Source organism: Carassius auratus, chromosome 50 (genome assembly GCF_003368295.1).
Source record: "Carassius auratus strain Wakin chromosome 50, ASM336829v1, whole genome shotgun sequence".
NCBI classification, from domain to species: Eukaryota; Metazoa; Chordata; class Actinopteri; order Cypriniformes; family Cyprinidae; genus Carassius; species Carassius auratus.
The window spans coordinates 12,689,867-12,750,509 of NC_039292.1; the positions used below are offsets into that span (position 1 = coordinate 12,689,867).

Below are 60,643 nucleotides of genomic sequence, written 5' to 3' on the forward strand. Positions count from 1 at the left end.
CAGCTGCATGGTATGATATCACCCTACAGCTGCTTTGACCGCTGCCTGCACTGCCTTATCGAAGTGCTGTTGTTGCTCTATCGAGGCCTGTTTAACAGCTCTAAGAATGGCGTTGTCGAGTACCTCGGTTGATAGGCCTAGGATTTCTTTCAGTCTCTTCTTAATCGGGGATTTTGTACATTCCCTTTTTGTTGCAGATTTGATAGACGACATTAGTAACCAGATGAGTAGAGTACAGTAAGATTATATATATATGTACAAATTACAGTAAGTTGTAAGCTTCTCTATAGCTAAGCTAGAATTTTCCTGTGTATGTTTCCTTTGCCTTAAATGGCCTGTAAATGTAATAAGTACTGTCTTATTTAGGAAATGTATCTTAATGTATTTTATGTAAGACAAAGTGAAGTGGGTGTTGAAGATCTCGATGAAGATGTTTATTGCAGCATTAAAAAAGTACATGTAGTACCTTTCAACGGAATCAGAATGAACCCAGAACATCCTAAATTCAAACCCTTTATACATTTTCAGTTTACTACCCTTCATGTAAATGAAGCTCCTGTAACAACTGTAGTCTCTATGTTAATTGAGTTCTGACACCCCTTTGTCTGATGTGGTTCTCAGTGTCCCACACCAATCCCATTCTACAATTGGTCACCATTTGCTCAGGATGTGATCATCCCAAATGGTCTACAAACAACATAACTGTTGACTTTCTTCTTCTCTATAATAATTAAGCCATTTTAGGAAATGAGCATGATCAAATATTGTGGAGTGGAGCTGGGTCGAGGCAGTGTTTTATCATCACTCCCATTATTTCCTCCTGACGAATGTGTTTGATACTCCTTTATATTTTATGAACTATATGTGATACGTGTAAGAATTAAACTGTACAATTTTTTTAGGTTTTCAGGTTTTACCTCAAAAATTATTTCTTTTTAATTATTATTATTATTATTATTATTATTATTATTATTATTATTATTATTATTTTTAGATATATGCTTCAGTACCGTGGAGAGCGGCCTCCCGGTCTCTCCCGGTGAGGTTAGTGAGAGTGAAGGCATGAAGTATCGCGAGTCTAGCGGCCTCACGATCTGATGATGTATGCAGCATCACACACACTCACAACAATACTCACACTCATCTCTCGCGGCACGGATGCTCGTCGCCGCGCGTGCGTGTATAGGAGTGCCGTGACGTGACTGTTTTCACTCCCATCTTCCCAATATCGTCTCATACGGATTTGGGAAACATCATAACGGATTTTGGAAAACGTTACCATCGCAAGTGCATCGATCACTGAATTGAAAGTGGTTTATTACTTGCGACCGGGCACGTGCATCGGTAACATTCTCTTGGGTGAACGCGCGAGAACAAGGTAAGGGACGGTTTTCACCCATGCTTTTCACTCTCTCACCAGTGTTTTTCACATGTATGCAGTCAGAACAGATGTAGTGTGTCTTACATGCAGAGAGCATCAGAAATCCGTGCGATCTTAGCTTGCACTGTTGAATTAAACGCCTCCCCGTTCAGCACCATCTTCTCTCCTGAAGGGCGCTCGACCTCGATCCGCTCTGAAGTGAGTCAAAAGGTTTTGCTAAATATTATATCGCTATTGTTTTCTCATTATAGTCTTGCGTTTTATAACGATACCTCCCATTTGGATGAATGGGATATAACGTTATGGCAACTAGATTATTATTTCACATATACCACTCTGGCGACATGCCCTTCACGTTGCAACCGGGTTTGGCTAGATCCGAGCGAGAAAAACCGGATCAACCGAGCAATCGGTTGATAATAATCACGACAAATAAATGTTTGATAATAATCGCTACGAATTAATGATCGTTATTAATCGCTGCAAATAAACGCTACCTTATAAATAGGCCTAATTGGTTAAAAGTGTAGTTGCTACGAATAAATATTTGTGAATATTCGCTACATACGGTTTATAATAACCGCTACCAAACGACTCGTTAAATGTTCGAGTTGTTCGAAACGTTCTTCATTCTGTTAACTCTAATCGTGTCTTCCTGACAGATGTATCTGGTCAAATGATGGATGATTCAGTTACCAGGCCTCATAAACCTGTATTCCTTATTAATTTAGAGGAGCAAATGAGAGGTTATGATAATAACAATCCACAGTTACAGTGTGAAAATCACGATTTCTCATGTTTGAAAATATTTCAATATTACTCAAAATTGAGCAATATTGAATTTTTTGTGCATAAATCTGATTGTCGTAAAACGGTGTTTTATAAACATTTTACTAACCAGAACTTGTAATATTAATCTGGAATGAATGGAATGTTCACAGTGATTTAATGTATTATGTGAATGTAAAAAATGTTCATGCCAGCTTGGGGATTTCCTGTGTTTTTTTTATAAATAGTTTTAGTTGCTAGCTTTGGATTTATAAATTCATTTTACCCTTTTTTCTAAGAACACAAATTAATACTTGAAAAAGATTTCTCAAGCCAAATAATAAAAATAATTGTATTTTCAGAATATTAATCATTTGCATTAATCAAGTGTTGCAGGCTGTTTAAGGTGTATAAGTTTCAAGTTTGTAATACTGAATAAGAATTAATTTCCTTTATTCCGGATGCTGGATCTAGCTTGTGTGCTAAATTGTGTTTACTCAAGTTATTTCATTATTACCAAGCTGTTTTACTAACCAAAGACAAGTTTCACTTTCACATTGGAATATATTATGAGCACTCCTTACAGTGTTTCATTGAAGTGTGTGAATTTGTTGTGTTTTTACAGGTTTTAAAATATTAAAGTTTGACGTTGGCGATCTGAAAAAGAATCTCCATGGCAGGTGAGAGCGTATAACTTTCTTAAACCAAGCTGAATTGTTAACATATTCGACTAGCATGGTATTACTGTACGGTATTTCAAAGAATTGCATGGTCCTATCACGGTACATGGCCAAAGTACACTATATGGTATGTTTTATGAGTGAACCAGGACTTTGTGTTTTTTCCCCCACAGAAAACAATTTCCCTCCTCTTCCACGGTTCATTCCACTGAAACCATGCTTTTACCAAGACTTCAACGAGATCCCAGACCACCATCGTACAATGTGCAAACGACTGTATTACCTGTGGATATGTACGTTGATACAAATATTTCAGCATTTTATATATATATATATATATATATATATATATATATATATATATATATATATATGTGTGTGTGTGTGTGTGTGTGTGTGTGTATGTATGTATGTATGTATGTGATATTCTCATTGCCATTTTATGTTCATTTTGGTGTCTGCACTGAGTAGATTACAATCTGGTGGGTTTATTTGCCATCACAGTGTCTCCTATGTTTTCAGTGTAAACATTGAGAGACACAGACGCACAAAAACTTGTTGATGTCAGTCCATATGTAAATACGTGGGGGTGTCATATTACTCTTGTGTTACTGTCCAGCTTACTATGCTTTAATGAGAAGAGCAGTGTAGTATATTCACAAAATTCCTTCCATTTATTGGCACACTAATGGGAACTATTTTGAAACGGGAGTTGAGAAAGTAAGTGTTTGTTGAGATGAATTAATATTTGTGTTAGTATCTAAACTGAATTCTAGATTTGAGTTAGATTACTACTTAGCAGTTCATTTTAAGTCTTTGTATGTCATACATTTGTGCTCATTTATTTGGTATCTGCCCTGTTCCAGTAGATGTAATAATTTCAGTTTTCCTTGTAATGTATCCACCTACAACACCAAATTATGAAACAAATAGAATATTGACATATATATGGTATTTAGACATTCATTATGACAAAATTAAATTATGTTTTTTAATGAAATTCTTTCTACCCCCCCCCCCCCCCTCACAGTGAATAGTGCCACCCTAGCAGCGAACCTGATTGGCTGTCTAGCATGGATGTGTGGAGGGGGCGGGGCAACCAATTTTGGGATGTCCATTCTATGGCTAATACTGTTCACCCCATGCTCATACGTGTGCTGGTTTAGGCCCATCTACAAGGCCTTCAAGTGAGTTCAATTAATGTGGAGCTGTTGCTTAAGAGATATTTTAAAATAGTCTTTGTTGTTATCATTGTGCACAGCCCTAATGCAGTTCACCTTTTCTTTCACAGGACGGACAGTTCTTTCAACTTCATGGCGTTCTTTTTTGTCTTCATGGCGCAAGTGGTGATCAGTATCATCCAGACTGTTGGAATCCCAGGATGGGGAGTGTGGTAAGAACTGCTCATAGATAGATAGATAGATAGATAGATAGATAGATAGATAGATAGATAGATAGATAGATAGATATGCTAGGTCAAAATAACCCACGGTTGGGTGTGTCCATATTTAACCCAGCATGAGTTTGCAAAACAACCCAAACTGGGTTATTTCCAAACCAGCAGTAGTGTAGATAGATACAGCAAATCTGGGTCAGTTCTAGTTGAGTAACCCTATAGAAACTCAAATGAGTCATGTACTCACTTGCGTCACATAGTATTTTTAGCACACATATATTATAGTCTGTTTAGATTATATTAGGAGGTTATGTCATATTCTGAATTTATGCAGTCTTCTCTGGTAGTTTAGTTTCTAACTACCATGTTAATGAGGAGAATGTGTCTTCTTTATGTGCTTGTATTGCAGTGGCTGGCTGGCCACCATCACTTTTTTCAGCACTAACATTGGCTCTGCTGTTGTTATGCTGATTCCAACCATAATGTTCACCGCCGTGGCTGTTCTCTCGTTCACTGCGCTCACCAAGGTACCTGTTCCTGTTCCGCCATCATTATTGTTTTGAATATACACAGGTCTCATGATGTTTCCTGAAAGTCAAGAAATTACTAATGTATGGTTATGCCTTAATATCAACAATATTGTTTTTCCAGCAGAGTTTCTGAAGAGGGTCTTGTGCTCAGATTAAAAAAAAAAAAAAAAAAAAAGTTCTGCAATTTATTCATTATTGGTTGTATAAAAATAATGACTGGCATATCGGCTACATTATGTAATTATACACAATTTAGTAACGTAATCATGAACAATTATTAAAATTATTATACATTTTTATACTGTACATTATAATGTTGTCATAAGTAATAATGCTTTACAACATTTAACTTTGTTTTTTGTTATTTTATACAAAATATTATAAAGTCATGTTGTTTTATTATTTTTTGTATTATTATTTATTTAATATTCTCCATTTATCGGTTATTGGTTCTATGAAAAAAAATATTGACACATTTTAGCCACTATTTTTAATGTTTAAAAACACTAATAATCTAATAACATTAATTAATACAAGTATTGGAAATTAATAACCATTTTTATACTATACATTATAATGTTGTGATGCCCAAATTCACTTTAAAACATTTGATTTTAGTAAGTGTTTTTATTATTATTTTAGACTAAATATTATAGAATAATATCTGCCTTTTATTGGCTTACATACTGTATCAGATACTTTTTTTTAATCTTTGAAAACACTAGTAAAACAGTAGTCTTTAATAAGTGTCTATAGATTATTATTGACAATTGTTGTTGCTGTTATTATTATTATTATTAAATATTTGCAATTATTTTTTTGGGGTTATTGGCTCTATGAAAATTACTTACATTTTAAATATCTATTTTAATAGCTCTATACTCTTAATGCTGACAATTATCTAATTTTTGGGCTATTTTTCTTAGGGTTCCTGAGCAAAATAGATATTTTGTACAGACTTTTTCAATGGTGAAAGTCTGTATATTAAACATCAAATACATTCTGGATATAACTGTATAAATTGCTTGTCGCCTGGTTAGAACAAGTGATCTGCTGAGCAATAAAACTGTCTTCTGTCTCAGGTTCACAACATGTACCGCGGCAGCGGGGGCAGCATGAGCAAGGCTCAGGAAGAGTGGACCAGCGGCGCTTGGAAGAACCCTCACGTCCAGCAGGCAGCACAGCAGGCAGCTATGGGGGCTGCGCAGGGGGCCGTGCAGGGTCAACAGTACTCAGCTGCCCCAACCTACAACTATGATGAGCCAATGTAGATCCTATTCATCCACAATGGGGGGAGGGGACAGAAACAGGGTATTTGGAGGGGGGTTCCAGAGGGATAAAGTCAGTGGTTGAAACGGGGGAAGGGAGAAAGTAAAGATTAGACAATTCAAATAAGTTTCCACCAGTACAACAATAGATAAGCTTTTGCTTAAACTGTTTTACAAGTGTGTGATAGTTTGGGTATGTCGGCAGGTTTTATGAACAGTTACTTCAAACAGTATTTCAAACATGGCTGAACTGGAGCACCAGTAAGGAAACATTCCAAAGCTCACTATGTTTCCAGAGTTACTAGATTCTCAGATTCTTCTCTGTGGTAGTTGCAAACCACTTCTATATTTTTGTTTAGGTGTTAGTATTCAAGAACACATTTCGACTATTTAGCAAACACATCTTTACTCTCACGTCTTACAAATAAGTGTATGTTTTATGCACAAAGGGAAGAAATTATCAGCTTTTGGAAGTAAATTGACTGGCTGTTACTTGATTTTGCAGTTGAAAAAGTATGAACCCAGTTAACGGAACGTTCTGAGAACTCTGGCAATGTTCTCTCAAAGTTCTGAACAAACGTTCTTCTAGTAATGTTCAATGTCCGTTCAAAGTTATCTGGTCTTTAACAATGTTCTCAAATGTTAGCACAATGTTATTCATACACCATTCATGGAACGTTTTTCTTATAAAACGTTTCAGTTGGACATTCGTTTAATGTTTTTTTTTTTTTTTTAGTACTTTTCAGGGAACACATTCCCATAATGTAAGCAAAATGTTCAGTTTTGTATCACTAAGAAATATTTTCAAAACATAAAAAAACCCACAATTTTGAACATTTAGAGAACATTCAGAAATAACGTTTTCACAACTTAACGGGAATGTTAGCAAAACGTTCTTAGAAATTGTTTTAACCTGGGAAGTTTATAAACATTACTTTGTTTCTTTTGAGCACTTAACATCGAGTGCAAGTACAAAGAAAGTTAGTTTTCATTTTCTGTGAAGGTGCGAGGAAAGCCATATTCTTACGTTGTTTTTGTTGTTACGTATTTTCGTTTGTGTTAAAGGTTGTTGATGTCTTAGTGAATGTAGTTGTTTTTATTAACATTGTTTTCTTTACCTCAGGATTTAATCGTCTCATTTTACTGCTGATGTACTGTCGCTGAGGTTCGGCTAACGAAATTGATTGGACGAAATATTGTACATGTACATGTTGTACGTTTGTACATTAGTTGACTTAAATGCTCTCGAATAGACTTAGTATTTAACCTGCTCTTAGCTACAGACTTGTTATATATATCACAGTCCATTATTATCTGAATCTGCGATGGAGGCAGAAATCGTATCTGTTGGTTTGCGTATAATCTCAGATTGAATTTCAGTAATTTCTGTAAAATATGACTTCTGGGTGGTTTATTCCCCACTTGTTTAAACTTTACAAGTAAAGCGTATTATGAAGTAATATTGTCTAAAGTACTAAATATGGTATCATATTAGTTATTAATTACTATCATAGTGATGTACCGTAGTCCTTCACATCTCCCCAAACAAAGTTATGTCCACGTCTAACAAAATTTTCTTGACATTTTCTGAAAAATATTTTCTCAATTATGCATCGACAAGCAATTTCTGTGTGAAATTCCTGAATTACAGATATCTATTGAAAATTGTGGATTTGTAATATACAGTAGAGAATTTATTTAGATTTGTTGAATTGACAGTCTGAGGAGTTGGTAAGTGATGAATAGATGCTTGACTGTGAAAGTGGGTCATAGTTATATGAAAATAAAGTATGAAATAGTTTAAAATAATAGTGTACAGTATATGTAATATGTCATCTCAATGTCTCTATCAAGGCTTGTAAAATACTTTCAGGAACTGTGAAGCATCAATACGCCCATGTGTGATACCATTAATGATGTTTGGGGAGTTTTTCCTATGTGCTTTTTTGTTTCTGTAAAGGTCTTTTTGTTGAAATTTCGATAATGTGTGTATTTGGATGTTTTGAACGTATCTTGTTCCACAATGTGATGTTTAGTGCACTATTGTGAGGCTGGTAAGACAGGACTTCCTGTGCAAAGCTTTGGCTGAGGTTTCATTCCTAACTGATACCCATAGTGTCCTCTAGTGGACTGGATGTATAAAATGTTTGTTTTCTGGCTGTAGCCTAATAAGAAAACATTGACAGAAGCAATATCGGTATCTGTCATGCATGATTTGATCACATCAACATGTGTGAATGTTATATTTCAGCCGCACCAGCAAAAGCTAAGGTCACTGTCCTTTCCAAGATCCAACATGTTTTCCTGTGCCCTGATCTCCCAGAAGTAGATGAAACCTTGTTCATACTGTAAACTTAAATGAGTGGAACGATGCCAGTAGAGTAAAAGATAGTTGTCTTTGTATAGTGAGTTGTGTGTGGTGCTTGGTAAATTTGTGAATTGAACCAAACCTTGTGCCATGTGTACAAAGGCACTCTGTATGTGTGTAGATGTTCATTATTTTGTCAAGTTTAAAGTGGAATGTATTGTTTACTTGAAGACAAGAACTACTGTCCAGTACAATTTACAGGTTTCCATTTTTATTTACTTCTCTTTTTATTCTTTGATCTTTTTCTTGACTTACGAGCATCAAACATTTTAATTACTTTGCACTAATGTCAATTTAGCCACATTTTTCCCATAGCTACTATATGTAGGGTACTTAATTTGTATTTAATGCAATGTTAAACCAAACATGTTTCTTGAGAAAAGCTATTCTTCAGAATCAATCAATGATGCAAACATGAAGCCCAATAGTTATGATTTCTAAAAGTGGTTGGTTTTGAAGTTTGAGATTAATTATTTTTTGGTTCATTTTGTATAACTTTTATATTATTTTGTCTCTCCCCGAGACCTGGTTTGAATTCTGTGTCCAAATCCATTCAGGGTCATGAAACTTTAATAGTCTGCTAAAACTAAAATCAAAATCATATAATGTACCTAAATTTTTTGGAGGACGAGCCTTTTGGGAAGACTTAAAGCGACAATAATCGCAAAATCAAAGATTTGGATTGACTATCTATCTATCTATCTATCTATCTATCTATCTATCTATCTATCTATCTATCTATCTATCTATCTATCTATCTATCTATCTATCTATCTATCAGTTAGCTGAAATAATACATAGGTAAAAAACAAACATATTTTATTTTAGCTACTTGCCAATTCAATTTCTCATTTTCATTTAGTTTAACTTTATGTACAAAAATAAATAAAACGAAACTTATTTTTTTATACATATTTAGAAAAATCTAATAAAAATTAGCTTAATTAGCATTAAAATGAAAACAAAATATTAAAATGGGCTAATATTAAATTAAAACTAATTTAAAATATTCATAAAAAACATGGTATCTTAATGCTTCTAAAATAACACTGCACCTTGTTATGAATATTTCTGTTTTATATTGCACATACACCAGTAGATGGCACTAAAAGCCAGGGTGGATTGCATCTGCTCTCTACTTAATGAGGAAAGTATACTACCATACTACAACACTGGCCTATTTACAGTTAATAGTATGAATACTCAGCATTACTTATTGTGTATGTATACTGCACGACTTACTAAATTTACAAAAAGGTTGAAGTAATTCAGATACATATGAAGGAAAAAGTTTATGAAGGGCTTTGGATGTGATGGTTAGTATCTCAAAGACTGTAATGTCACCTGTCATTTTTAACAACTGCATCTTGACTCATTGACTAAACTGATAGAATGTATACCAATGTATACAAACTTTAATAAAAATGCAAAATCAAACCATATTTAAATATGAGATGCTACAGTGCTACTCATTGAATGAAAAATAAATACGACATATTATCATTTGTAAACGATTTTACTGAAGCAGCGTATCTTACTGAATGAAAGGCCTTGTTATAGCAATTCACTGAAAACACTGAAGGTGCATTCAGTGAAAAATCGGGAACTATTTTTGTATCAGTCTTTTCAGAAAGAAGTACATTTAACTAAGAGACAAAATATTACAAAAATCTTCTGAGCTGGTATTCTTTTTTTCAGTAGTGAATGGAAACAAAACCATTTACAGCACCATTTTGGGGTATTGAAATACGTTTCCTCCAACAGCTAGTTCTTAGCCCTAAATGCGTACATAAATTGGCACACAAGCAATTAGGATTACATTAGCTTTCAGCAAATCTCAAAAGCTCAGCATTTAGCCCTCAGTTCCAACTTTTATTAAAATGTAGCACTTTAATAATTTTTTATGCCTGTGAACATCCTGTGATTCAAAGTGTCAAGCATTTAAACAGCAACTGCAAAACAACTAAGAACATTTTCTAAAGCAAATGTGAGTAGTGCATGAACATGAAAATTCTGTGCACTGCAATGCTAGGGTAGTTGCAAAGGTGTGGCTATTTTTTATTCATTTATTTTGCAGGTTTTGATCGTTTGATTGCATTGCTTTGCAATTGCTATTGCGTTGCTTTGTGGTTGCTCAGGGGTTCTAAACATTTAATTGTGTTGCTTCGTGGTTGTTTAGGAGTTCTGAAAGTTTCAATGCATTGCTTTGTGAGTGCTAGTGTTCTGAACGTTCCATTCCATTGCTTCATGATTGCTGGGGTGTTCTGAGCATGTCATTGCATTGCTTTGTGGTTGCTCTGGTGTTCTAAAAGTTTTATTGCGTTACCTAGCATTTGCTGGGGTCTTCTGAAGATTTCATTTAATTGCTTTGTGGTTGCTAGGGTGTTCTGAATGTTTAATCTCGTTGCTTTGCAATTGCTAGAGTATTCTGAACATTTTGTTCCATTGCTTTGCGATTACTAGGATGTTCTGAGCATTTCATTGCGTTGCTTTGTGATTGCTAGTGTGTTCTGAATGTTTTATTTCATTTCTTTGTGATTGCTAGGGTGTTCTGAATGTTTCATTGCATTGTTTTGTGATTGCTATGTTATTCAGAATGTTTCATTACGTTACTTTTTGCGATTGCTAGGGTGTCTTGAGCATTTCTTTGTTCTATATGTTTAATTGTGTTACTTACCGATTGCTAGGGTGTTCTGAGCGTTTCATTGAGTTGTCTCTGTGGTTGCTAGAGTGTTTCGAGCATTTCATGCTTGGCAAGGGTGTTTAGGTGGGTGCTCATTAGCCTAAAAATTAGGGGTGTAACGGTTCACAAAATTCACGGTTCGGTTCGATACGATACACTGATGTCACGGTTCAGTTCGGTACGGTTCGGTACATTTCAGATACAGCAAAAATTAAAAATATCTCAACTTTTCAAGGTGATGTCGGCGTAAATGAGTTGACATGTTTCAAGTATTCCCGCTGGTGTTTTTATTTTTTTTTTGTATTCCCACTGGTGTACCCTATTGTCATGTTGCAGATGCGACATACCGTTGTTTTTTTTGTCCACCACTCTCTTGCCATCACCATTATAGCTTACTGGGAATCCAAAGTGCACCCAAACACCAGACCTGTTGGTTATTGGAGGATCTTCTTTATTTGGTCTGTTAAACGCATTGGCCATTTTGCAACGAGCCTTCAGCGCGTACTGAGTGAGCGAGCGCCTGACTGAGTAGCCTAACATAAACATATAAGTTGGTGTTTTTTTCTTCTTTGGGGTGTCAGGGGCGTTGCCTGTTACGTCGTTTGGGTTATTGGACTACCTTGTTGAACGCATATCATTATATTTCACTTTTTTTGTTTTTTTTTTCAAATATAATTAATTAGTCCAACGGTTCAATACGAATTCTAAGTATGGGTCACCATTCTTGGCTGTATGTCACGTCACTTTTTTTTCTTATAATCTTTTTGTCTCTAGAAATGACTCTTTTCCTTGGCTGTCTTACCATCTGCAAGGCTAAAATTGCCCAAACACTCCAAAAAGTAATAGCACACCTCTCCCCACCAAGTCTCACTATCTGAGGTATGATTAATGTTCACAGCACAAAAGGTTGCGTTACTTTTCGTCCCTACCGTCATCTCAAATTTTATCTGATATTCTAGATGACCATTTGGCACCGTATGCCTGAATACACTTTTCAACACAACTGCTTGTTTTGTGTTAAACCCTTCAGTTTTTCCCCCAATATTTCTCATTATTATACAGTAGTTCTTGTTCTTGAGTTCCTACCTACAAAATAATGAGAGCCTTTGTTTGGGACAAGCCTCGCAGGATGTTTTGAAGAATCATTATAGAAAGGTAAATTAGAATTTCAAACTTGCTGACACAGCCCCCTGGTCGATTCGTGATTTGAGGAGACTAAAATGAAACTGAATACAGGAGACTGAAGCATCTCTTGCACATAATTATGGTTAGGGTGAGCGGTTTCCTTATGTACTTGCATCTGTTTTTGATTCATTACCGATCTAAATGGGATAATCTGGTCTGCTTCTATTGCTGCAGAGCCGGCACATTCAGGATTCACGAGCCTGCACTGCAACACTGAATTGAATTAATTTGCTTCCCCAACTGAGGTTGCAAGTGACTGAAAAGATTTGAGCAGAGAGCAAGCTTGAAAGTGTACATGAATTGATGTGTCTTTCGGAAGTAGGACAAGTGACAGGACAAGGGTGAGTGGGACTAAAGAGTAGTGTGTGTACGGTAGCAAGAATGAAAAAGGTGGGAAGAGTTATGGAAGGGAGATCATAGAGAATGAATGTGAGTGTTTTAGGGAGAGTGAATGAGGGAGAGAGAGAGAGAAGGGGGAGGTTTCCTAAGTGCTTGTGCATCAGTGACTGATAGAGGACAACATTGCAAGAGAGGTGTTAAGCATGCATCCGTCTCTAGTGTTATCTGAGCGTGCTCAGATGGGGTAGGAGATACGCTGCACGGTACGAGGGCACAGTGGGAAAAGCCTGGCAACTCTGTGGAAGCTTTTTATAGACATATGGAGCAGCAATAAATCCCAACGACATACATTCTGGACAAAGCCTCAAAAGCCAAGAGAAGACAAGATACTGAAATTTTGGTGTGGGTTAGCTGAACTGGATATTCAGTACTCTCTTTGTCTCAGGGAGATGGTTCTTCATAGCAGTATCTGTCAGGATTGCCTCTGAGAGAAACAATCTTTGGCTCGTCCTCCCAGGTGCCATTCAAATCGGATGTGATCTTTTTCTGCCAGCTCGATTGGCAATGTGACTTGTTCTTACCATTCTTAGTGCACTTTTTGGATACACATATTGTTTACATCAAATACTGATGGCTCCTGCACTGAAGGCTTTGTCGTCAACAGAAAACACACTTTATGGTATACGTTTTTGAGAAAGTGGAGTTGCAGCAGAGGATGCATATGTGGATGTGGAGAATCGGTAAAACGATTGACAGACGTCCCACATAAGGAAGCAGACTGACTTTCGGGATGTCACAAACCTCTCAAAATAGAAGCTCAAAAGGGTGTTTTATTTATTTATTTATTTGCTAGCTGTCTTAAGAACAAAGCTTCTTTCATGCCAAAAATGATACCATTTGATTTCATTTCAACATCATACGGAAAAGATCAAAGCTTTGCCGAGAACTATTTGTTTCAGTGCTGAAACTATTCCAATTTTCTTGGTGCTCTTTCTTTTTGAAAGTTTTCCTTTTGAATTTACTGAGAAATACTAGATATTCCTTGACTGATTTTAAAGTTTCTTAACATCAGCAAAAATAGAAATAAAAAACTATGCTAAGATGTTTGGAGCAGAGAATGGGCCTTTCATTCAGATAGGGTCAAACAACACTGTGGTGGGCTTCAGACATGAAGACCAGTGTCCAGTCCCCTCCTGGCTGCCGCTGCTGCTGCTGTCGTCCCTATGTGAAGGATGTTTCACGGCACTGTGCTAGGACCACTTGAACCGAGCCAGAGCCCTGACCGGAGAGCAGAGATCCGAAGGCACATTAAGATGGTCATGGAACAGCTGGAGGAAGTTCTTGCTGAGCTCAAGAACGTGGCAAAAGAGCTCCGGGAGGTAAGGCACACATTACAAGTCCACTTTGAAGGTTAAATTAGTGATTTGTTAAAAGGCACGGACTGACAGGGAGATTTAGTTTATGAAAGATTGTAGGCTATAACCCAAGGATGTCCAATCCTGCTCCTGGAGGGCCGATGTCTTGCAGAGTTTGGCTCCAACCTACCCCAAACACACTTGCCTGGAAGTTTCTTGTAATTCTTTAGACCTTGATTTGCTGGTTCTGGTGTTGTATTACGATTGGTTATCGCTGCAGGTTAGTGGTCCTCTAGGAGATGGATTATCTTTTTGCCTTTATTTAGAAAGGAAAGTATTCACTGAAAGTATTCACGGAAGGCAAACTGGGAGAGAGCTGGGGACGGGATCCAAAAAGTAAATAAATTAAAAAAAATCCATAGGTTGGACTTGAACTTGGGTCACTCAAAGTGTAACTGCATAACATGTCTGAGCAATCCCCAGAAGGTTTTCGGCTCTGAAAGGACAAACTCTTTTTTTTTTTTACCCCACAAAGCCCCTTTCACACTGCACGTCTGACCCGGCATATTGCCGGAACATTGCCGGGTCGCCTTCTGTGTGAAAGCAACCATGTCCGGGATTGATTCCAGCATTGAACCTGGGTCGGGCACATAGTACCATTGCGCGACTCTTTTATTGGCTGTTTTGAAGGAAGATCTGAAAAAATATGTGCAAACTGTAATAAAGCAGATCAGTTAGTACCTCACGTTCCGCGCTGACGCAGATCGTTCGCTTGCTTCAGTGAAAGTATAACGTGCCTAGCGTTTTCGACTCATACATTACACGTCACGCCCTGATGTCACGTGTCGTTACGGGATCTTCACGGGTTGTGTGTGAAAGCACGCACATATACCGGGTCATCACTGGCAGTGTGAAAGTGCAAAATCTAGCGACCCGGGAACACTTTACCCTGTGTATTTGCCGGAATGGCAGTGTGAAAGGGGCTCAAGGGGCACTATAAAAGAAAGCTACCACCATTGTGCACCTAAACAAGGCACTGATCCCTACATTCTGCCGGGTAAGACCTGAAATATATCCAAGTATGGATATGTTTCTAGCTATAATTTCATACAGCACGTTGCATTATGAAATTTGTTAAAAAAAAGCAATTCATAGCACAACGCAAGTCTCCATTATCATTCTTAAAGTTGCTGTACCATTGTAAAAATGACACCCGAAGTTACCTAAACACCCTGTTGTTAACTCTATCACTGCCTTGTGTACTGGAATTTGTTACCATATCAGTAACCCAGCAATGATGGGACTGTGATATTGCAATGTACTGGCAAGCATTCACGTTAATGTTTAGGCCACACAATAATGCATACTGTACTTTCATAGAGTTTGTTTTCTGGCTATTTCCTGACTGTACAAAAACCAATAGACACAACGACAGTGGGCATGTTTCACACATTCATGCCCCTGTGATACGTCCACCTAGGGGCTGTTGACTGGACAGATTATCAACCAAACAGCAACCAACAGATAGATTAACAAGGAGAAAGACTTGCAGGACGACACCCCCATACAAGCAAGACGTCATCTGTGATGCCTAATTATCACCAGACGAATCAGACAATAGGGAGGTATGCACGGGAGCGCATCTGATTTTCTCATCTTCTCACCTGTCAGCGTCTCATCTCTTTCGCAGTTATCTCCCTCTGTGCTGGGGGACTGCTTTCAGCATTATGTGAGAGGACATCTCCTTAATTAATCTCTTTCCTCGGGTGGATAGCTATCTGCCTCATTACTGTCTATGAGTCTATAAGTGTCCAAGACTGGAATCTGTCTCGTCATCTCAGTCACAGCTCCACTGGATTTGTCTCATTCGTCTCCTTGGCCAAGTTCAGGCGTCACCGGTAGCTCTGCCGCTCTTGCCTGAGCTAACACCTCCATCTGTCACTCACACCTTGCAGCAGAGCCTTCTTGTTACTACTGACATCTTGTTATGGTTATTAGTTTTGCCACACGCTCATCTGTCTTTCAGCTGTCTCTTATTCCACGGATAACAGCCAAACATTTGTCAAGATTCTGAATTCTTTACTGTCAAGTGTAACCAGTACACTGCTCCCTTACAGAAACTTGCTTAATCAACACACAGAGTTATGATGTCATATGTTTTTTTATTTGCATTTGTGTAATTCAATAATTTGATCATGCTTTCAGCTAGCAATAAAAATGTGTAGTACTTTCAGCTCCGTTTCACACATTTAATCATGTTTTAACCAATTCTGTAGAATTCTACATAATTCTTGACAAAAACAGCACATTCTCAGATCCGATATGGGCCTTCTTTATATTCTATTGTATACATGGAATATATCAACAATTCAAAAGTTTCTAGAAAGTTGCCAAGCTACACTTTTTAAAAAAAGTTTTTTTTAGTAAGTTTTGTAGTGTTGCTTTTTCAAAAGTGCTTGAGTTCTAAGGTAGCTCACACACTACTTTAAAATCCATTTAAACAACTTAAGAGGTTGCTTTATTTTAAATGTCATGACAAGACAATCAGTAATCAACTCAAAAAAATAATCAAAATGAGTAATTAGCATTTAAAAAAACACTTACGTCACTTTATCTTTATGAGTCAAGAATATAGTGAGTAGAACTAAGTTAAAATGACTTTATTTAATCAGAATGCATGGCTACTATTAAATGTAGAAAGACATTTCTACAAGAGCTCTTTTGGTAAACAGCTTTTCTGTAGCTCAAACTGTAGAACTTGCTGCTAACAAAACTAAGGCAACATTAGCTTATAAAACATATACTGTACCTTGAATGCTATGGAAATGGATTTGGATTAAAAAGGTTGTCAAATGCATATATATACACGATAAGAAAATAGATATGATAGTGTATATGGAGATTACTTTCAGAGCAAAAATATAGGGAAGGCAGTGATGCATGATGAAAAATGTATGAGTTTAGAAACTAATGGTTTCTGTTAGATGTTTTGGAGTTTCCAGCCAGACTCCAGGTAAAAATCAATTGCACAAGAAGCCCAGTGGTGGTGATGGGTTTGTTTCCTACTGCTTTCAAATCAGGCTTTCTCTCAAAATTAGTCAATCACTTTGTTCTGACTCACACTCATCTTTTGGCAATGATCTGACTTTAAGACCAGGGGTTCTGCAGGAAGATTAATGTGAGACAAATCAGATAAAAAACGGTATGGGCTCTAACTTTTAGGATGCGGCGATGTGGATTGATGTAATTGGCAGATGTGGTCCACTGCAAATTCAAAAAAGCATTACAATAGCATTGCCTTACTAAATGGCCTTTAAATTGCAGGAGGCATCGTGCACATCAAAACATCAAATTAATATTATTCAAGATATCCTATTTTTTTGTACACAGATAACAGTTATATTTATTGTAATTAAAATTACTTAATGCCATTACATGTAACTGGTTACTCCCCAACACTGGTGTTGCATACGCAGTTACCGAGCTACTGGAATGTGTGTCATTTGCATGTGTACAAGTGCAAAGCATACAGCAAGAGCACTAGCCACTTGTTATAAGCAGTGCCTTCTACAACATTCACACCACATGAGGATTTCTATAGGTCACCATTTCTGCTTTGCAAGGTGTGCAAGGCTCCATAAGTCAAACCACCCTTCAAGGAAGCAACTGTTTCAGCTGGTCCCAATCGAGCAGCACTCTGATCTCCAATCAGTTCGTGTGCAGTTGGCAGGAATGCATTAAACATGAACTGTCTGACAGTAGCGCACAGGGCACAACTCCACTTTCAGTGAAGTCCCCAAAATGTGTTTATCTGATAATGGCTTATTGTACTTGGCAGAGTTCGATACAGTACATATTTGCAAATACCAATACATAATGTTCGTATAGCCCTTGCTTGTATGTATTGCAAAAAGTCATGGCATTGTTTGCATAGTGCTTGCACTTCGAGAAGCAGGTGTGGTGTGAATAGATATTCGAGCTGTTGAATGGTTGTCATTTGGGCTCTTCCTGTTTATGTTTGACTGCTCATTAATGAATCCCAACAGGCAAAAGCCCGCGGCTTGCTGCTGAATAGCCGGTCTGCTATATCATGAACTCCACATCCTGTGAATGAATGTCATGAAAAAGTTTGGCAACAGCAAAGCACTGAGCTCATTGAACTCAGAAGCAGCGAATTACAGAACAAGCTGTCATTACCACCTCTGATATTTCAATTCAAGCAGTGCTCTATCATCACAATCCTGAGAAATCAAACATAACTGTGTCATAAATCATGTACTAAGCTGCTTAACATTGACAAGAGTCAACATAATGTCTTTTCAGTCATATGATTTTATTTAAAAAAATATCCTGTAATATATAACCATTTATGCATGTTATAATCTTGATTAAAATCTTTATGCCTTTACACCTGTGCATTGTTTTGTTTTGAATTGTGAGCACTAGCCTTGAGACCCTGCTCGGAAAAGAGTTGGGCAAAGCAAGCAAAGGAATATTGATAAGCGTATGGTTGAGGTCTTATGTAAGATGCAGCTACTAGCACAGCAGGACAAATTCCCTTCAGCACAAACAGATACTAAATATTCCAATGCCACTGGGTGAAATGGGGTGAGATGGAAAACATAACGATAGAAAGGATATATGTACAAAGAGTGTAGTGTTCTGGCTTTCTGCTGGTGGTTTACTGGCAATTGTTAAAAGAGTGCACCCCAAAATCTCTATAATGTTATGGTCAATAGATACGGCATACTGTACGTTCCTACTTAAAAAATACAGGATTTCTACAGCACATGGCAATTCTATTATATTAAATATATATATTTCTATAATATTTTGGTAAACTAGTGGCTAATTTGAATGAAACCAAATGGGTTTATTCCTACGTTTTTGTAAAGTCAGTAAATGATGATAGAATTTTCATTTGTGGCTGAACTAAGATTCCGATTTTTCCAGACATGTACTAAATGTTCTCTTTTTCTTCTATTCAGGTTGTTGCACAGATTGACAAGTTAACATCAGATATTGACCTCGACTCAGACGATGACCTGACACTAGTGTGTTGCAACGAGGACCGTGGTGACCTCTTGCACAATGAGACATTATCCGACAACCACTTACTACACATCCCTCTGCTAGACACGGTGTGTAACCCAACCACAGCCAAGAAACAAGAGCTCTACCGCAGGAGCTGTGGAGACTTGCCTGCCCTCAATGGACCATTAAAGGCCACAAATAGCCCTAAAGCCTCCTGGCTCTTTGGATCTGGAGGACGGCTCCATTACTATGACAAGACGCTATATCACGCGTTGTGCTGTGACGATGATGATTGCAACGAAGATCGAGGGGGAATGAGATCATCAAGGCTGTCGTCCACCGATTCTGTGTTTTCATCTTCACCTCCGAGGTTTCTGACGCCCAGATGTAATCGTAAAACTTACTCCAGCCCGGACTCGAAGAAAATAGCTCTCCGTAGCTGCAGTACGCAAACTGTTTCCGATAAAAGCACACAAACACACCTCCCATACATTCCAGCCAAACAAAGAGCTTCAAGTGACTACAAGAACTGAAACGTTCTGCAAGCGCCCCTAACTGAAACATCTGTCATTAATTTCTCACCCTCATGCTTCTCTGAAACCATATGACTTTCCTTTTTTCGGCGGAAGGCAAGTGAAGCTGAAATATGACAAAAACAACAACAACATAAAAATAGTCCATGTGACTCAATTACTACATTTGAAATCTTCTGAGGTTCACAAAACCAGTCTGAATGATTCGTTCATAAATCAGAGCTACTGCACTTTTATGATATTTCAACAATATTTTCATGTTGCTTTTGTCTTTTTAAGGCTTAAATCATGAAAAAGTGTGATTGAAATCTCTCTTTGTGTTCCACTGAATGATAAAAATGTCAGCAAAAAGACATGAGTGTGAATAAATGAACATAATTTTCATTTTGTGGTGAACTAATTATTTAAATAAGTTTGAAATGTTTGTGAAGTGTGTCATCTGTATTTATGAAATGTTTAGGTCGATGCTTAATGATAATGAATTACTGCCATGGAAAAACCTCTGTTCTCATGGAGTTTGCAAAGAACAATTTAAACATCATTTGGATTCATTATGAGGGATTATGCCAATATCGAAACAATCATGCATCTCGGCAGAACATTAACCCCAGTCCAAAGCCCCCTAAAGAGTGAGAATTGGTTTCAGTCACACCCACACTGCGCAGAAAATAGACAGAGTTAAATTAAGCGAGTGGTACACTTCCCCAAAGAATGTGCTTTATATTAAGCTGTTATTTCTGAATAAAATGATGAATGCAAGTTTCTGGCAGACACTTCATTCTGAACCATCTTTCTCTCACCAGGTCATTAATTAAACTGTTTTTCCAATGATGTAGTATGCAAAGATTTACCATAGAAACTATACGTATGATAATACTGCAGCATAGCCATTGTCACTAAAATAGAAGTTAACACAATGACAGAAAAGCTTCACAAAGTGTTTAAAGAAGACCCATTTATAAGTGGTGATTTTTAAAGCTCATATTTGCATATAAGGCTCATATAGGATCATTACTGCCGTAATTAGGGTTAATGATTTGAAGAATCCTCTAACTGTGTTAGATTTTGCTGTGCAGCTCATACTGCAAGGTCTGTACTACAATCATCATGCCTCTAGTAGTGTGTTATTACTCTTCTAAGTGATCAGACTTATGATTCTTGCATTGTGAATGGTATAACTAGCAAAACATCTGTTTACTTCTTTTATAAAAAAAAATAAAATTCTTGGAGGTCCAGCCAGAACTGCATAGGAACATGCTGAAGCCCTCTCAGAACATTGAACGACCAAATAACAACATCTAGGCAACCACCACTCACATTTTCTTCACAAAATTTATAAATTTTATTATTTTTTATCAGCTACAAATAACCCCTCATGTGTTCTTCTGAAGAAAGAAATAACATTTTGATAAGAGACAGCTAAATAAATGACGACAGAATTTTCATTTTTGGGCGTACCGTCCCTTTAAGACATATTTTATAAGGATAAAATGCTCAGCGATGACTGTAATCATTGTGTCGAGTCAGTACAGCGGATCAGACAGAGGAAATTAATTAAGAGGCAAGATTCACTATCCATAATGTCAAACACATTAGCCGTGCCGTATCTGAACTTTGACATTGCGGGCTCATTGCTTCAAAAGACCTCACAAGGCCGTGATCTGAGTTCATCCGTCAGTGTGAGTGAGGCAGTTTAATTGGAGTCTAAATCATAAAGCTTTACCTCAGGCCCATTTCAACTGGAGATGGCAGTTATGCAATCATCTATAATAAAAAGCCAATCATTGAAACTGCCTTCAAGGGACACTGTGCAGATCTTTTTATGGAATACCTTTTAATCCTCTATACAAGAGGAGACCAATTATCTTCAACACAAGGTTAAAGATAAGAGTCTTACAGGACAATTGTCATTTACCAATGTCATTAAAAAAAAAAAATGTATTCATGTGGTAACAATGAACTGGAATTAATATATATATATATATATATATATTGAATAATAATGTTTTTTTTGTTTATTCATTTTACTAATCTTATTTAATCAACCTGACTACATTTCTTTACACTGTTATTTAAGTATGTATAGTCTTTTTTTAGTATTAGAAATGATAGTTTTTGTCAAGATTTTTATTAAATTAGATTTTGTATTATATATATATATATACTGTATGTGTGTGTGTCTGTAAAAAACCCGAATTATTTTATTTTTAGAATTTTTAGATTCATTTTTTTTTATCAGAATATGCATATATATATATATATATATATATATATATATATATATATATATATATATATATATATATATATATATATATATATATATGTATATGCGTGTGTGTGTCTGTGTGTGTGTTAGGTAATGCTGCAGTATTTTTATTTTATGGTCAGCTCAGACAGAAATAGCAATTGTTGTTTAATAATTTTGCATATTGCTTACAGAGTCTTCCCTTTTGAACCAAAATACATTATAACCAGCCTCCTGTTCATGCTGCTTTTGTCATATTTCCTTCCACTAGGGGTTCCTTTCTACTGATACTGGATTATTGAAGTTGCTATTAAAATGGTTGCACACAATAGTAATTATATTTGGTAGACTGCAGAAGTTGCTTCCATGGCAAGGTCTTTCAACACGGCTCAATGTGGCTCTGCTCCTGAAACTGTTTGAGCTGAGACCTGCTCTGTGAGAGTCAGTCCTGTGACAGAACATGGAGCTCTACAAGACCGCTGTTTCAGACTACATGCTGACATGGAGTAAACATCTTTACACTTACACTGACCTTGCTGATCTCAGTAGTTTGAATGGGAAAAAAGCACAGAGAACATTTGATAAATTGAAAATTAGGCTTTGGAATAGAGTCAGCATGACATGAAAATTCATCTATTTTCAAAATGCTGTTGATCTTTCTAATTTAGTCATCCATATTTTTAACTTTTCTTGACCTTATTTTTCACTTTTTTTTAATATAATAATTTTTCTGTGCAAAAAAGTAGGAATTGGGAAATATGCTTTTGAAATTGCAAGGAAACAAGTCGGAATTTTCAGATATAAATTCAAAATTGTGTGGAAAGAAGTTGGAATTTTGAGATATAAATTCAAAATTGTGTGGAAAGAAGTTGGAATTTTGAGATATAAATTCACAACTGCAAGGAAAATTGTGAGATATAAAATTGCAGTTTTGAGAAAAAAGTCAGAATTGTGAGATATATAATTGCAATTGTGAGACAAAATTCAGGACCATGAGATACTGTACTCACAATAGTGAGAACTACCTTTTTTATATTATAATAGAATGACTTTTTTATTTATTTTTATTTTTTCTCATGGCGTAGACTGACTTCCATAGTTCAGTTACAAGAACTTGAGCTATGAAATGTAATGTACCATGTTATAAAGCTAAATTGGTTGTATAGAAACTTACTAAAACAGAAACTTTCCTATAACCTAACCCTGTGTTAGGTTAATAATGATAACTGTGGCATCATTGGGCAAGGCCCCTCATGATATTAAGCTTGCTTATGAAGATAATGACACTGCATTAGTTGAATCCCAGTCACTAATCTCTTCATGCACATGGGGCCAGACTGGGACAAAAGTTTTAATGGGTCGCTTGTAATCAAACCCATTAGCTTCTCCCTTATTCATTGGGTTTCCTGATTGACACCTAATGTTAATTTATTCCATATATAACGATCCCTTAATGCGGGTTTCTAGGCTCTTTAGAATGCTTATATTCAATTCTCATCAGACATCTGCAGACACGGTCTTTAGCCGAATTAATCTAATTAAAGAATCCATTCCTCAGCCTCTTATAGTTTCCATACAGTACTGTGACTGAGAAAAGGGCTAGTTTCAAGGATGGCAACATTCAAGCTTCAAAAATAACGCAACAGTCAACAGCTATGAGATTATGCGAAGAACAGATTATTATACAGATAATTTTTCTCTTAAATCTTCTGCATTTCAGGATTTTCTCTTGAGACAACAACCAATATGTACAAAATTCTCACATTTGACAAGATAACAAAAAAATTGTCATCAAAACTATATGTACTGTATATGTATGTACTTTTTAATATGAACCATTTTAATTTGTCTTTTAAACGACAGAAATGGTAAATTATCTATCTATTAGGTAAAATATCTTTAAAAATGACTTGCAACTCCATTAAGATGCCAAATACATTAAACAACTCCTTTTGATTCAGAAAATTTTCTCTGAGACAGATTTTTATGATTCATTCTGATGCAGAAAATTATGATCCAGCTTTTCTCAAAAAATTAGCAAGCATCACTTTCTTGCGTATTCCAGTTTTTTTTATTTTATTTTTTATTATCAAATAAGGAAAGCAGATTTGTATGAGAGCAAATGACATGAGCTTTTTCATGCACATTTATTTTTACATTAAAATTGACATGCACTGATATGTATTATGTATATCATAACTGGTTACCTTTGTTCTACGACTAGTTTAATTGAAAAGATCCTGTGGTTTAATTATTATTATTATTAATAATAATTGTATTAATTTATTTTGTGTGTGTTTATGCATGTTCCATGAGTCTTTTAATTTCCACAAGCTAATAAAACCTGTGTGCATAATATTCATAAAACGTTTTAATTAGAGTGGCTTGTCAAACCAGAGACATTATTCGGAAGTAAAATGTAAAAAACGTCTCCTGTTACAATGGGGACGTCTGATTTCCACTTCAGAATGACTGAAGTCTGAGTGGTCACTCACTGTTTGGAAGCAGGCACCGATCCTCTAATCTACACGGCACAGACTTTCAGACTTGTCTTGATCTTTAAACAAGCCCAAAGTGATGTCCCTTTGTAGCGGAGCCATGTTCCACCGGCTCTGGCTGAACAGGGCGTCTCTTCGCAGGGTGTGAAATGTCTGGACGCTTCCTCTATCCTTGTCATAACTGGTGTGTCCTGATCCCCTCAGGCGCTGTCAGGCGTGCTGCACCGAGTGGAGGAGCTCAGTGAAGACTGGCGCTCTCTGAGAAGCATATCCAGCCAAGAGACCATCTGTCATAGCGAATAACAGCGTGACAGCACAAACACAGTCCTACCTCACTAAAACCCTGACTAGTAAAAATGGGAACTGATGCATACGAGAGCTTGGAATTGAAAGAACTGATCATAGTGCAAAGGATTGAATGAATAAAACAAACAATCATTGATACAAGATTATTACTATAATGCTATCTTTGAAATACCAAGTAATTAGGTGGTAAGTTGTATTATTTGATATCTAGCTGATCCGGACTGCTAATTTATCATTTTTAGATTGTTGAACAGCTTGATTTACTAGCAAAAAGTTAACATTTGGCTAGTCAGTATGTTTTAGTTAGCCAACACTGGTAGATGACGTAACTACACAAGTGTTGACGAGCAAAAATGACAAACTGCTAAGTATTTGCTAAGTATTTACTTCGAAGTAAATACTTAAATGGCTTTAAACAACTTGACTGAAATTATTATTATTAAATATTATTTTCCATGTTTGGTCATCTTGTTGTGTGTTTGTAATTTTACTTTAAACTATAGCTGAAATAAAATATGCTTATGGGTTTTTTATATATATGTCATTTCTTTTTAATTGCTGGTAATGTTTATTTTATTTCAAGTAATGATCATGTTAATTCAAATATTAAGTAATTTTGTTTAAAATTAAAATTGTTTGTTATATATATATATATATATATAAACATATTTATACATTTTAGTTTCTTTTTTATGTCAGTAAAAACTATTTTTAAGTTAAAATAAATAGAGATGAGAAAAGTTGCCTTGACACCTATCTAAATTAGTGCACTGCCCTCTCTGTTAATAAGCGACTATCTGTACACACATCAAGAAAACTCCCAAATTCCCAGAACCGCAATCTTTCCTGCGTGACGTCATGGCCACAGCCGAAAACAGCCGCATGATACTAATACTATTTATTTCAAAGACAGATTGCGTTTACAAGATTGACAGGTATAGTGGTAACTTCTGTGCGTTGCCAAAGACAGCACATCATCTCCAGTGCGTGCATAAGACCGATGGCGTTCTCAGAGTGGCGTCTGTCTCTCAAGCTACTGGATCAGCCTTCTCTTCCCAAATCCGTGCTGTAGTTCCCCGACACTGATGAGCCTGGAGATGTTCCTCCCGGAGAGTGTCGGGTCTCCACTCTCAAGCAGCTGGTCTCAGCTTAGATCCAAGATGCCATACCAGATCCTGAGCTCATAGGTAACATATAATGATGACAGTATGGGATAAATACTGTCACATTTCAGATTATTACAGTATTGATAAACTGATTAGAGCCTTTAAACATGAATCATTTTATGATTTTTTTTATTAGTGCTTATTAGTTATTATATTTATTTGGTGACTATCTTTTTAATTTCAATATCTATTGATTAGACTGTAGTACTTATTTATTTTTGTACTAATAGTTCATAATCAAAGTTAGTATTCCGTTGTTATATCAATATACTGTATACTTGGATTTCCTTGGGATTCTGTGGTTCAGATATTATACTCGATATTGCATTATACTAGTTTGTGTTCTAATATACACTCGCCTAAAGGATTATTGGGAACACCTGTTAAATTTCTCATTAATGCAATTATCTAACCAACCAATCACATGGCAGTTGCTTCAATGCATTCAGGGGTGTGATCCTGGTAAAGACAATGTCCTGAACTCCAAACTGAATGTCAGAATTGGAAAGAAAGGTGATTTAAGCAATCTTAAGCGTGGCATGGTTGTTGGTGCCAGATGGTCCGGTCTGAGTATTTCACAATCTGCTCAGTTACTGGGATTTTCACACACAACCATTTCTAGGGTTTACAAAGAATGGTGTGAAAAGGGAAAAACATCCAGTATGGGGCGTTCCTGTGGGCGAAAATGCCTTGTTGATGCTAGAGGTCAGAGGAGAATGGGCCGACTGATTCAAGCTGATAGAAGAGCAACTTTGACTGAAATAACCACTCGTTACAACAGAGGTATGCAGCAAAGCATTTGTGAAGCCACAAAACGCACAACCTTGAGGCGGATGGGCTACAACAGCAGAAGACCCCACCGGGTACCACTCATCTTCACTACAAATAGGAAAAAGAGGCTACAATTTGTATGAGCTCACCAAAATTGGACAGTTGAAGACTGGAAAATGTTACCTAACTTGCCTGGTCTGATGAATCTCGATTTCCGTTGAGACATTCAGATGGTAGAGTCAGAATTTGGTGTAAACAGAATGAGAGCATGGATCCATCAGGCTGGTGGTGGTGGTGTAATGGTGTGGGGGATGTTTTCTTGGCACACTTTAGGTCCCTTAGTGCCAATTGGGCATCGTTTATATGCTACGGCCTACCTGAGCATTGTTTCTGACCATCTCCATCCCTTCATGACCACCATGTCCTGATGGCTACTTCCAGCAGGATAATGCACCATGTCACAAAGCTCGAATCATTTCAAATTGGTTTCTTGAACATGACAATGAGTTCACTTTATTCAAATGGCCTCCACAGTCACCAGATCTCAACCCAATAGAGCATATTTGGGATGTGGTGGAACGGGAGCTTCGTGCCCTGGATGTGCATCCCACAAATCTCCATCTACTGCAAGATGCTATGAATGAAGTTTGAGATCGTGGTGGTCATGTTCGGGTTGTGATTTGTGCAGGCCTACTACACCAAATTTATTTTTATGAATACGGTCCATTTCGACGTGTTTATATCCAAACAAACAATATTCATAGATTCTCTGCCAACCCCGCTGCTTCTGTGTCTTGCAGTTTTTTATTATTATTATTTTTTTAAAGGTTAGATAAACGTAGTACGATTTGATTTGCCGTCTCGCTTGCAATATTAATTGCGTGTCATCAGAAAAGAACAACAACAAAAAAAACTGGATTTTCTGCTGTTTATACTACTTATACTAGTATTTATGATACTTATTGCAAATAGTGGCAATATCTGCACCTCAATATTGTAGTACATTATAAAACAGTATGAAGTAAATTTTTATTTTAACTCAAAATATTAAATGGATGCCACCTTATTGACGTGACATGACATACAGCCAAGTAAGGTGACCCATACACAGAATTATTGCTCTTCATTTAACCCATCCAAAGTGCACACACACAGAGCAGTGGGCAGTCATTTATGCTGCGGCAGTTGGGGGTTCGGTGCCTTGCTCAAGGGCACCTCAGTCGTGGTATTGAAGGCGGGAAAGAGCGCTATACATTCCTTACCCCCAACTACAATTCCTGCCAGCCTGAGACTCGAACTCACAACCATTGGACTACAAGTAAAAATCTCAACAAATAAAGCCCTCCTACACCTACCCTAACCGATGGTTTATTGTCAACTTTTTGATTATTTCTTTCATTTTCATTGAAAATAAATGCATTTCTGATGTAATTTGAAAAGGGAGAAAAAAGTTCGCCATTAGGCAGATTCAAACCCGGGTCGATCACATCAAAAAGAACATGACAGAGGTTTTACCATCTTCACCACTGAGGCTGACAAAATTTGGTTGTCTTTTGTTTAATAGCTGATTCACACAATGGTGGGCGGAGCTAGTGTAAGTATAATTCAAATGTAAGCTGAAAGACTTTTTTTGAGTGACAGACACATAGAAGGTGCTGGAACACTGGGAAGTCCCCATGGCCCCTCCCCTGTCTATGCTACTGGTTACAATGCATTACATCCTTTCATAAATAATTGTTACCAAATTTCAAATGCATCAAATTTCTAGGAATAACCCCTTGAGGAATCTTGACAAGTTTGCAAACGGTTTTCCCATTATCTTCATGCATTACAGAATTAGTGTACTGTGGCAGAAAGTTAAAGGATGACTTGACTCTGGAGTCCTATGGGATTCAGTCGGGATCCACTGTGCACATCCTGAGAAAGTCCCGGCCAGAACCTGAGATCCATCCCGGTGAGTCGTGTTTACGTTCTGCAGTGGAACACAAAAAGAGACATCAGGCAGAATGTTCATGCTGCTCTTTTTTCCATACAAATGAAATGATGTACAGATGGACACTGGCAAGCTCCAAAAAGACAAAAATGCACCCTGAATACAGTCCATTATTTCTTCCTCAATGTTCTTCTATAGAGCCAGTGGACAAGGTTGCAGCTATGAGGGAGTTTCGTGTCTTGCAGGCAGCTCTTCACACCAGCAATGCATACAGAGACTCAGTAGACTTAGACCAGCATACAGATTCACTGCTGGATCCCTGGGAACATGTTCAAGTAGCTGTTTACTCATTCCAGGTGTTCAAGATGCTGAACAATGAGGAATCCCTCGACCAGATCATCGTGGCGATACCTGGGCTGAGCAGCGATCCTGTGGCTCTAGGTATGTTTACAGGCAGAAGTGATATGTGATGTGTGTGAGGCGTTTTGAAAACTTCAACTTTATTGTCTACACTTTTAGGGGTTCTTCAAGACAGAGACCTCTTCATGCAATTCACAGACCCAAACATGCTTGACACGTAAGTGAGCATCATTACATACAACAAGAAATAGCTGCTTTTCCTTCATGAGCTGCTCCAGCTCATCCATAAATAAATAAATGAATGAATAAACAAACAAACAAATAATAATGATTATTATTATTAGTAGTATTAATAATAAAACAACAACAAAAACAAAAATAATAAATAATGTGTTATATAAAAACAAAGCAAAACAACATTCATAAATCAGTCATTTTTATTATTAATGAACTAATAATAGTAATATAATAATAATAATAATAATAATTAGCAATTGTTATAATAATTATTATATTAGTTTTTTCTTATTAGTAATTTTAATAATAATAGATGTTAATATTACTATTATTAAGAAAAACACCATCAATAGTCATAAACCAGTCATGTTATTGTTTATTTATGAATCAATATTAATATATATAGCAATTAATAAACATAATTAACAATCATCATCATCATGTTATATGTAAAATAATAATAGTAAAATAATAATAATAATAATAATAATAATAATAATAATAATAATAATAAAGCAATAATGTTATTATTAACTGGTAATTATGTAATAACAGTAATTTATCAACTAATATAAATAATAAATAAATACATTTTGTAATTTAATAATACAAATAAGTATAAAATAATAATATATAACAGTAAAATAATAATAATAAATACATGAATGTTTTTATTATTAATTAATCAGTAATATTATTTAATTATACTTAATATTACAACTACTACTACCACTACTGCTACTACTTCTAATAATAGTGATGCTTTTATGTTAATGTTTTAATGTTATTATTATTAATCGATGTTGAAATAATACTATTACTAATACAATAAATTATTTTAATCATTTATATTTAGGTAGAATTTATATTTGTCTAATTTAAGATTTAAAGGTGACACAGAATGCAAAAATCACTTTTATAAGGTGCTTGAGCACAGTTGTGTGGCCGCAGTGTGTGAAAACAACCAGCCTATAATGGTAAAAATTCACCCACTCATTGTTTTATAATTCCAAAAAATCAGCAACAGTCTCTCCACACGAGCAGTTCCAGGTTTCTCACGTTTATGACATCATAGTCGGTGTAAGTCCCATCCATTTGTGACGCTCTCTGCCCTGTTAGCATATACACAGCCCTGAGTGAAAAGCAGCGGTCCGCCATTACTGTTCTCTTGCTGTAGTTGCTGGAGATACAATGTCAGCACCAAAAAGCCATTAAAGGTGTCATGTGTTGGGATGAACCTATGGATAAAGGAGTCTCCATAGACCGCTGAGGACACGGTGGTTAAATTTCATTTTCGAAGGAAATGTCCAGAAAAAATAAAATAAAAAATGGAATAGTCCTATACGTTTGTGCTAACATTTCATACCGTACTCGAATGCCTAACAAACAAGGGTCATTTGCTTCTGAAAGAGGGATAGATACCAACGCTTCGTGCGCAAACATCCAGACTCCAGACAAAGTAAGCATCATGTATCATATTTCGTTTTCCAAAAGAGCTTCTTGTCTCACTGTAAGGCTAATGTTGCTAAAGCTACCATTGTCTCTGCCTGTTTTCACTAATGCTGCCTTCACGTGCTACCAGAATGATGGCGAGTAGGAATGTGGTAGTTAAAAATTGCGTTTGGAAGCAATGTGAGGTCAGTAACACGGTCACCAACAGTTAAATCGTAACATCTGTGGTATGTCTGCGAGCATGTGCTCTTGAAGCTCCACACTCGTCTGAGAAGTGAGGTGGGAGCATCAGCTCATTTTCAAAGGGGACAAGCACAAAATACAGCGCGTTTTGGCTCATACCCAAAAGTGGCAATTCCAACAAGCTATAAAAGATAATCTGTGGGGTATTTTGAGATAAAACTTCACATACACTCTCTAGGGACATCAGAGAATAATTTAAAATATGGTATCAAATCTATGGCACCTTTAATCATGAGCAGTCACGTTTGTCTGGTACTGTATGTCTTCATAATAATTAATCATCATTTTTAAAACGATGTGTTGTGAACACAATATTGTTTTGACTTCCATTGAATCCGAGGTTTAATTGCCTCCGAATGTGACATTTGAATCACGTGGTGCACTTTGGATTAAAGCAAATGATACCCTGAGCTTAACTGTCTCACCAGATTGGCCAATTCCCACCCGGCGCTGGTAAATGCCATCATCCTGGTGCTGCATTCGGTGGCTGGCAGCGTGCCGCCCCAACAGAGCGCCAGCTCCTCTAGAAATGTGTCTTCTAGCTCTTATAGTGACATGCCAGGTGGGTGTCCATTAAAACACAATTTAAGTGAAAAATTGCAAACCATTTACATAATGTGATGGGTTATTTTGGAGATCCATAGTAGTTTTCATGCATAACTTTTATTATTTTTTTCCAGGAGGTTTCCTCTTTGAAGGCATGTCTGATGATGAGGAGGACTTCCAGTCGGTTTGTGATGATTTACTGTTCTTCATTAGGAATAGTGCATTAACAGTATTGGATCCTAAGCCAGTTTATCATCTGTAGGGGAATCGCGGTGGGCCGTCCACTATTGCTAGTGGTTTGGGTGGCATGAGGCCAGCTTCGCTCGGCTATAACGGCGCTGTGGGCCCCAGACCCATCACTCAAAGTGAGCTGGCCACCGCTCTGGCCCTCGCCAGCACCCCTGAGAGCAGCGCTGCTACACCAACTACAGGAAACCAGGTAGAGGACACTTCAGCAGAGTACACTGCATATGACTGTCCACCCAGAGTATCAATGTACAAGATATATATATATAAGTATATAAGTATATATATCTATATCAATATCTATATATAGATTATCAATGTTTGTACTTTATCAAATTTAAAAGACTATGTTTCATGGTTGTAAAAACTATTTATAGATGGTAAATGTTTGGTGTAAAATAATTGTATTTATGTTTTTGAAGTCTCTTCTGCTCGCCAAGGCTGCATTCATTGGATCAAAAAATAGAGTAAAAACAGTAATATTGTGAAATATTATGACAAATTTACAATAAGTGTTTTCTGTTTGAATATATTTTAAAATGACATTTATTCCTGTGATCAAAGCTGAATTTTCAGCATCATTCCTCCAGTCTTCAGTGTCACACGATCCTTCATCGAAATTATTCTAATATGCTGATTTGCTGCTCAAGAAATATGTATTATTATAAATGCTGAAAATAGTTATGCTGTTTTAGATTTTTGTGAATATCATGATTAATCCTCCCCATATCTTTTTTAGCATTATAAATGTCTTTACTGTCACTTTTTTATAAATTTCATGCATCTTTATATTATATATATAATAAATAAAAGTATTAATTTCCTTTATCTTTCTGACCCCAAAATTAAGTTACATTTTAAAACCATGAATTTAAAAATACTTCCTGTACATGTAATATTTAGCAGAGGTATACTAGTTCTAAATTCAGAACTAGTTAACAGATAATAATTAATTAATAATAATAATTGTTATCAGCTGGAATTTAAACATCAGTTAAATTGTAATATTCTTTTCGATTTGCATACACTAATTTAAAAAACAAATATCTTTGTGACAGGCTCCCTCTTCAGGAGTGTCCCCAGTCCCTGCAGGCACTCCTATAACCAACGACCTGTTTAACCAGGCACTGCAGCAGGCCCTGCAGGTGTCCAGCATGTACAACCTGCATGTGAGTAACCACCCGAAAAACAGAATCATCTTTATAGTTTCCGTCATCAGCCCTTCAAACATCTCAAATAGAGATGTCGCAGAAAATGTGTGCATTCTTCCTATGACAGGTAGCACAGCTTGATTTGCATGCATCCTGTTCCTTTTTATATGCAGCGCAGTCTGATCACAATATAATTTTCTTTGTTAAAGTGGCATTACTGATTCTGGAGTGACTCTGTTTGATAATGTGTCGAATCAGTGGCAGTCGCAGCTCCAGCAGCTGCGGGACATGGGCATCCGTGATGAGGAGCTCATCCTGAGAGCCCTGCAGGCCACTGGCGGAGACATCCAAGTGGCCCTGGAGCTCATATTCGCCGGAGGCGCACCATGAATCACTTCTCTGAAGTAAAGCGTTATTGTGATGTTACAACCAAGGCATTTGATTTACCACTACACATTCAATACTTGAACTACCTATTTGAGTTATTTTTAAATGCATATTTGTCTTTTATTTTTTTTAGATATGTACACTAAATGCAGTGCTATCAGATGTTTAGGGCCCACTTATATAAATATATTACTTCTGCTGTGTTAATATACAATGTTCAGCTCTGTATAGTAAAATGTTCAGACAATCATTGTTTAGTTTCATTTTGTCATGGATATAAAATCTTTTATAAAAACCATACATTTTGTTGCTCTGTAGTTGTGGTCAAGGATTAAACTTTGCATGAAGTGGAAGATCCCCCTCTCTGTTTTCCAAATGCATCTTAATGATTCATCTACGATTGTTATATTTAATTTATTTTGACCTCCTGATTTTTAATTAAAATGTCACACTCTAGCTTGATCTTCCAGTGAAACAATAGACTTTGATACGGTGAAGGTGACAGCATTTCAAATGGAAATTAGTGCATAAATCAACTTCAGCAAAATAAATATCCAAACTAAATTTTAACTAAAATGTATACTTTCTATATTCTTGGAAGCAAGCATTGATAGTTTGCATTTACTACAAGATTTGATTGCAGTTTATTTGCTTTGTGTATAAACAATAGTAGGCTAAATAATTAATTGGTAAACAACAAACTATCTATATGTGCCTTTTATCATCAGTATCAATAACCTGTTATGTTTTTATGGGGTTGTTTATTCATGAACTTCAGGTCCAAATGATATAGGACACTCTATAGGACAATGACCAGGTCAAACATCTTATAAAAGCCTTTGCCACAATTTGTCATTTAGACCTTTTCAGTGTCCATTTTTGTGATATAACATGGCCTTATTACTTTCTGTTCATCCTTCAAGTTTCTTTAGTTGATGAAAAAGTAGAAGTGAAACACTTGCCTGCTTATTCTAAATTTGCTCTTCATGCACTGGACTAAATCCACAATTAAAGGACTAAATAACTACAGGCCTGTGGCTCTAACGTCTGTGATCATGAAGTCATTTGAAAAACTGGCAATGGGCCACCTGCAGGACATTACTGGACCCTTCCTGGATTCTCTTCAGTTTGCCTACAGAGCAAACAGGTCTGTGGACGATACAGTCAACATGGGAGTGCATTACATTCTGCAACATCTAGACATACCAGCGACCTGTTTGTGGACTTCAGCTCGGCCTTTAACACAATCATCCCAAACCTCCTCCTGTCCAAACTAACTCTCTGTGCCCACCTCCGTCTGTCAGCAGATCAACAGCTTCCTGACAGACAGGCAGCAGCTAGTAAGGCTGGGAAAACTCACATCCAGCACCTTTATGATCAGCACTGGAGCTCCTCAGGGCTGTGATCTCTCCCCGCTGCTCTTCTCCCTCTACACCAACGATTGCACATCTAAAGACCCCTCTGTCAAGCTCCTGAAGTTTGCAGATGACACCACACTCATTGGCCTCATTCAGGACAGTGACGAGTCTGCTTACAGACAGGAGGTTAAAGAGCAGGCTGTCTTTTTTTTTTTTTTTTTACTGTTTTTGTCCTGTTGCTGTCATTCTGTTACACTGCAGAAGTTTCTGTCATGAAAATTCTTTGTATGTGTAAACATACCTGTCAATGAAGCTCATTCTGATTCTTTTGAGTCACTCTGAAGTTGGAAATGACTGGGAAGCGTTTGGCTAAAAAAGGTTAAAAAAAAAAAAAATTCTATATAATAAAATGATTAATATTTCCCCACAATTTGATTCACACATTAGAGAGGGGAAAAATGTATATACCAGTGTTGAGTACTCGAGACTCTGACTCGGTCTTGAGACCGTATTTTAATGGCCTTGGTCTTGTCATAGGCTTGTGTGCATTTTGACTCGGTATTGACTTGGACTTGAACATATTAGGAATCAGACTTATTCCAGAGTCCACTTGAGTCCCAGTCAAAATATTTCATGATAATTACTGTATGTTAATATTTGATATATGATTGACATGTTCAATGATTGGTGATTTTCTTGTGTCGTGAGATGTTAGCGTAATGTGAGGCAGCCGCAGCAGGACTCAGGTCAGGATGTCTCATGAACTTCACACATTACATTTTTAAAACGTCTGTAACATCATCTATTATTCAGTTTGCATATAAAAGGCAAAAAGAGTTTGTGTGCAGTAAGACTCTTAAAAAAGAAACATTCCTTGACGTGGCCTTTTTACCCTTAACTGATATTTTTTAAACCTATATCAAGTTAAGTAAAATACAGTGTACATGCCATGTTATATTTTATATACTGTTTGAATATGGCACCAATTTTATTGTTTCCACCAAACATTTGACATACTCTTGAAGATTTCTTTAGGTCTTGTCTTGGACCCAATCTCTCTGGTCTCAGTCTTGACTCGGACTCAACCCTCTCTGGTCTCGGTCTTGACTCGACTCTACCCTCTCTGGTCTCGGTCTTGACTCTGACTCAACCCTCTCTGGTCTCGGTCTTGACTCGGACTCAACCCTCTTTGGTCTCGGTCTTGACTCGGACTCAACCCTCTCTGGTCTTGGTCTTGACTCTGACTCAACCCTCTCTGGTCTCGGTCTTGACTCGGACTCAACCCTCTCTGGTCTTGGTCTTGACTCTGACTCAACCCTCTCTGGTCTCGGTCTTGACTCTGACTCAACCCTCTCTGGTCTCGGTCTTGACTCGGACTCAACCCTCTCTGGTCTCGGTCTTGACTCGGACTCAACCCTCTCTGGTCTCGGTCTTGACTCGGACTCAACCCTCTCTGGTCTCGGTCTTGACTAGACTCAACCCTCTCTGGTCTCGGTCTTGACTCAAACTCAACCCTCTCTGGTCTCGGTCTTGACTCGGTCTCAACCCTCTCTGGTCTCGGTCTTGACTCAAACCCAACCCTCTCTGGTCTCGGTCTTGACTCAGGTCTTGACTCGAACTCAACCATCTCTGGTCTCGGTCTTGACTAGACTCAACCCTCTCTGGTCTCGGTCTTGACTTGACTCTACCCTCTCTGGTCTCGGTCTTGACTTGACTCTACCCTCTCTGGTCTCGGTCTTGACTCAAACTCAACCCTCTCTGGTCTCGGTCTTGACTCGAAATCAACCCTCTCTGGTCTCGGTCTTGACTCGGACTCAACCCTCTCTGGTCTCGGTCTTGACTAGACTCAACCCTCTCTGGTCTCGGTCTTGACTCAAACTCAACCCTCTCTGGTCTCGGTCTTGATTTGAAATCAACCCTCTCTGGTCTCGGTCTTGACTCTGACTCAACCCTCTCTGGTCTCGGTCTTGACTCGAACTCAACTCTCTCTGGTCTCGGTCTTGACTTGACTCTACCCTCTCTGGTCTCGGTCTTGACTCGGACTCAACCCTCTCTGGTCTCGGTCTTGACTCGAACTCAACTCTCTCTGGTCTCGGTCTTGACTCGAACTCAACCCTCTCTGGTCTCGGTCTTGACTCGGACTCAACCCTCTCTGGTCTCGGTCTTGACTCGAACTCAACTCTCTCTGGTCTCGGTCTTGATTCGGACTCAACCCTCTCTGGTCTCGGTCTTGACTTGACTCTACCCTCTCTGGTCTCGGTCTTGACTCGAACTCAACCCTCTCTGGTCTCGGTCTTGACTCGGACTCAACCCTCTCTGGTCTCGGTCTTGACTCGGACCCAATCTCTCTGGTCTCGGTCTTGACTCGGACTCAACCCTCTCTGGTCTCGGTCTTGACTCTGACTCAACCCTCTCTGGTCTCGGTCTTGACTCGGACTCAACCCTCTCTGGTCTCGGTCTTGACTCGAACTCAACCCTCTCTGGTCTCGGTCTTGACTCGGACTCAACCCTCTCTGGTCTCGGTCTTGACTCGGACCCAATCCTCTCTGAACTCAATCTTGACTCAAACTCGAATGAGCTGGTCTCGACTACAACACTGGTACATTCATCATGTACAGTACCTTGAAAGTATTTACAGCACAACACATATATGCATTCACATTTCTACAAAAACACCCCACAGTTCGTCCTGACAGAGTGGCAGTGATGGGGATGTCATTCGGTGTAACGCTGGGTTTGACAGCATACTCAGAAACTGTAGAAGTAAATATGTCATACGTTCTCATTTGCATCAGTACAGTGGAGATTTGATGCAGATTCAGTGATGCAATGTCTTTTTCTGCTCTTTGATGGCAACTTCCCAGCCCAGCTGTGTGGTTTGTGTCAGTGGGAATCACATCTTTGGCTAATGTCTGCTGCACTGCAAGAGTGAGAAAAACTGTTTTCCCATAAAAGGCATGATTAAAACACACTACATTATACAGCACAAACTATATACTAATAATGTACGTCATTCTGTCAATACCAAGGATGAAAACATGAGAATAATTTGGCGGGATCTGTTGCTGCCTATATCAAATGACCTTTCCAAAAAATGTTATGAAAATGAAATATATGTGTAATTGGTGCATACAATTCAGCTTTGCACTATAAAGAGACATGTGCTTGGAATTCATACAGTAGGTTTTGTTTTTACCAGATGGGTGAAATCAAATGCTCTGTATTATTAGTTGCTTCAGAGTCTGCAGCGGATGTGAGTAGATCGTTTTAATACATTAAAATGTTCATCTTCAGCACTTTAATTTAATCTCAGGCCAGAGATTTAGCCAATCTCATTTCCTGCTCGGCAGATGAAGATGTTGATTGAGAGGGTATCTTGGAACGGGTCACTTTATTGAGCCTCCCGACAGCCCTCACGTCCGATTCAGTGATTTTTTTTTTATGTCAAAAAATTGCAGGCATGTTCTTGACCCTAAATGAGAAATAATTTCACAAATTCAAGAAAAACATCCTAGGCTGACCCGTATTTCCCACTATTAATATAAAGGCTAGACTAAGATTTATCTATAATTTTATTTTTATTTTCCCCACCAATATGCTTTTAAATGGTAAGTGAGATGTCATATACATAGACGGATAGATGAATGTGCTGTTGTTGGCATGTGTGCTGTATTTCAGGAAGTTGAAATGACTCTGTATTTGGATTGTAGTGGAGAGACGGTTCCTCACAGTCGAGTTCTGGCAGAAGCTCTGGCTTTTCTTGAGGAGCATCTCTATGACAACAACAGAGAAGTTACACGCTTCAATACTGTATTTATAATAGCAAGACTAATTTATCTTTATTGTGACCTTTTACAATAATACTGAATAGATTAATAGTATTAATTATAATTATTAAGTATTAATTGTTAAATTATTATAATGAATACATTATTAATGAATATTTATATATTTATTAGTAATTAAAATATAATATATTGGGCAATGACGATAATATAATTATATTTTATGATTATTATATTAATAATGAATTAATAAAAACAAAAATTTTACTTTTTAATTGTATATATATATATATATATATTTCTTAAGGTGATGCAAGCCTTGGGATGTTAGAGAAAAAGATCTTCTAATCATGAAATTAAAGTACAATTTATTAATCAAAATCAATTTATCTTCAGATTGAAAGAACTTATTGAATAATTATTATTTACAAAGAGCATTGATGTATAAAATTAAAGTATGATGCTTGCCAATCACTAGCCTACCCATCAGTTTCTGAGCTTAATTATGTTGTCGCTCATGAGCATTCCAGTAATTAAAGACGTGTTGAGTAATTTAGTGGTTCACTGGCCCTAAATCCCACTTATGCACAGATGCCAATGGTCCTTTCCAGCCAGAAAGTGTGCTGTCTATCAGGGATGTCAGTGAAATGTTTATGTGTTTCTATTTATTTCATTTTTGTCTAGCTTCAATTGATAAGTTCTGTGTTTACTTCTTTTGATACCAAAAAACTGTCACAAACTCCCGCTGCGACGGGGATCAAAGACTGATGTGTGATGCTGATGCCAGCTCCAGACAGCCTGCCAGAGCATCTTACATGAGCAAATCCGGAGCCACCGCATTAGCCATTTCACTACGTGTAGCCATTGATGTTGACGCCAAACAGTGATGATAACATTTGTCTCGTTTGTCAATGTGCAGAATGAGGCTGAAATCAGAAGTGACACATCTCATAATGACTGATGTGCTTTTGTACTGTTCTTCCAGAAAATATCTGAGATTCCACAAAGGAAAACATTCACATATTAACTGAACAGAAAACAACAACAACATCAATAGTTTTCATTCATATTGCATTAGATTTCCACACATTTTAAATGTTATACATTTATACAGAATTACAATATTTGTATATAACAGTTTTACATTTATGCATAAGATGTTATATTTCATAACTTTCATAAATGTTACTGTTTAAATTTCATTCAGTGACTTATGTAGTCAAGATTTTATGGTTTATACAGAAATTGGATTTAAAAAATAAATATACCTAGAGAAAATCACCTGTGTAAAAAAAGTGTGACAACTAGCCCCAGTCTTTTAACAGAAACATTGTAGAACATAAATTTTAACAGAAACTGTACTTGTTAAAATTCAATCATTCAATAAAATTCAAATCAGACCAAGGCTGCATTGTCCTCTAAATTGCTAGTTTTACTTGATCTTAGTGCTGCATTCGACACCCTAGCTCATGACACACTCTACAAAACTATACAGGTATTCAAGGGCAGGTTCTAAGATGGTTTAGATCCTATCTGTCCGGTCGCTACAACTTTGTTTATTTAAATGGGGAGTCATCTCATTTATTACCAGTAAAATATGGAGTGCAACAAGGATCTGTCCTAGGTCCTTTGCTATTTTAAATTTACATGTTGCCCCTTGGTAATATTATTAGAAAATATGGGATTAGTTTCCACTTTTATGCTAATGATGCTCAACTATATAATTCAATGAGACCAGTTGAAACTTCTAAATTATCTATGCTAACAGAGTGTAGATATTACTTATTGGACCAAAAAACAGTACACATAATCTCGTAGATTGCTTAGACAGTTTGCAACTAGACGGATGTACTGTTACTTCCTCTACAGTCAAAAATCTGGGTGTTATATTAGACAGCAACCTGTCTTTTGAAAATCATATTTCCCATGTTACAAAAACTGCATTCTTTCATCTTAGAAACATTGCCTAGCTATGAAATATGTTATCTGTTTCTGATGCAGAAAAAGCTAGTTCATGCATTCATGACCACGAGACTGGACTATTGTAACACAATCTAGGTGGTTGTCCTGCTTCTTCAATAAACACGCTACAGGTAGTCCAAAATACAGTGGCTAGAGTCCTTACCAGGTCAAGAAAATATGATCATATTACCCCAATTATTACTTACTTATAAGGCCCTTAATGATTCAGCTCCTGCGTACCATCTTCTACCACGCTACAACCCATCACGCTCCCTAAGGTCACAAAACGCTGGACTTTTGGTAGTACCTAGGATTGCAAAGTCTACTAAAGGAGGTAGAGCTTTTTCAAATTTGGCTCCCAAACACTGGAATAGCCTTCCTGATAATGTTCGGGGTGCAGACAAACTTTCTCTGTTTAAATCTAGATTAAAACCACATCTCTTTTGCCAAGCAATCAAATAATGCATCTCATAATCTTGAACATGAAGAAGACATATACTGAAGGTGAAGGTGATGTGACATTGAGCCAAGTAGCGCCACAAACAAATAGAAGACCTGACGGATTCAGTTTTTAAGTTAGACTGCAAATATTCTGAAAGCCCCTCCCCAGAATTATTTAAAGAACAGATAGCTTTACAGTATAAGCTTATTCTTCTATCTACCAACCAGGATGAATACTTTTTATTGGTGACCCGGAGCACTTACTATGAGTATGGTGAAAAACCTAGTCGATTGCTGGCTCACCAGCTGAAACATCAGGCTGCTTCACGGCTCATACCCCAAGTGAGAGATCAGGATCAAAATATAGTCACCAACCCAAAGGAAATCAATAATACTTTTGCTACATTTTACTCTACACTTTACACTTCTGAATTCCCATCAGATGTTACGAATATGAACAGTTTCTTAGATAATTTAGAATTACCTACTATTGAGCCTGGAGACAGGGAAGAGTTAGACCAACCTCTTACACAGTTAGAGATCACTGCAGCCATCGGAGACATGCGAACTGGGAAATCTCCAGGACCTGACAGTTATCCCCCCGAATATTTAACTTGCACCTATTATGCTAAAAGTATTTAACGAATCATTGGGAAACAGTAACTTGCCCCCAACCCTCACACAAGCTAAGATTAAACTACTCCGTCCTCAAAAAGGATAAGGACCCTACCAGCTGTGGCTCTTACCGTCCTATTTCCCTCCTAAATGTTGATATAACATTTTTTAAAATTAAGGCATGGGACTGAGGAACATCTTGTCTCTCTGTATGCAGGCGATGTCTTGATCTATATAAGCAATCTAAGAAGGGTTCGATAGTTTTGATAATATATGCCAGAAATATGATTTTTCACACAATAACTTTTTTAGATATCTCCAAATACGCCACTGTGTTAAAGCACTGTTCCTTTCCTTCCTGGTCCTCCCTATTGAGGCAGCATGGGAGGAAATTACCCTCCTCTGTCCGAAAAAAGGACTGATATAACGGTTATATTCTTAACTAATGTCTCTTGAAAATCATGACCTTTCAGAAATTAAGAACGGTTGGGAAGGCGAGTTGATGGTTGAGTTGTCAGACAGACACTGAGAGGATGCAATACAAATGATTAGCTCATCCTCATCCTGTGAACGCTTGGGGCTCATTCAGTTTAAAGTAGTGCATAGGGCTCATTTCAGTATGGCCAGGTCAGCAGATATATATCCAGGAACGGTTCCCTCTCTCCAGCTGATTTAACACACACTTTTTGGTTGTGCCCCCGTCTAAATCAATACTGCTCATCTGTTTTTCAAACTTTATCCAAAGTCATAAAAATTCAAATTAAGCCCTGTCTGCTGATTGCAATATTTGGTACCGTATTCCAAATGAGAGCTTAACTTTAACCCAGGACTTCTTGCCTGTTGTAGAATATTATTAGTTTGGACTACTCCACCAGCAGTGGCCGAATGGTTAAGGGATGTTTTATTTTTTCTTAAACTAGAAAAAGTTAAATTCAAGTTAAAAGGGTCAGTCCAGAAGTTGTACTTAAAATGGCATCCCTTTGGGACATATTTTGAGAATCTACCTTCATGGAGTATGAACTGAGTAGCCTGATCAACAATTGTGAAAATGTAAGTTTAAAGCCTTGCTAACCAACTGCTTTTGAGATGTGGGTATGCAGGTCTGTGCTTGTTTTTTAGTGTTTTTTTGTGCTCATTTTATTAAAACCATTGATGTCTGTGTTGTTCATTGCAGAACTCAAACCACTTATACATCAATTATGCTAATTATTGTTTAAGATAAAATCCTCCAATAAAGAGATTGAAAAAAAAAAAAAACATCTTGTACTGCAGTTATATCTGATCAAATGTGCAGTATTATTGACATCCCATGGTAATTCGAGGATTTACACAAGCTCCAGTCTGGATCCAGAACACCTGAGAGGAGATGATGTCACCCCCTTAGAGGACCTCAGATGATGCTAAACCTAAAACAACAAACAGAACTAACACATTTTGCTATAAGTTTGATTGCATCATATAATAATTGCTGTTAATAATGTTCATAGTCTGTATAGTCTTTAATTGATTTTTCTGTACATTTCTGCAATATGTACACTAAAAAGCTACTACTAAATATTATAGAAACATTAATGAAACATTATTGTACAGTAAAAAGTGCTATTAAAATAAATTTGAATTGACAAAATAAATAAATTTTATATTTTGTACTGTGTCAAATATAACATTTTTAATATGACAAAATAAGTTTGTAGTACATGAAGTATATCATGTAAAATGTAATATATTTAAATATAATTATTTTATAACATTTTAATCATATAAGGCAGATGGAAAAACTAATCGATAATTTATAATTTCATTCGGGAATGATCTTTTGTATTATATTAATTATAACATTTTAAAATAAAATGCATTTTGATAATTAATATGATAAATATTATATAACATTATTGTAATTATATAAAGCAGTCAGTAAACATTTAATAAATAGTTTTATTTATTATACAAAGAAGTTATTTTAGTATTAGGTCCTTTTAAAATTTTTACATTTTTTAATAATTTTACATATAAATATTTTGTATTTGATCCAATATAAAATTAATTTAATACATAACATTTTAATAATTTGATAAATATTATAGAATATTTTTAATCAATCCAGGCGGCAAACGTGATAAATAATTTTACAAAGAAGTTATGTTTAAAAACATTGACTCCTATTACATTTAAAAAACATTTTAATAATTACTATGATAAACATTATATAATTAATTTAATAATATATAGCAGACAGTGAGTATTGTTCACTAAGAACAATATACAGTATACAGTATATCCTTTTACAATATTGAGCATATTATAGATTGTTTTTCCCGTGTTTGTTTACAATTAAAACACTGATCAGATATTTGTCTGTTTTGTCATATCAGTGACAAATAAACCTAAGCTTTGAGTCAGAGACACTATTTTTCCTCAACGCAAGATTAGACACGTCTTCATTCCCTGGTTTTGATTTGCTATGTAAGTGTGAGCTGGTTAATCTAAAGTGCCTTTGCATTAAGAAAGGATGAGAGAATCACGTTGCATAAAAATGTCTCAAACCTTTTAACTTATTCCGAACACCATCGCCAAATAATTGCAAGACAGTTAACCACAACAAAACGGTTGTCTAAAGACTAATATACTCACAGCAAGTCGGATATGTAATCTGATTAATGATGTGTGATTATTTGCATTTTCACCTTATGAAGAGCTGGTCTATATTTCCTTAAATGAATAGCACTGATAAAACGAATTGAACAGGTCCAGTGCATTTATTCAGTACTTTAACACGTGTCAGACTTGGCGAAGATTTGCTGCAAAGATTTTGATTGATACATTTGCATTTTGTCTGGGTCTGTAAATGTCTACAGATGCCAAAAACAGCCTCGAGGGGAGGACAAGTGTGTTGGCTTGGTTGGTATGCGGTTTCTACCCACAGCTGTTGACTCTGTGATCATAAAATCTGACTTTGAAAAGTAAAAATTTATTTCTGTGAGTTGTAGGCCAGATGCGCTGTGTTTATCAGTATCTTCATCACAGCCAGTGGCATTCATTTCATCCGGGCAATAATTTGTAGCAATAAAGAAGGTGATGTTTGATATATTCTTGTCCTAAAACTAGTTTAAGCCCTAAAGAAATGAGTAGTGATTTTAATAAAGGTAAATATTGGAAAGTGGAAAATTAGGTATTTCTACAAAGGCATCTGGAGCAAAAAACATTTGCAACAATCCACACAAATATATGTCAGTATAAAATGTAAGACGATGCTCATGTTTCATTAAAATAGAAAGTATTTGTTTTGTGTGTTTCATTAAGAAGTGACAATGTTTATATTTGGGATAACCTGTCCTATTCAAATAAAATTAGTAATCTTATATTGAATTTGAACACAATTTCATTGATTTTTATGAAGTAAAAAAAGTCCTTGAGGCAAGGGCCTTTTTTGACATATTTCTCTAATTTATTTTGTTTCGAATTCCTCCTCTTCCATTCATTCATTCATCCTTTCTCTCTCCATGTGCACCCGTTTGTCCTATAGGTCCAGCTATGCTGATCAGATTTGAGACATCAGCGTTCCTGCTCTTCTGCGAGTCTTTGACATCGCTGCAAGCTGACAGTGAAATTACCATAAATTCCCTTGTCATTTAAGGCGTAACATTCGTCATACATTTTTTTTGGCATAGAAAAAGTACATTGAAGGTGCAAAACAGGAAATTTGGGAGTGGCATATGGCAAAGCTCCTCCCAGTTTTAAACAGCCAGTAGGCTTTAGTTTCCTGATTTCCTGCTTCTGTTGCTCATCATGTTAATTGAGGGGGAGGGGCATTCTCAGTCTAGAAATTGGAGCCTGATTTTTTAGTACAGGATGAGTCATCAATATGCAGCTAACTTTACTTCTTGAAGTAAAAACCCGATATAACTAAACTTTTGTGATTTGTAGTAATAGCAACCCCACCTTCAGGATGAATGTGAGGGGGGTTCATGTTATCCTAACCTCAGTGAGCTCATGGTGGGCTGCGCCGCCCAGCTCAATGCTTCTTCAACCTGTGGACTCTACAGAACACAAAACGATTGCATCCTGGGATACCTAGAGGTGAGTTGTCAAAAGTGCAACACTTCAAGAGGTCCAAATGTAATTAATGCGGTTACAAATAAATGTCTTCAGAGTATTAAACCAGAAATGCGGGAGATTCAAAGAGTTGCTCCTGGAACATTGCATGCTGGGCTTGCAGGAAAGACTTGTATCTGGATTTTGCTGCTACATATCACTTTGAAACTCAGAGAAACATATATAAAAAAAATAAAAAATAACACAAATTCAAGTCTTTAAATTCCTTAGGGGTTCAAGTCCTTGAACCTTCAAGCATATACATTTCCCTCAGGACTCCGAGTACAGTTTTCTCAGACATATTTGCATAACATCTTCCCAATCCAAACTACCTAGAACTCAGTTCCATCCCAAAGTCGTCTCTTTTCAGCACTCACACTGAGATTAAAAAGAGACCGCATGCTTTTTTTCCCTTTTTTAGTGTGGATTGACAGCACTCTGGCCGACCCTTTGGGTAATACATACTACAGACAAGTTGTGATGTGCTTTCCTGAGCTGTTGTCATTAACTCCTTTCTGTCACAAGACTAATTTATGCCTGTTTCCATATTCCCCTTTTCTCCCGCCTCATATCCCAGTCCCTGTCTATACAAGTGATAAAGCTGGTATGTGGCGTTCAGCAATCATTTTGTATATTTACACTACTTTTCTTGATCTGAAGAGCCCACCACAATAATATATGGTATATATTCTGCTTTACTTTAGAAAGTCCTTATGAATGTTTGCCAGGAAACACTAATTACATAGAATAATACATTACTGCAGGAGCTTCTGCGACTCACTCACTGTATGAAGTTTTTAAAAGAATAATTCACTCAGGAAATTCTGTCTTTTTTTGCTCATTTTCTCATGTTGTTCCAAACCCATAGTAGCTTTCTTCCATCGAACACAAAAGGTGATTTTTTTTTTTTTTTTTTTTTTTGAAGAATAATCCTGGTGGGTCTTTTCAATACTCAATATTATTAATGAATGAAGACTGTGGCTGTCAAGCTCCAAAGTTAACCCAATAAAAGCAGTCTATAAGACTGTGCACTATAACCCAAGTCTTCTGAAACCATTCACTGGTTTTGTGTATAGAACAGACTGAAATATAAATCCTTATTCAATTAAAATCTTGCCATCCACCTTTACTGTCCTTTGTGAGTTCATGAGAGAAGTAGTCGTGTTCAATCTGTCAAGGAATCATTGTTTTCAATTAGAAATTTTACAATGAATCAGTTTATCTTGATCAAAAACTGATCTGGGGTTAATTACCCAGAAACATTGCTAACCAACTATGGTTGCAGTTCCCATTGCTACCAATGTTTGGTATTTCACAAAACCATAGTTCAAACAAACATATGGAACTATTTTAGTTTGTCAAGAAAATAAAAACACCTGTGATTGAATCAAATATCTCAAAATCAAAAGAAAAGAGAAAAGAGAAACCTATCGAAGTAGTCCTCAGATGTCATGCTTGTTATTTACAGCCATAATCTGACATTAATTTGATCTCAAAATGCTTATTAGCAAAAGGTATTACTGCATCACCTGCCTTGCATCATTAATGATCTTATATTGTTGAACCAACATGCTTCGAAAGAAAGATGTTTCTCTTGAAACAGTCAAAATCAGCGAGTTAATTTCTCCAATAATGCTTTGCAGTGTGGTAGTTAAGTAGCTGGAATCAATGTTTCAGTTTAGTCATGATGTTGACGTTCAAGGCACATTCAATGCTTTCCATATGACTTATTTAAATACTTGAATATACTGATATTTTATTTGATAATTTAATTTATAACAAATGGTCTTAAACAGAGTTTACGGCCTGCTGGCATGTTGGTCAAGATGTCAAAAGACTTTGGGACAACATGGAAGGTTTTCCGTTACTTTGTGGAGGACCTTGCCAACTCATTCCCCAGTGTCTCAGAAGGGCCAGCAGACAGTATCGATGACTTTATCTGTGATAGTTGCTACTCTGGGACAGAGCCATCCACAGATGGAGAGGTATAGTCAGAGCAATCCTGAATTAATCCAACCTCTTCAATTACTTGTTAACATACATTTCAGGTTCATTCTTACTGTGCTTTTTATCGAGGTAGTGTTAAAGGTAGTGATCCATACAACCCTACTCTACAAGGTTCACGTCTCGTTTGAAGATGTTTTGTTTGTTGTTTTAGAAAAAATACTAATAAAAATGTAAAGCCAGGATGGTGCTTAAAGGCATGTCCAACAATTGAAAGGCCTCGATTTATAAACAATGAGCTCATAGTGGGCTAGACACTTCATTGTTAAGAAAATGTACAATATTCAAACTTGTCATAACATAGTACACTAGTTTCATTAGCCTTCAGGACCCAAATCATAACTAATGCACCACTGATATTTACATTTCAGCTGATATTGATAAGACAGTAATTACTTATGTTATGTCCAATACCGCTAAATTGAAATATCTAATATCGGCCGATAACCGATATACTACCCATATATCCTTAAACTACACAAGTAATACTTCCTATGGTCCCCAGAGCTGATCACCCTGACGAACCTGCTAGTAAACATTACCCATTTGATCACCCTGCTCTAGACAGCATTGAGATTAAATGGAGATTAATGGAGACATTACATTTCTCCTGAGTCCAGATAGTGTCATATAAGTATCTTCTTTACACTTTCAGAAGATATCTTAATGTCTCCTACTGTGCTCATATTACCAAGGTAATGAAAAGTCTCCAGTTAGTTTGAAACTGATCCAATTTCTTCCACATTTTTCCGCGTCTGTCAGGCTTCATTGTAGTAAAAAAAAAATATAGGAACCTGTTTTTATTCTTAATTTAGAAGCTAAGTTTAAAGAAATAATCCTGTTTAAAGAAATGAATTATGCTTTATAATAATTGTTTTGAATGGTCAGGGTTAGGTTAGGGTTAGAATAGAGTCAGGGTTAGGGTTAGGGTTAGGTCAAGGTGCTCAATATGCATGGTTAGGGTTAAGTCAGGTGCTGAAGGTGCATGGTTGATGTGTTTCCCAACACAATACTTCAGGATACAACTGTGAGCATTGTCAAGATCTCTACTATGATGCCCCATGGCATCCAGGTGGAAAAAACAGATTCAGATGTTTGCAGATGTAAACACCACTTTGCCAGATTATTGACAGTTTAAACCACAAAAGATGATTCAAATGGCTGGAGGCACTCATTAAGACACTGGGTGTAGCAATGAAAAGCCATATGCCACTGTACGTGAGTGATCATGTGAACAATAAAATACTCTAGACGTACTAAGGAATTATTATACTGTATGTTTTTCATTGTTTCCCTCTAAAATAATATTTCCATTCAGGTAGAAATGCTACTTGGATGTTTCCCATTTTGTTTCTATTCTACATCCAACTTGTGAATGTGATCTCGATGGCTCTGTGTGTATCCACTTCCACTCTATACTCCAGTAAAGGGCTACACAGAAGATACTTCTACCTATGAAAAATCTCTGTTAAAATCACACCTTCAGAATCTTCAGAATGAATGAACCAGATGACTTACTCATACATATGACTAAATAACAGTGAAAATAAAAAAAAACCCAAATAGACATGAATTAACAAAACACTGAAAACAAAACCCCAAACGAAAGCAGAATACACTGTACTTTAACAATCATAAGCCACTTGTTTCAAACTCGGATGGACACAATAGTAGTATTCAAGTATTTCCCATTTGTTTAAATACCACTCATCCTTTCGCCCACAGTCCTTTCAGTCATTTAAGTATCCACATTACTTATTCCTGCAGGCGTTTTCTACAGACTTCGAACAAAGAGCATATCACTCATTCAACGTTTAGCAATATGTCAAAACATCATCAGTCAAGCCTACAATAAATTCACTTAACTTGATTACAGGTCAGTAATGGAAGGCCCTCACACATGGAAATCACCCTCTCTCCTTTACCCCTGTCAATTTCCCCTTTCCCCTCTTCTTCTCTCCCTCACTTAAAAGAAACCATGTCCTAGCGACAACATTCTCCCCGGTGACCCTAGTGGCCAGGAGGAAAATTACATTCTGTAATAGTGGAACTGTTACAAGTGGACCGTGGTTTGTGTGATCCAGTGACCAGGGGTGATGGGCCTTTTCTGTAATGACTGTGTTTCAGGTCATGACACAAACTTTCCTGCTTGTTAACCCTACTATGCCTGCTACCACCTCTGGGAAAAAAAAATGTCTCAGATGTTAGACTAGATATTAAGAAGATAGAAACTATGATGCCATGTTGTGAACACAATCGGCCTAGATAAGAACTACAACACTTCAAGAATTTGTTGGAGAAGTTGCAGAGTCTGGCCAACATGACCGCCAAGGATGAGCCTGCAAAACTAGAAGAGCTCTTGGAACGCATTAGGTAAATTTTTTTTTACTGGCATACTATAATATTTCTGGGTCAATGAGATGATGTTTTTTAATTCCAAATGTATTTATTCACACACACACACACACACACACACACGCACACACACACACACACACACACACACACACACACACACACACACATATATATATATATATATATATATATATATATATATATATATACACACACTCACTGACCACTTTATTAGGTACACCTGGCTAGTGCTGGGTTGGACCCTCTTTTGCCTTCAGAACTGCCTTAATTCTTCGTGGCAGTGATTCAACAAGGTGTTGGAAACATTCCTCAAAGAATCTGGTCCATATTGACATGATAAGATCATGCAGTTTCTGCAGATTTTTCGGCTGCACATCCATGATGTGAATCTCCTGTTGCTCCAAATCCCAAAGCTGCTCTATTGGATTGAGATCTGGTGACTGTGGAGGCCATTTTAATATAGTGAACTCATTGTCATGTTCAAGAAACCAGTCTGAGATGATTTGAGTTTTGTGACATGGTACATTATCCATGTAGCAATCAGAAGATGTGTACACTGTAGTCATACAGGGAAGGACATGGTCAGCAACAATACTCAGGCAGGCTGTGGCGTTTGAACAATGCTTAATTGGTACTAAGGGGCCCAAAGTGTTCCAAGATAATAACCCTCACACCATTAAACCACCACCAGGAAGAATTCATGCTTTCATGTTCTTTACGCCAAGTTTTGACCCTACCGTCTGAATGTCTGAACAGTAATTGAGACTCATCAGACCAGGCAATGTTTTACAATCTTCTATTGTCCATTTTGTTGAGCCTGTGTGAATTGTAGCCTCCGTTTCATGTTCTTATCTGACAGGAGCGGCACTTGGTGTGGTCTTCTGCTGCTGTGGCTCATCTGATTCAGTGTTCGGCAAGTTGTGCATTCAGAGATGGTATTCTGCATACATTGGTTGTAATGAGTGATTATTTATATTATTATGAGTTACTGTTGCTTTCTATCATCTCTAACCAGTCTGCCCATTCTCCTCTGACCTCTGACATCAACCTGGCATTTTCGTCCACACCACTGCCGCTCACTGGATATTTTCTCTTTTCCGACAATTCTCTGTAATCCCTAGAGACGTTTGTTTGTGAAAATCCAATTCAACATTTCAGTATAATTGAAAGGTATCATTTTTAACATTTAATACAATTTAAAAAAAAAATATTTTGATTTTAGTGAATTTAAACCGACCTTCACATAAACCCATTATAATAAATGTCATATTTAGCTACCTTTATACGCTTCAGCAAATACAGTAGAAAATATGTAGAAATTGAATGATGTTATCAAATGCTAAATTCTTAATTAAATATAGATAAATCCTTAAAGCTGCAGTAGGGAACTTTTGACGCTCTAGCGGTTAATAAACAGAACTGCTTGCGTCTTGCGGAAGAACATCGTAGCCGGAACTACTTCTCTCTGTTTATGTCTATGAAGAATCACAAAGGTACTGGGTTACTCCGCCGCGGTAACCCCGATGTCACGGTAGGAAATCCAGTGTTTCCTCCGTGTCATGTTTTGTGGTTGTTTTTGTACTTACGTTGTCTCCATGTGCTCGTTTAGTTGATTGTGGTCACCTGGGTGTTGATTGTCTCGCTCCAGCTGATCCTCATCACCCCTCAGCTACATATACTCACCTCTCTCTCTGTCTGTTGTCAGATCCTCACTCATGTTGCAGTCTCCCTGTTGGATTACCGTCTCCCGTGTTATTGTTCTGGATTGTGTTCGTGTTGTCGTCTTCGTGTGAGTGTTCCGGTCACTTCCTGGTTTCATCCATTGACCGTCCACACCGTCACCACCGACTTCACCATCCAGCACTTCTCACGCCACTGTAGACCTTCCGTCACCATTGCCCACATCCTGGACTGTGCCTTCATCTTTCAGTTTCGCTGTATTTTCTACCATCAATAAACTACCATTCTAATTACCTGCAATTGCTTCCTCCTCTCTTACGAGCCGTCACAGTAGGATCTGACCATCATGGAAGCAGCAGGCAATCTCATCTAGAGGACATTCTGCAGAGAGTCGGTGATCGTATGGAGCGCCAAGACAAGGCGATAGATGAGATGGGTCGAGCCTTCCAAGCAATGGTGACGAAGGTGTCCGAGCTCGCTCTCCAGGCTCAACAGCAACAACAACCGCCACCCGCTGCGCCTCCCACGCCACCCACACCGCCGATCGTCTCCGGAGGGATTTCCCAGCTCGAACCACGCCTCCCCATTCCTGAGAAATATGCGGGTGAGCCAAACTTTTGTCGATCATTTCTGTCACATTGTTCTCTACACTTCGCCTTACAGCCCCGCACGTTCACCACCGAGGAGATGAAGGTGGCTTTCGTCTTGTCCCTACTGACGGGGAGGGCTGCCCTCTGGGGAACGGCGGTGTGGGAGAACCAGGACAGCTGCTGTGCATCGTTCCACACCCTTTCGGTGGAGATGAGACGAGTCTTCGACCGCTCCGTCGCCGGGAGGGAGGCGGCTAGACTTCTCACGGATCTACGCCAGGAAGAGAGGTCCGTATCCGACTATGCCATCGAGTTCCGCACCCTGGCGGCGGAGTGTAAGTGGAACGAAGAGGCGCAGTGGGATCACTTCCTGCATGGGTTGGCTGACCGCATCCAACAGGAGATCCGCGCCGCTGAACTCCCCACTTCTCTCAATGGTCTTATTGACTTCACCATCAGGATAGACAACCGACTCGACCAAGCCGACAGACGGAGGGGGAGAGTTGTTCTCGCGACCAGACCGGAGGCTCAGCGTCAGCGCTCAGAAGTTGCGGTCAGCCCACCTGGAGATTCTGAACCCATGCAGGTGGGGCGAGCTCGGCTCTCCCGGGAGGAGAGGATCAGGCGGAGATCCCTGGGACTGTGTTTATACTGTGGCAGCCAAGAACATCACATCCAGCGCTGTCTGGTAAAAGACCAAGCCCGATAGTAAAACCGAGGCTACTATCGGGTGGGATCTCTGCCAAGAAGACCTCATCTACATCGACACTCCTTCCGGTGAGTCTACGGTGGTCTACCCACGCACTTAATCTTCACGCTTTGGTGGATTCTGGGGCCGAGGGCAGTTTCATGGACTGCAAATTCGCCAGGAAGCTCAACATTCCTCTCACCTCCCTCAAACACCCCATTGCACCTTTTGCACTCAACGGACACAAACTGCCGATCATCACACAGACCACTCTACCGATTTCGCTCATCACAGCTGGCAACCATACGGAAGAGATGTCATTCTTCATCACGGACTCACCTCTATCCCCCATTGTTCTCGGTCACACCTGGCTCCAGAAACACAACCCAAGGATCGATTGGCTTCTCGGATCTGTGGTTAGCTGGAGCGAGGAATGTCATTTGTCTTGTCTTTTGTCTGCTGGCGTTAATGTTTCTGAGTCTGTGTTTCAGGGGGAGGCAGTGGATTTGGCTAACGTGCCCGCGGAGTACCACGACCTGAGGGAGGTGTTCAGTAAGTCTCGGGCTGATTCTCTTCCTCCTCATCGTCCCTATGACTGTGTGATAGAGTTATTGCCAGGTACTTCTCCGCCTAAGGGCAAGTTATATTCCTTGTCTATTCCAGAGACGGCGGCCATGGAGAAATATATATCCAGTTCTCTAGCAACGGGGTTCATCCGCCCTTCTTCTTCTCCAGCGGGGGCGGGGTTCTTTTTTGTGGGAAAGAAGGACGGATCCTTGCGACCTTGCATTGACTACCGAGGGTTGAACAACATAACGGTAAAGAATACCTATCCTTTACCGCTTATGTCTTCAGCTTTTGAGAGGTTGCAGAGAGCGTCTGTTTTCACTAAATTGGACTTACGTAATGCTTATCATTTGGTCCGCATCAGGGAGGGGGATGAGTGGAAGACTGCTTTTAACACCCCTAGAGGCCATTTTGAGTATTGCGTCATGCCCTTCGGGCTAACCAACTCGCCGGCAGTCTTTCAAGCACTCGTTAATGACGTGTTACGAGACATGGTCGATCTATTTATATATGTTTACCTGGATGACATATTGATTTTTTCTTCGTCTCTCCAGGAACACGTGCAACACGTACGACGAGTGCTTCTGCGGTTGCTAGAGAATGGGTTGTTTGTCAAGGCGGAGAAATGCGTTTTCATGCACAGTCTGTTTCTTTTCTAGGACACATCATTTCGACTGAGGGTGTTCGCATGGACCCTGATAAGGTTAAGGCTGTGGCAGATTGGCCATCCCCAGAGTCTCGCAAGGCCCTGCAGAGATTTCTGGGGTTCGACAATTTTTACCGGCGTTTCATTCGCAATTTCAGCCAACTAGCTGCGCCTCTGACCGCTTTGACCTCCCCTAGATTGACGTTCAGGTGGTCAGACGCAGCCGAGGCTGCGTTTACCAAACTGAAGAGCTGCTTTGTTTCGGCTCCCATTCTCGTCACCCCTGATCGCTCACGTCAATTCATAGTGGAGGTCGACGCGTCAGAGGTGGGGGTAGGAGCAGTGTTGTCCCAGCGCGCATCCTCAGATGAAAAGGTTCATCCTTGCGCGTATTATTCTCACCGTTTATCCCCTGCGGAGGTTAATTATGACATTGGTAATCGAGAGTTGTTGGCAGTCAAACTTGCACTGGAAGAATGGCGTCACTGGCTTGAAGGGTCGGGTGTACCCTTCATTGTATGGACGGACCATAAGAATCTCGAATACATTAGAACCGCCAAAAGACTTAACTCCAGGCAGGCTCGGTGGGCATTATTTTTCAGTCGTTTCGATTTTACACTTTCTTACCGGCCGGGTTCCAAAAACATCAAACCCGATGCTTTATCCCGTCTTTTTGAGCGTTCCGATCGTACTGCTACTCCCGAGCCCATTTTACCGGGGACCATCATTATCTCCGCGCTCAGATGGCAGGTCGAATCGAAGGTTTTGACTGCCTTAGAAGGGGTAACGCCCCCGGCTCGTTGTCCACCGATTGTTTGTGCCGGACGGGTTACGGTCAGACGTTCTCCAGTGGGGTCATTGTTCCAGTGTTGCTTGTCACCCAGGGGTTAGTAGAACTAGATTTCTAGTCATGCAACGATTTTGGTGGCCTGGTATGGCTCGTGACGTCCACGACTTCGTCTTGGCTTGTTCGGTTTGCGCTATTGGGAAGACTTCCAATCGACCTCCAGAGGGGTTACTCTTACCGCTGTCTGTCCCTTCGAGACCCTGGTCCCACATCTCGCTAGATTTCATTACCGCCCTCCCGCCCTCTAAGGGCAATACGGTGATTTTAACCGTAGTGGACCGGTTCTCGAAGACGACTCATTTCATTCCCTTGCCCAAATTGCCATCAGCCAAGGAAACAGCGGTAGCTGTCATTGACCACGTCTTCCGTATACATGGCCTTCCGACAGACGTGGTTTCTGACAGGGGTCCCCAATTTGTGTCCAGATTTTGGCGAGAGTTCTGTAAATTGTTAGGAGCGACTGTTAGTCTTTCGTCCGGGTTCCATCCCCAGAGCAATGGTCAAACCGAGCGAGCCAATCAGGATGTCGAAAGGGTTTTGCGATGTTTAGCGTCCAAGAATCCTTCGTCCTGGTGTCAGCAACTCTCAATTGTGGAGTACGCACACAATTCTTTGCCAGTGTCATCTACGGGCATGTCTCCATTTAAGTGTAGTTTAGGGTACCAACCACCTAATTTTGTCAGTACGGAATCCGAGGTTTCGGTCCCCTCCGCACACGCACTAGTCCAGAGGTGTCACCGCACCTGGACCAGAGCTCGCAGAGCTCTGCTCCAGGCTAGGTCGCGCACCAAGGCTAAGGCCGATCGCCACCGGTCGAAGCCTCCCCGTTACGTCGTCGGTCAAAGAGTGTGGCTTTCTACCCAGAATATTCCTATGCGTTCCGTTTCTAACAAACTTGCTCCCAAATTTATTGGCCCGTTTTCTATTACCAAAATTATTAATCCGGTAACCGTGCGTCTTAGCCTTCCTCCGGCGTACAGGAGGATTCATCCCGTGTTCCATGTGTCCAAAATTAAATCTGTGATTTCTTCCCGTCTTAATCCGCCTGCCCCGGTTCCCCCCCCCGCCTCGTCTCGTTAATGGGGAAACCACCTATTCGGTTAATCGTATTCTGGACTCTAGACGGAGGGGACGCGGATTTCAGTACTTGGTGGATTGGGAGGGTTACGGTCCGGAGGAGAGAAGCTGGGTTCCTGCTCGGGACATATTGGATCACCACCTTATAGATGATTACAATCTACAGGTAAAGCAGGCTGGGAACGTCAGGTGACGTCCTAGGGGAGAGGGTACTGTCACGGTAGGAAATCCAGTGTTTCCTCCGTGTCATGTTTTGTGGTTGTTTTTGTACTTACGTTGTCTCCATGTGCTCGTTTAGTTGATTGTGGTCACCTGGGTGTTGATTGTCTCGCTCCAGCTGATCCTCATCACCCCTCAGCTACATATACTCACCTCTCTCTCTGTCTGTTGTCAGATCCTCACTCATGTTGCAGTCTCCCTGTTGGATTACCGTCTCCCGTGTTATTGTTCTGGATTGTGTTCGTGTTGTCGTCTTCGTGTGAGTGTTCCGGTCACTTCCTGGTTTCATCCATTGACCGTCCACACCGTCACCACCGACTTCACCATCCAGCACTTCTCACGCCACTGTAGACCTTCCGTCACCATTGCCCACATCCTGGACTGTGCCTTTATCTTTCAGTTTCGCTGTATTTTCTACCATCAATAAACTACCATTCTAATTACCTGCAATTGCTTCCTCCTCTCTTACGAGCCGTCACACCCGAAGCAATCTAAAATAGTCTGAATATAAACACTTATTATAGGTGCACCCTAGTGATTCAGGACAAGTTAAAAACACGGTTTGGAAAATGGATTCATGGTGTACTCGCTTATTAGATACATTTTTCTACATTTTAAACACAAACAAAGTTACGGACCGCAGCTCTGATTGGTTGTTTTTTACCGGGAGCGGATGGCTTTCTGCAAATGGCAATAGGACCACTGGGAGGAGCCAGAGGAGCTTGATTTTTTCACAGATTATCTGTCTCATATTCTACTGTCAGGACATAATGACAGGTTTAATAAATATGTAAAAAATACAGCACCTTTAAAGCTACAAACGGCCATGAAAACGTGTCAGGTGTGAAAAAGGTGAGAAGGATATTACCCCTCTAGGGGGGTCCGGGGGCATGCTCATAAGAAAAATGTAAGTATTCCATATTTTAAAGCATCAATCTGATGCATTTTGAGATGCTTTTTATGCCAACCTGGGAAGAGCTGGAGAAACTTAACTTCAGTCATGAGTCAAAAATGATTACTAATTATTATTATTACGATTACTGTAGCCTTCCTGTTCATCAGTTAAACGGCGGGAGTGGAAGGGGGATCAAGCGGGAATCTTTTTTGGTGTCGATTTTCAGTCTCTATTTATTGATAGGCTTTACGCATCTGAATCAAAAAAAAAAAAAAAAAAAAAAAAAAAAACATTTTCTCCTCGAATCTACGCAATTCACGTAGGTCACCTATTTTGGTTTCAAAATGTCGAATTTTGCCGAACAGTGAGAGATTCTCATGTATGTACAAAAGTTGGAGTGCTTAAAGTTCCCCATTTGATGTGGTTGTAAAGACATTCTGCATATGAATAAACACAATTCTTATCAAGAAAAGGAGACAGAAGCAGCAGTTCTGATATATTTGTAATGTATTAAAACCGAAAAAATTTATTGCATGCATTAATTTTGACAGCAGATGTATATGGTGCAGTGAAAGTGCTACACCAGGGCTAGGGGGCCTATAGCAATGTAAGAATTTATAATTCAGAATTTCACATTTTTAAACCCAGTTTAGCATCATTTCTTTATGAAGTACCTCTGACGTCATCGATATCATTTATTTTCTTAACACCCCTACATATTGGTCTAGCACCCTCTTAGCACTGGTAGAGAAAACATTCTGGCGCCTTGCCTGATATAGTGTAAAACTGTGCAAAAACAAAAAAAACATAAATAAGAAATTATATTATAGAAGAAATAATGACACCAAGAACCTGCTAGAGACTGGTTTGCCTGGTCTTTGATCATATCCAGTCAGGAAAGAAACTGGATAGTTATTTCGTCTCCTCATCTCCGGTCACTCTCAGGCAAATCAGTAGTGTTTTCATTTTGTGAAGCACAAAATCAAAGGTCCAAGCTTCTCTTTTTCATATGACAAAAGAAGGCAGTGAATAGTGTCAATGACAAATGTAGCGTAAAAGTAGTTCTCAAGCATGTTGAATTGAGGAACAGATTGAAATTTAACTTCACACTTGGGCTAACCTTGTGTTTCACAAAAAGATATTTCTCTGTGAATACATCACACTGTGAAAAAAGCACAAAAGCTGGCCAACCAATAAGATTTGCGGTTTTGTTCACATGGCCAAAGCCCCTGCTGTGACATACATCTACATTTACATCTACACACATCTATTTTGCTAAGCAACAGTGAATAATAGAGGAAAAACACAGAAACTTGTCTCTGTACTTTTGTATTTGGTGTTGTTTAATGAAAATCGTAGCGACAACAAAAATCTGACCGCTGTTTGAAAACGTGTTGTTTGACTTCCTTTCTTCTCCATGAAAAGTGGGTGTCAGAAACAGAAAGTTGTGCACAGCTTCCCTTGTGTCCCACTTGCTGTATTTCTGCTTTTCCATAAACACTAAGCACTGCTTCTCCATAAGCCACCTACCTTCAGACAGTTTGCAATTTTTTCAGCCCGTCGTCGTTTTGCTAAATGTTCGCTAAGTGTGATGTGAGAGATGAATCAAATTAAATGTACACTGTAAAATGTGAGTTCGGTTGAGTTTTGTACCTTAACAGATGAGCAGGTGAAGCCAGAGGACATTGAGAAACTGGCCAAAGCTGTGTTATCCATTCAGTTGCCCAAATCCCCTGATGAGATCAAGGACATGATAGAGGACATTATTTAAATAAGCAGTATGTTGGATGTAGAAACATGGCTACTGTTTAAAAGTGCACTAATAGTAACTGAAAATATGGGGCTGTTTTTAGTTAGCATGTTTAACCTGCTCATGTGAAATGCTTTTCTGATCAACTAAATCTAAAAATGAATAGCACAAACCAGAATGTTAATGAAGAGGCTTATGAATGACTGAAAAACACCACAAACCCAGTGGAGCCAGAAACACTCACTAAAATCTGGAAAGTAAAATGAAAGAAATTTAAGCTACAGTATCTTAAGAAGCAGTGTGCATCTGGATTTAACATTATTGTGGATTTCTATAGGTGTTAATTTCATGTTAGCAAAAGGTAAATTCATCTTTATTCTTGTTGTTTCAGACTGGGGGAAAGAAAAGAGGAAAGGAGGAAAGAATTTGAGGCAATCCAGAAGGAGGCAGATGACTTGAGGAACTTTATTGTTAACAAAGTGGATCAATACAATCTGTGCTCTATTTAAGCCAGCAAGGGCTTCTCATCCTCAAAATTAAAGGAAGCATTTTTAATGTTTCTGATGGGAGGATGCCGAAGGCAGATTAGGATTATTGGATAAATGCAGTCCTTTTATCCTGATCGTTTATGGGCTTTCTGATTTTTTGTTTACAATCCAGTGTTACGAATTGGTTCTCATCAAGCCCCAGAAATACTTAACGACCACATTCTGGTTCACAGTCCAGGTTTTCAAATGAATCAAACAAAAAGACACACTTTGTCGATTTAATTTAATCTTCATTGGGTCAACATAAAGGGGGAAAGTAATGAAATAGATAAAGTTTAAAATGATTTTTTTTTTTTTTTAAAGAAAAGAAAAAAAGTGCAGTTAGTTAACCAATAAATAGATTTCTACCTGATTATTAAAACAACTTCTTGGAGAAACCTAATAGTCAGATTGATTCAGCCATCTTTTGAGATAATTGTTACAACTTAAAAAAGGTACTGGACTGAACTTTTTTTTTTCTTTCTTTTTGGGTCAGACAGCACTTAATTATTAAATTGTGTCTTTCCAAGGAATCTTGCATACATCAGTGTATAGAAAACCGACAGGCAGAAACACAATTTTACATGCCAAGAGTTTCCATCCAAATTGGCTTAAAGAGAATGTCCCATATGGGCAGTTCCAGAGAGTGAAGAGGATCTGTGACCAAGATCATGTTTTGGAGAGTAAGTCACTAGAGATGATGGCACGATTTAAGGAAAGGGGATATAGAAGCTCCACTCTCCAAAAGCTTACACCAGAGCCAAACATATAGATAGGGCATCATTACTACAAAGAAATACACAGAAACTAACAAAAGAGAGGTCTGTTTTTGTCACTAGTACAGAGGCTGAACAGATAAGGCAAATCAAACAAAAAAACTGGGGAATTATTGAAAGTGATGAGGTACTAAGTCAAGTCTTCCCTGAACCACCTCTCATTAGTTTTAGAAGATGTCCCACCCTACAAGATAGACTGGTTCACAGTTATCTTAAACCAGAAGTAAAACAAACATGGTTAGGCCCTAGGCTCGGAGGTTTTTACAAATGCCATCACTGCAACCATTGTGCTAATGTAAGACAAACCAAACTTTTTCATGATGTTGGTTCTCAAAAGGAATTCACTATTAACCATTTTATAAACTGCCAAACTACCTTTGTCATTTATAGATTGGAATGTCCTATGTGTGAAGTCTTTTATGTAGGAAGAACTAAGCGGCGTTTATTGGACAGACTGGCTGAACACAAATACGCAATTCGCACAGGAAACACCAACTATCCATTGGCAAGACACTATATGGAACATCACAATAGTGACCAATCCACCTTACGGGTCTGTGGGATTGACCACATTCCTTTGTCCTTAAGAAAGGGCAATAGGCAGAGGCAGCTGAATCAATGGGAAGCTTTCTGGATATTTCGCCTACAGTGTACCAAATATCCAGGCTTGAATGAGGACCT

At 38.2% G+C, this 60,643-nt stretch overlaps 2 protein-coding genes and 1 pseudogene across 3 annotated transcripts; all 3 read left to right on the forward strand.

Moving 5' to 3' along the window:
* Positions 1-1,111: 1,111 nt before the first annotated feature.
* Positions 1,112-8,589, forward strand: scamp5a (secretory carrier membrane protein 5a). 2 transcript variants are annotated; one of them, XM_026239275.1, is made up of 8 exons: positions 1,112-1,378; positions 1,472-1,579; positions 2,775-2,829; positions 3,003-3,122; positions 3,860-4,016; positions 4,121-4,222; positions 4,635-4,752; positions 5,838-8,589. In XM_026239275.1, the coding sequence occupies exons 3-8, from the start codon at positions 2,823-2,825 to the stop codon at positions 6,024-6,026; spliced, it is 693 nt and encodes a 230-aa protein (XP_026095060.1). In that variant the 5' UTR covers positions 1,112-1,378; positions 1,472-1,579; positions 2,775-2,822; the 3' UTR covers positions 6,027-8,589. The 2 variants fall into 2 exon arrangements, with proteins under 2 accessions (XP_026095060.1, XP_026095058.1); XM_026239273.1 differs by lacking the exon at positions 1,472-1,579.
* A 3,240-nt stretch (positions 8,590-11,829) lies between these two features.
* LOC113067055 (UPF0583 protein C15orf59 homolog) lies at positions 11,830-20,269 on the forward strand. Its single transcript, XM_026239276.1, has 2 exons — positions 11,830-13,977; positions 18,942-20,269. The coding sequence occupies exons 1-2, from the start codon at positions 13,831-13,833 to the stop codon at positions 19,518-19,520; spliced, it is 726 nt and encodes a 241-aa protein (XP_026095061.1). The 5' UTR covers positions 11,830-13,830; the 3' UTR covers positions 19,521-20,269.
* A 5,303-nt stretch (positions 20,270-25,572) lies between these two features.
* LOC113066463 (ubiquitin-like protein 7) lies at positions 25,573-33,067 on the forward strand (annotated as a pseudogene).
* Positions 33,068-60,643: the final 27,576 nt, after the last annotated feature.

Coding starts and splice junctions, on each gene's coding strand:
- LOC113067055 (XM_026239276.1), top strand. CDS start 13,831: ATGTTTCACGGCACTGTGCTAGGACCACTTGAACCGAGCCAGAGCCCT. Junction 13,978..18,941: donor TGGCAAAAGAGCTCCGGGAG/GTAAGGCACACA, acceptor TCTTCTATTCAG/GTTGTTGCACAGATTGACAA.
- scamp5a (XM_026239275.1), top strand. Junction 4,017..4,120: donor CCCATCTACAAGGCCTTCAA/GTGAGTTCAATT, acceptor TTTCTTTCACAG/GACGGACAGTTCTTTCAACT. Junction 4,223..4,634: donor ATCCCAGGATGGGGAGTGTG/GTAAGAACTGCT, acceptor CTTGTATTGCAG/TGGCTGGCTGGCCACCATCA.